Source organism: Anastrepha ludens, chromosome X (assembly GCF_028408465.1).
Source record: "Anastrepha ludens isolate Willacy chromosome X, idAnaLude1.1, whole genome shotgun sequence".
In the NCBI taxonomy this organism is placed as follows: Eukaryota; Metazoa; Arthropoda; class Insecta; order Diptera; family Tephritidae; genus Anastrepha; species Anastrepha ludens.
The window spans coordinates 81,369,588-81,441,676 of NC_071503.1; positions in this window are offsets into that span (position 1 = coordinate 81,369,588).

Sequence of the window (72,089 nt, forward strand, 5' to 3'; positions counted from 1 at the left end):
AGCCAAACGCGCATACACACATATACATATATGCATATAATTACGCATACAAACTTTCAACTAACGCAGAATATGTTCATATAAAACTGCGAATCGAATAAATGAGTGATTTAGAAAAATTGATTAGTAATTATAGATTAGCGCAATCGTGAAAGACATGTTGCGTATGCAGTACATCGTCCCATATTTGACTCAGGTTCAAGTCCTGCACACAGTTTTTTGTTCGATATTTTTATTTCATTTTTTATATTTGGCTTAATTAGAATTGATTTAAAATAGTGTATTCGGGTTTTTCTAATACCTGTTATTTAGAAATTTATTTTCGATATAACATTATTCATACTTCTTTTGAATTAATTTATATGTAAAACAGCCATAAAGGCAATCATATGAATATGCATTCCTATATTTAATCTCTTCAGTCAAATCTGAACTACTTACATACACATATTGATGAGAAAATATTCTAATATCCATGGATGCATTCAGAAAGCCAAACGCGCATACACGCATATGTATACAAATATATACAAACCTTCAACGAACGCAAAATGTATGCATATAAAAAACAGCAACTGCGACCGTCTTCTTGTCCGTCAGTGAAAAGATGGGATATGTATACCCTATGAGCAAAAAGAACCGGGAAGCTGATGTTGACTGTTTCCTTCGATTGCCAAGGCATAGTCCACCATGAGTAGCTTCCATCGGGCCAGACAGTCAATAGAGAATATTATTTATCCGTTTTGAAACCTTAGAGAGATGCTGTGTGTTGGAAACCCCCGGAAATGTGAGCAAACAATTCTCAGATTTTGCATGATGATAACGCGCCATCGCACCGATCAAAGAGAATACAAATCGGCCAGCCGGGGTTGTTTGGAGGACTGGGTTAAACGTTGGCACATGTGTGTTGCTTCAGACGGGTCATATTTTGAAGGAGATAATATAAATTTGCCTTAAATTTAACTCTGTTTTGTTTAATTTAAACATTCCCGGTACTTTCTGATCATAACGTACATATACGCGGCTTTGCGGACAGCAATGTGTGATTCGCTGGAAGTCGCATTAACTCGCGACTGTCGCTCCAGAGAATGTTAATGCAATGAGAAGGAGCAAATGTTAAATGAGCTTTTTTCGAGTTCTAATTTGTAGATTCATACTAAGGTAATTTCAAATTCAACTTTCCTCACGAGTGGGGAATTGCAGATATTTACCACGCGAGTGATGCGATTGGAGGGTTTCTATATTAACTTACCACGCTAGGACAGGAATTCAGATTTTTTCTGCGTTTACCAAACTACTGAGGAATTTCATAAGATTTTTCGGCACACTACTAAGGAAATCGACATGGCATGAAATAACCCACAGCGAAGCGAATAAATTTGCGATTAAGAAGGCAGCGCGGCAGTTAATTTGTGGTGCAGAAGCTAAAGTCGGCGGAATTATTCGTTTTGTTTTTTGGCACGTATTTAATTCAAGTTCAAGTCCTGAAGTCATATTTTTTTTTCTTGCACATTTTTTTTTACAATTCAAACCAGGAAAGTTTGGTAAAATTTTTGAGTTTATTTTAATTAAAATTTCGTTAAAATACTGTTTTTTTTGTATTTCATAAATGGAAATTTCTTTTGGGTATAAAATAGTTCATACTGGATATGACCTGATTTTTATATAAATCAATCAAAACAGAAAATATGTACATACATATGTCTTTAATCTCTTTCATCAAATCCAAATTATATTGATGAGAAAATATCATTCTAATATCCGTCCAGAAAGCCAAACGCGCATACACACATATACATATATGCATATAATTACGCATACAAACTTTCAACTAACGCAGAATATGTTCATATAAAACTGCGAATCGAATAAATGAGTGATTTAGAAAAATTGATTAGTAATTATAGATTAGCGCAATCGTGAAAGACATGTTGTGTATGCAGTACATCGTCCCATATTTGACTCAGGTTCAAGTCCTGTACACAGTTTTCTGTTCGATATTTTTATTTCATTTTTTATATTTGGTTTAATTAGAATTGATTTAAAATAGTGTATTCAGGTTTTTCTAATACCTGTTATTAAGAAATTTATTTTCGATATAACATTATTCATACTTCTTTTGAATTGATTTATGTAAGTTAGTGGAACGTGCTAACTTCCCCAACTTATTAATTCATTCAGAGAATAGTAAGAGCGAATGAGAACGAAGCTGCAACTACAACTATATGAATGATCTTCATTGATTGCAAAGGACAAATTGCGGGAATGGAAAAGGTTTTGCACACGGCACGCTAAAGCGGTAGATAAATTCCTGGAAAATGTTATTTGATGGAATTAACAAAAACATATTTTCGATTAACGGTTAGCAAAATTGGATAGGCTTAGCTTAAGTAAAATATTGTAAAAGAAGGACAGAAGAAGATCAGCTTTGAAAGTGATCGGTTCGTAAAAATAAAATTATCAAATAAATTGAATTGTTTAATTGGCGCCTAACGTGGGCCTGTCGCAAAAAATTTTCAACCGTAAGAGGACTACATAAAAGTACTGCTCCAAATCGAGAAACAGCCGGCAGGATAAGGACCTCACTTGCTGAAGGATATAAAAATTAAACGGACCAGAACTTTGCAAGAGATCAACTCCAAGAATTATCAAAAAGAATTTTTGTAAGTAAATATTCAAGATTATTTCTTGTTGTGATTTTTTTGTGATGTGATTTGGATTTCAATTTGAAAATAAATTTTTGATATTAAATATAAATTTGAACTACAAAGTGATTTTACCAATCAATTTTGGAAGAAACAAATAACTAGATACGCTTTTTGAATACTAAACTTTTGTAATTTTCGAAAAACTTTTGTTTAAGTTGTAATTTGAATACTTAAAAAATACCTAAGTAACATTTTTGGTTATATTATTTTTCGTTTTCGTTTATGTGCTCAGAATCTTGTAAAATCGTGTAACTTTTCTAAAAATTTTTTTTTCATTGACCCACACATATCGTTTAAAGCGATAAGGTTTTGGTGCTTTAAAAGGAATTAACAATAAGTATAAAGGAAATAAGCTAAAATGAGTGTTACACGTGAACAAGTGTTAGAAATAGTAAGGAATTGTTATGAGGAGGCTAGGAACGGATTTTCAGAGGAAATTAATCGCCTCTCCGAAGCTCTCAATCGTTTAGCTCCACCCAGCGTAGAAACTTATTTGCCGGTCGCCATTGATCCTAGTGTTAGTTCAGATGATACGAGCTTAGATTTAATAAAGTATCTTCCGGAATTCAAGGGCGATACTTCTGCATACCCTGCTTGGCGATCTGCGGCTCATTTCGCTATGAATTACTATAAGCCAAATTACTATAATTCCAAATTCAAAATTATTATGTAGCTATGGGAATATTCAGAAACAAAATAACAGAATCTGCTAACACATCTCTTTCATCTTTCAACACAGTGCTTAGTTTTAAAGCTATAATCGCAAGATTAGATCAAACCTATGCCGACAAAAGACCGCTTTACGTGTTAGAAAATGAAATGAGTATTTTGAGACAGGGTAATTTACAAATAACGGAGTATTTCGATAAAGTTGACAAGCAATTGACGCTTATTATTAATAAGCAAATCATGTCACATAGCGGAAATTCCCAGGTTATCAATGCAGTTAACGATAGGGCAAGAGAAAATGCACTTCGTGTACTTATTTCGGGTCTTCGCAGGCCACTATGTGACATACTTTTTTCCACTAGGCCAAAGGATCTCCCCACTGCCCTTGCAGTTGCCCAAGAGCTTGAAACCAACCATAAGAGGTACGACTTTGCCAGCACATTTGCTGCGGGAACGTCGGTAAAGCCGAATATCTCAGTTACTCCTCAATATCGGCGGCCATTTCATTCTAATCAGCAAAATTTTCGCGCTTATTCTAATAATAAGCCAACGTCAATGGAAGTTGATCGTAGTTTACCTTCTTCTCGACAACAAGCTAATCTGCCAACCAATAACGGTTTCCAAAAACAATTTAACTCAAACAATTTCACAAATGTTTCACGCCCCCAACACAATTCAAACTCTTTTCAGCCTGTGGCTTTTAAACGTAATCGCGAGCAAACATATTCCAATCGATCACCTTTTCCCAAAGTGCAAAAAGTCAACTATATGTCACATGAAATAGGAAGCAATCTCAACAAGGGAGAGTTCGAAGAATACATCCCTAATTCTGATCAGGATGAATATGGCTGCGATTATCCTGAAACAGATGGGAATGCTTATGAAAGTCTGGGAGATATTGATGGTAATTTTACAGATGAAATTAACCTTTTAAACTAAATTCGCTCCTGCCATTTGTTAAGAAGAAAGCAACAAACGGACAGGAGCTACGCATTTTAATAGATACCGGTACCTCCAAAAATTATATCAAAAACTTTGAATTTCTGAAAGGCGTAAAAAATTTGGATAAGCCATTTAACCTAAAATCTATTAATGGGATTAACGTTATTAATAAAAAGTGTCTAGTAAATATTTTAGATAATACGACAACTTTTTATTTGCTCGAGAATTTAAAAACATTCGATGGTATCGTTGGATATGATTTAAAAAAAAAAATCAACTCAAGCATTGACATAGAAAAAGGGTATTTGTTGTACCACAACGGGCAGACAAGACTTGAGCATCTTCCTTGCAGTCAAGTGAATTTGATAACAATAGAAGACTCTGTTCCAGTTAGTATTGAAAACGAGTTCAATGATATGATTAATATCAACATTAATGCGTTTGCCGAGGTAAATAGGGCATTGCCCTATAACACCAAAGTACAGGGCAGAATTCGTATGACCACAAATGAGCCAATTTATACCAAAAGTTATCCCTACCCCGTTTCCGCTGCAGAATTCATAAATTCTGAAATATCGACTCTCCTAAAAGATGGAATAATCCGCAAATCGTTTTCCGCTTACAACTCTCCCGTTCATGTAGTTTCCAAAAAAGGACTAGATGAAAATGGTAGAGGAAAATTACGAATGGTGATAGACTTTAGAAAAATAAATGAATACACAATTTCGGATAGGTATCCTATCCCAGACACATTAGTAATTTTGGCGAACTTAGGAAAATCGAAATATTACACTACTCTTGACCTTAAATCTGGATTTCACCAGATTCTTTTGTGTGAAGAGGATCGACCAAAAACAGCTTTCAGTGTCAACAATGGAAAGTATGAGTTCTGCCGCCTCCCGTTCGGCCTAAAAAATGGCCCTAGCATTTTTCAACGAGCCATCGATGATGTTCTTCGTGAATACATAGGAAAATGTTGTCATGTTTACATGGATGACATTACCATTTTTTCACCGAATGAACAAACACATTTAGAACACATAAATACGATTTTGCAAGGTTTAGAAAAGGCAGGAATGAGGGTGTCATCGGAAAAATCCAGATTTTTTAAAACTGACGTTGAATTTCTGGGATTCTTAATTTCACGAAATGGCATTCGGACATGCCCAAGTAAAGTAAATGACATCCTCAATTATAAAACCCCAAATACTCTCCGAGCATTACGTTCATTCCTCGGGTTAGCGGGGTACTATCGGAGATTTGTGAAGGACTACGCCGGCATTGTAAAACCGCTTACGAAATTTCTTAGGGGTGAAAATGGGAATGTTGGCGCGAATAAGTCCAAAAGTTTTTCTATAACTTTTGACTCCGAGGCTATAAATGCATTTCAAAAAATAAAAAAAATATTGGCATCGGAGGATGTTCTCCTCCAACACCCAGACTACAGTAAACCATTTGAGCTTACCACAGATGCATCTTCGAGCGCCTTAGGAGCAGTTTTATCACAAAATGATAGGCCTATTACTATGATTTCTCGTAAGTTATCTAGTACAGAACAAAACTACGCTACCAACGAACGAGAACTCCTTGCGATTGTGTGGGCATTAAAAAGTTTGCGCCATTATTTGTACGGTGTTACTAAAATTAACATTTTTACTGATCATCAGCCACTAATTTTTGCTATGTCGGATAAAAACCCAAACACAAAAATGAAAAGATGGCGCGCTTTCATCGAAGAACTCTCACCGAACCTACACTATAAGCCAGGCAAGGACAATAAAGTAGCCGATGCATTGTCCAGGCAATACATCCACAGCCTGAGTCAATCAAATGAAGTTGAAACCGTAAAAATAATTAAAACAATCAAATACCCTGTCAACCAATTCAAAAACCAGTTAGTGATATCTAAGTCTGACCACTTCAGCAAAATAACAAAAATCCTTTTCCGAAGATTACGACGACATATCATTTGTTTTGACACCATCGAAAAGCTAATCGAATGTCTGAAAGATGTTATAAATCCAACAGTTACAAGCGGCCTGCACTGTGAATTTGAAGTCCTAGCCAAAATCCAGAATGACCTAACAAAGCATTTCGCCGGGACAAAATTTGTTCACACCGAAAAGTTTGTGATCGATTTAGTCAATAAAAACGATCAATTAGAAACGATAGCCACAGAGCATAACAGGGCTCATAGGTGTCTCCATGAAAATTTTCAACAGATTTCGAATGAATATTTTTTTCCAAATATGAGAAAAATGTTAAAGTCTTTAATTTCCAACTGCAAAATTTGTATGGAAAACAAATACCAGAGGAAGCCACCTAACCCGGAGATAGGGAAATCCCCGATACCAAATTACCCTGGGGAAAAACTCCACATCGACGTATTTATTACAGGAAAACAATATTATTTAAGTTGTATTCCCAAATTTTCTAAGTTTGCCATTGTCAAGCCAATAGCTTCACGTTCTACCATCGACATTAAGGATGCTATGCTAGAAATACTTTTAACATTTAAAAATACAAAAATCATAGTGTCTGATAATGAAAAGATAACTTAATAAAAACAATTCTAAGGGACAATTTTTCAAATGAACAATTTTTCATCCCTACACTTCATAGCGAGAGTAATGGACAGGTCGAAAGGTTCCAGTCCACACTGCTAGAGATAGCTCGTTGTATCAAGGAACAACAACAAATATCTGAACTAATGACCTAATCTTAATAGCTACACATAAGTACAATAATAGTATCCATTCAACTATTAAATCTAAACCCGTTGATGTTTTTCACAGCCCATCGATAGATACACTAGAAATTATTAAAAACGAATTAATGTTAACCCAAGAAAAAGCTTTAGAAAAATTTAACAAGAAGAAAAGCACTAAAACCTATCAGCCTGGTGAAAATGTGTTTCTTAGACGAAATAGAAGATTGGGAAATAAATTTGACAAAGTGTTTGTGGATAAGGTAATTGAAAAAGATTTAGGATCTACTGTTTTGATAGATGGCACTAGAATTCACAAAAGCAATTTACGTTAAAAAATTATACAGAAATGTATTGTTGCCTCGATGAAAGGGGACTATCTGAGAAAGGCTAAGCAAGTGATTGATTTCGAAGCAAAACCAACAAGCATTTAAACTTGAATATTTACCATTATGGTTTAATACCTATGTATGAAAAAATTTATAAAAAATTTAAATGTTGTTTAAGCTAATTTAATATTTTTAAATCAAATTCTGTAAGTGTTAAAAGCCAATCTTAAATGCCTACGTGTGACCGCTCACGCAAACTTGTTGATAAAAGGAAGTATGCATTGTGACAACCAAAACTTACGTGTACCTGCATTACATACATGCCAGGGAGCTGCGACGGATACCGAGATTGTGTGTATACGCGATCTTTTACTAGTGCATTGTATGATCAGGCGTTTATGTTCAGTAGCAAATAATGAGCCGTTAGCTGTTTGTGCACGACGGTTGCGGTAACAAATTGATGCTTGTGTCTTCTACCACAGTGTTGATAGCATGAACGAGTATAGAAATGTTGTATGTATCACACAGGCTCGCGTCACCACAGCCAAGGTGCGAGCCACTCGCGATGTGCGAGTATTGTGTTTTTGCATGCATTAGTTAAACAGCGATCATTGAGTGCGTTTTCTAATTTTTAAAGTTTTATTTTGAGCAACCATTAATTCTTGTTTGATATCGTGATATGGCTGATAAAATATAATTTGAACAAATTGCAAATGGCAATTACCATTTAAGCAGCCGTCGAAAGGGAAAAGCTTTGTTTGGAATGTAGTTGCTGAAATATTAAAACCCGATGATAATATAGTGGCAGGTTTTGTTTACTGCAGCACTTGCTGCAAGGTGCTGAGGTATACCAGAAGCCAAACATCAAATTTGAATCGACACAAGTGCTGCAAAAATAGTAAGGAGCCGCAAGTTTTGAAACCTGTCACATTATTGGACAAAAATGAAGGCATTGAGAAATGTAGGGTAGAAGCGGGAACATTCGCCGCTGAGGTACATTCGCCACCCCCCGTTTTCTCTAAATTTATCAGTGATACCGAACATTGATGGTCGATATATTGTACTTCAGTTGACCACCTCTCGTTTAACGTACCTTGACATTTAAAGTTTGCAAGTGATCGTACACAGTCGCGTCTATTCAATTTCTTGCATTGCTGTAGAAACTTTTGGATGTAAGTATATTTTGTAATAACTTTGTTAATTTTGATAAATGGCAAAAACTTTTCTAAAGTGTGATACCGGCTATATTTCCTTAAATAAAGTTTAAAACTAGTTTTGCAAAAGTGCTGTGGAGTGCAAAAAAAAATAACTTTTGTAAGAGTGGCTGCACCTGGGGCACATTCGCCTGGCTACAGGTGGGGCAGTTTCGCCGTCGGTTGTGCCCCATGGGGTCAATGCACCAGTGGCGTATGTGCCCCATGGGGTAAATGCGCCACTGGAAAATGCAACCTACCCATGTGTTAGACTCAGATAAACTTATATACAATTTTACGCTTAGGTTGTTAGTAGCAACTTGGTTCGGAACTATAAGAGAAAAACCAACCGTAGCAATTTGGATGAAGAAAAAATTAAACTTGCTATTAAGGATGTTCTTGCAAAAAAATTTAACGTAAGCGAATCCGCGCGAACATATGGCTTAAGTCGCACTACATTAAGAGACAGAATAGCAAAAATGAACAAAGAAAAAACCCAAGCACTTGATGACTCTGGAAATTCTTCAGACGACGAAACATTAACATTCTCTTCAAAGTACAGCTCCAACCAAGTATTTACAAAGAAACAGGAAAATGAAATAGCAGAATACTTCAAGGTGTGTTCTAACCTTCAACATGGATTCACGTACAGCGCTGCGCGGAAGTTCGTTTACGACTATGCCGATGTGAACGACATAAAAGTTCCTGTAACTTGGATAAGTACCAAAACAGCAGGAATTGATTGGATGCAAGGCTTCATGAAGCGAAACAAAGATTTAAGTTTGAGAAAACCTGAAAACATGAGCCTTGCGCGTTTTACGTCATTTACAAAAGCAGCTGTAATGGCATTTTTTGACAATGTACAAATTTTGTATAGTAAATATTCGTTCGATCCTGGTGACATATATAATCTTGATGAAACTGGTATAACCACAGTACGTCTTAACTGCAGTAGCCGTTTACTCTCCAATGTACTAGATAAGTCGTTTGCTGATACAGATGAGTTGACACACATCTTAGAGTCTTGCAAAAAAATAGTGAAATATTTTAAAAAAGCCAACCTGCAGCATCTTTTACCTACGTCTTTGAAAAGCCAATGCCCTACTCGATGGAATTCAAATTATATAATGCTCAAATCTATTTGTGATAATTGGGTTGAAATTATCAGGGTTCTTGATGGAAATGAACAAGGCCATAGATTATTAGATATAAATATATCGATTATTAGAGTACTCGTGGAACTATGTAAGGGTTTTGAAATTGTTTTTAAAAAATTACAGCTTTCCAATTCTCCATCATAATGCTTTGTTTTGCCTTCAGTGTTGAAAATTAAAGGTCTTTGTGAGCCGAGTAGTGAAGATATGGCTCCAATTTTAATTTTGAAAGAACGGGTAAATCAAAATATTGATGAAATATGGGTAGCCAATTTAAGTTTATGGCACAAAGCTGCATGCTTCTTATACCCACCAGCTATAAATATGCAGCAAAATGATTTAAGTGTTATAAAGGATTTCTGCATTGCTCGCCTTAACAGATAAGCTTTTATTTCTGAACCCACTTCTGCGCAATTTATTGATCATGAGCCTACAAGCTTGACCACTTCACCTCCCTCAGCATCACAGCATTTAGCTAATCAAAATACCTCAGATGAGAGTATTGCAGATTTCACTAGTTCCATTTTGTCTCCTAACAACGATGCCCAGTTCTTTTTTCCTCACCTGTTTAGAAATACCTGAAGATGAAGTGGACAGATATAGTAAGGAAACAGTTGAAATTACCGAAAACTTCAACGTGATTGAGTGGTGGAAAGAAAATGAAAAAAAGTTTCCTCACTTATCAAAACTAGCGCTGCAAATTCATTCACTGCCAGCCAGCAGTGCAGCTGCTGAGAGGTCTTTTTCACTGGCTGGCAATATCATATCAGAAAAAAGGGACCGGTTAGCACCAGGCTCGGTAGATAGCTTGCTATTTTTAAATTCCTACTTCAAAAACTTTAACGCTTAGAAATTTACACTTTATAAAGGATACAAATAATTTGAAATCCTTTTTTTTAATTCAAAAGCGTTTGAGAAATTTTAGGAAAATTTAGCAAATGTTTCTGATTTTTTTTAATGCTAAAAACTTGTATGCATGTTCAAAAAAACTTAAACAAAAAAAATTTTTGTGTCGTAAAAATCAATGCCAAAATATGTCTAATATCATTAAATGTATTCTTTATTTTAAAATTTTTTACATATTAAGAATTTTGAAAAGATGAAATTTGTAACTGTAGTACGGAGTTTACATCCGTATTTTGTACGGTGTTACTAAAATTAACATTTTTACTGATCATCAGCCACTAATTTTTGCTATGTCGGATAAAAACCCAAACACAAAAATGAAAAGATGGCGCGCTTTCATCGAAGAACTCTCACCGAACCTACACTATAAGCCAGGCAAGGACAATAAAGTAGCCGATGCATTATCCAGGCAATACATCCACAGCCTGAGTCAATCAAATGAAGTTGAAACCGTAAAAATAATTAAAACAATCAAATACCCTGTCAACCAATTCAAAAACCAGTTAGTGATATCTAAGTCTGACCACTTCAGCAAAATAACAAAAATCCTTTTCCGAAGATTACGACGACATATCATTTGTTTTGACACCATCGAAAAGCTAATCGAATGTCTGAAAGATGTTATAAATCCAACAGTTACAAACGGCCTGCACTGTGAACTTGAAGTCCTAGCCAAAATCCAGAATGACCTAACAAAGCATTTCGCCGGGACAAAATTTGTTCACACCGAAAAGTTTGTGATCGATTTAGTCAATAAAAACGATCAATTAGAAACGATAGCCACAGAGCATAACAGGGCTCATAGGTGTCTCCATGAAAATTTTCAACAGATTTCGAATGAATATTTTTTTCCAAATATGAGAAAAATGTTAAAGTCTTTAATTTCCAACTGCAAAATTTGTATGGAAAACAAATACCAGAGGAAGCCACCTAACCCGGAGATAGGGAAATCCCCGATACCAAATTACCCTGGGGAAATACTCCACATCGACGTATTTATTACAGGAAAACAATATTATTTAAGTTGTATTCCCAAATTTTCTAAGTTTGCCATTGTCAAGCCAATAGCTTCACGTTCTACCATCGACATTAAGGATGCTATGCTAGAAATACTTTTAACATTTAAAAATACAAAAATCATAGTGTCTGATAATGAAAAGGCCTTCCATTCTAACTTAATAAAAACAATTCTAAGGGACAATTTTTCAAATGAACAATTTTTCATCCCTACACTTCATAGCGAGAGTAATGGACAGGTCGAAAGGTTCCAGTCCACACTGCTAGAGATAGCTCGTTGTATCAAGGAACAACAACAAATATCTGAGACTAATGACCTAATCTTAATAGCTACACATAAGTACAATAATAGTATCCATTCAACTATTAAATCTAAACCCGTTGATGTTTTTCACAGCCCATCGATAGATACACTAGAAATTATTAAAAACGAATTAATGTTAACCCAAGAAAAAACTTTAGAAAAATTTAACAAGAAGAAAAGCACTAAAACCTATCAGCCTGGTGAAAATGTGTTTCTTAGACGAAATAGAAGATTGGGAAATAAATTTGACAAAGTGTTTGTGGATAAGGTAATTGAAAAAGATTTAGGATCTACTGTTTTGATAGATGGCACTAGAATTCACAAAAGCAATTTACGTTAAAAAATTATACAGAAATGTATTGTTGCCTCGATGAAAGGGGACTATCTGAGAAAGGCTAAGCAAGTGATTGATTTCGAAGCAAAACCAACAAGCATTTAAACTTGAATATTTACCATTATGGTTTAATACCTATGTATGAAAAAATTTATAAAAAATTTAAATGTTGTTTAAGCTAATTTAATATTTTTAAATCAAATTCTGTAAGTGTTAAAAGCCAATCTTAAATGCCTACGTGTGACCGCTCACGCAAACTTGTTGATAAAAGGAAGTATGCATTGTGACAACCAAAACTTACGTGTACCTGCATTACATACATGCCAGGGAGCTGCGACGGATACCGAGATTGTGTGTATACGCGATCTTTTACTAGTGCATTGTATGATCAGGCGTTTATGTTCAGTAGCAAATAATGAGCCGTTAGCTGTTTGTGCACGACGGTTGCGGTAACAAATTGATGCTTGTGTCTTCTACCACAGTGTTGATAGCATGAACGAGTATAGAAATGTTGTATGTATCACACAGGCTCGCGTCACCACAGCCAAGGTGCGAGCCACTCGCGATGTGCGAGTATTGTTTTTTTGCATGCATTAGTTAAACAGCGATCATTGAGTGCGTTTTCTAATTTTTAAAGTTTTATTTTGAGCAACCATTAATTCTTGTTTGATATCGTGATATGGCTGATACAATATAATTTGAACAAATTGCAAATGGCAATTACCATTTAAGCAGCCGTCGAAAGGGAAAATCTTTGTTTGGAATGTAGTTGCTGAAATATTAAAACCCGATGATAATATAGTGGCAGGTTTTGTTTACTGCAGCACTTGCTGCAAGGTGCTGAGGTATACCAGAAGCCAAACATCAAATTTGAATCGACACAAGTGCTGCAAAAATAGTAAGGAGCCGCAAGTTTTGAAACCTGTCACATTATTGGACAAAAATGAAGGCATTGAGAAATGTAGGGTAGAAGCGGGAACATTCGCCGCTGAGGTACATTCGCCACCCCCCGTTTTCTCTAAATTTATCAGTGATACCGAACATTGATGGTCGATATATTGTACTTCAGTTGACCACCTTTCGTTTAACGTACCTTGACATTTAAAGTTTGCAAGTGATCGTACACAGTCGCGTCTATTCAATTTCTTGCATTGCTGTATAAACTTTTGGATGTAAGTATATTTTGTAATAACTTTGTTAATTTTGATAAATGGCAAAAACTTTTCTAAAGTGTGATACCGGCTATATTTCCTTAAATAAAGTTTAAAACTAGTTTTGCAAAAGTGCTGTGGAGTGCAAAAAAAAATAACTTTTGTAAGAGTGGCTGCACCTGGGGCACATTCGCCTGGCTACAGGTGGGGCAGTTTCGCCGTCGGTTGTGCCCCATGGGGTCAATGCACCAGTGGCGTATGTGCCCCATGGGGTAAATGCGCCACTGGAAAATGCAACCTACCCATGTGTTAGACTCAGATAAACTTATATACAATTTTACGCTTAGGTTGTTAGTAGCAACTTGGTTCGGAACTATAAGAGAAAAACCAACCGTAGCAATTTGGATGAAGAAAAAATTAAACTTGCTATTAAGGATGTTCTTGCAAAAAAATTTAACGTAAGCGAATCCGCGCGAACATATGGCTTAAGTCGCACTACATTAAGATACAGAATAGCAAAAATGAACAAAGAAAAAACCCAAGCACTTGATGACTCTGGAAATTCTTCAGACGACGAAACATTAACATTCTCTTCAAAGTACAGCTCCAACCAAGTATTTACAAAGAAACAGGAAAATGAAATAGCAGAATACTTCAAGGTGTGTTCTAACCTTCAACATGGATTCACGTACAGCGCTGCGCGGAAGTTCGTTTACGACTATGCCGATGTGAACGACATAAAAGTTCCTGTAACTTGGATAAGTACCAAAACAGCAGGAATTGATTGGATGCAAGGCTTCATGAAGCGAAACAAAGATTTAAGTTTGAGAAAACCTGAAAACACGAGCCTTGCGCGTTTTACGTCATTTACAAAAGCAGCTGTAATGGCATTTTTTGACAATGTACAAATTTTGTATAGTAAATATTCGTTCGATCCTGGTGACATATATAATCTTGATGAAACTGGTATAACCACAGTACGTCTTAACTGCAGTAGCCGTTTACTCTCCAATGTACTAGATAAGTCGTTTGCTGATACAGATGAGTTGACACACATCTTAGAGTCTTGCAAAAAAATAGTGAAATATTTTAAAAAAGCCAACCTGCAGCATCTTTTACCTACGTCTTTGAAAAGCCAATGCCCTACTCGATGGAATTCAAATTATATAATGCTCAAATCTATTTGTGATAATTGGGTTGAAATTATCAGGGTTCTTGATGGAAATGAACAAGGCCATAGATTATTAGATATAAATAATAGGACTATGAACAAGTTCGTGCGGTTTTTTTTCGAAATTTGAAACTTTATTGACGTAAAATGGTTACAAATTTAATATTCAAAATATTGTCCATCGCTTACTACTACTTTTTCCCATCTTTCTGGCAATTCACGGATTCCCTTTGTGAAAAATTCGGTCGGTTTTGCCGCAATCCACGAATCGATCCATTTTTTGACTTCATCGTAATTACGGAAGTGCTGGTCAGCCAGGCCATGTTGCATCGATCGGAAGAGATAGTAATCGGATGGCGCAAGGTCTGGACTATACAGCGGGTGGGGTAGGACATCCCATTTGAGCGTTTCTAAGTATGTTTTGACCACTTGTGCAACATGTGGCCGAGCATTGTCATGTTGCAAAATAACTTTGTCGTGTCTATCGGCGTATTGCGGCCGTTTTTCTCGCAGTGCTCGGCTCAAACGCATCAATTGTCGTCGGTAGACATCCCCCGTAATCGTTTCATTCGGTTTCAGTAGCTCATAATACACAACACCCAGCTGGTCCCACCAGATACACAGCATAACCTTCAGGCCATGAATATTCTGCGCCGACGTCGATGTTGAAGCATGGCCAGGGTATCCATACGTTGCCCGACGTTTTGGATTGTCGTAATGGACCCACTTTTCATCGCCAGTCACAATTCGATGCAAAAAACCCTTTCTTTTGTGCCGTTGAAGCAGTTGTTCGCATGCCATAAAACGGCGTTCAACGTCTCTTGGCTTCAATTCATACGGCACCCAATGGCCTACCTTTCGGATCATTCCCATGGCTTTTAAACGTTTGGAAATGGTTGATTGATCAACTCCCAAAGTTTTTGCAACCTCTTCTTGCGTTTGAGCCGGATCTTGATCGAGCAATTCCTCCAATTCGGTATCCATGAACTTTGGCGGCGCACCCTCGCGTTCTTCGTCTTCCAAGCCAAAATCACCACTTTTAAAGCGTGCAAACCACTTCTGGCACGTTCGCTCAGATAGAGCATGCTCACCATAAACTTCCACCAAGATACGATGACTTTCGGCTGCTTTTTTCTTCATATTAAAATAATGAAGAAGAATTCCCCGCAAAAACACATTATTTGGCACGAAATTCGACATTTTCAAGTGTGGTAAAAATATTGTTGTTTACGCTTCAAATAAAAAACTTATACTGACGTTTGTGCCTTACGACAGTAGCTCTCCAATGAATGTTTGGAAATGTGGATCGATGGAATAATAATCAAGTTACGCCATCTGTTGTAAAACCGCACGAACTTATAAATAGACCTATTATATCGATTATTAGAGTACTCGTGGAACTATGTAAGGGTTTTGAAATTGTTTTTAAAAAATTACAGCTTTCCAATTCTCCATCATAATGCTTTGTTTTGCCTTCAGTGTTGAAAATTAAAAGTCTTTGTGAGCCGAGTAGTGAAGATATGGCTCCAATTTTAATTTTGAAAGAACGGGTAAATCAAAATATTGATGAAATATGGGTAGCCAATTTAAGTTTATGGCACAAAGCTGCATGCTTCTTATACCCACCAGCTATAAATATGCAGCAAAATGATTTAAGTGTTATAAAGGATTTCTGCATTGCTCGCCTTAACAGATAAGCTTTTATTTCTGAACCCACTTCTGCGCAATTTATTGATCATGAGCCTACAAGCTTGACCACTTCACCTCCCTCAGCATCACAGCATTTAGCTAATCAAAATACCTCAGATGAGAGTATTGCAGATTTCACTAGTTCCATTTTGCCTCCTAACAACGATGCCCAGTTCTTTTTTCCTCACCTGTTTAGAAATACCTGAAGATGAAGTGGACAGATATAGTAAGGAAACAGTTGAAATTACCGAAAACTTCAACGTGATTGAGTGGTGGAAAGAAAATGAAAAAAAGTTTCCTCACTTATCAAAACTAGCGCTGCAAATTCATTCACTGCCAGCCAGCAGTGCAGCTGCTGAGAGGTCTTTTTCACTGGCTGGCAATATCATATCAGAAAAAAGGGACCGGTTAGCACCAGGCTCGGTAGATAGCTTGCTATTTTTAAATTCCTACTTCAAAAACTTTAACGCTTAGAAATTTACACTTTATAAAGGATACAAATAATTTGAAATCCTTTTTTTTAATTCAAAAGCGTTTGAGAAATTTTAGGAAAATTTAGCAAATGTTTCTGATTTTTTTTAATGCTAAAAACTTGTATGCATGTTCAAAAAAACTTAAACAAAAAAAATTTTTGTGTCGTAAAAATCAATGCCAAAATATGTCTAATATCATTAAATGTATTCTTTATTTTACAATTTTTTACATATTAAGAATTTTGAAAAGATGAAATTTGTAACTGTAGTACGGAGTTTACATCCGTAGCTCATAAGAGTTTCTGAAACTACATTAATTAAGTATATGAAATGTTGTTCCATAGCTTTAACTCATAGAATTTAAGGATTTTTAGTACTAAGCGAAAATTATGGATATCATGAAATTTTTTTTTTTCAATAATAGTAATAAATAATATATTTAATATGAATTAAAACCACATACATACTCGTATGTATTAATGTATGTTGCGGATTTGAAATTAACTGTTTCATTTTTGAATTAAAGCGCACAATAGAGCGCGGAGCAGCAGGTTTCCACCGACATGAAAAAGTTTCGCTATGGTTAAAAAGGAACATATACATATTCGGTTACTTCGACGTTTTTATAATCATAAAATACTAAATTCAGCGAAAAAACTGCTTATTCCCGCCAAACCGAAATTGCCTGCAAAGTGGGCGAATCCCGATAGTTGGTTTCCCCGTACGGGATACATCCTTTTTAAGTAAAAGTACATACATAGTTATTGCGCGGTTAGCTCATTGTGTAAGCCAATAGCAAAAATACACATACATAAATATGCTCGCTTCTTCCACTAGAGCGGCGTTAGCGTAAATGAGGCAGGTAGGCTCGTAGCGTTTTGTGGCGCGAGCCACTCGCGATCTGCGAGCATTGTTTGCCCTTGCATGCATTAGTTGAACAACTTCTAGTTTTGGTGTTATTCTTCGTATAGAGTAGTTGATCAGCGATTATTAGGTTCTTTTGTTGTGTATTATAAACTTACGTACATACATATGTACATATGGAGATAGCAGATACAATGGAATTTGTTTCTAATCAAATTTGTTTCTCATCTAAACAGATCACTCACAGCTTAAAAATATAATACAAGTACGTAAAAGTAAGTACCTTGATTTTAGGCTAAGGTAGGTAGGTAGGTTTGGCAGCCGCATCGCACATAGAGACAACGATGCCACTTAGACCACGGAATGGGTCCGTTGTGAGCTGCGGGGGCTGGGCTACATTTCCCTTTCCATATTGAACCATCCTGAGCTTTTGACAAAGCGTAAAAGGTTGTTGATACCTAAAGTGTATAGATTATCTATGTTCGTTAAGAAGTAGGATTTTAAAAATCGGTTTCTGCTTCTGGATAGAGCCGGGCATGTGCAAAAAAGGTGTTGAATTGTTTCCAATTCCTCCTCATTTCTGCAGCTACGACAGAAATCATGCGTGTATACGCCTAATCTCCTTGCATGATTTCCTATGAGACAATGTGAGGGCCCCTGTGAGGGCCCCTACTAAGGTCCTGATTTGAAGTCTACTCAGTTTTATAATACTCTTGGACTGACGTAAATTAAGCCTTGGCCATGTTTCCCTAGCAATTTCGCAGGTGTTAGCGCTAATCCATCTCTGATTTGCAGAATTGATTAGTGCGTCCTTAATGAGAAGCTTACAAGTTGCGAGAGGTATCTCCATAAAATTACTTATGTCTGGCATACAGGTACCTTCTCTTGCAAGTTGATCTGCCCTACAGTTCCCAGGTATATCTCTGTGGCCTGGGACCCAGCATAATATTATACGATATTGTTTGGCCATCTCATTTAGAGATTGGCGACAACGTAAGACACTCCTTGATGTTGTTTGGAATGCATCCAGGGCTCGTAGGGCAGCTTGGCTGTCTGATAGAATGCAGATATCCGTTGATGATATTCTGTTTATCTTTAACCATTTTAAGGCTACATGAATAGCGTTTATTTCCGCTTGAAAAACGCTACAGTGATCCGGTAATTTAAAGGATTCACTAATAGAAAGCTCTTCGCAAAATAACCCTGATCCTACACCGGTGTCCATTTTGGATCCGTCCCTGTAGATCTTAACGGGTGTGTTAGGTGTTGGATCTTCTTCAAGCCATTCCAGTCTAGAAGGGATTTTCATTAGGAAATTCCTTTCGAAGCAAAGAATGGGAGGGTGATAATCACAGTCACTGGGTATATCCGTGTAGGAGTCTAAAATGGTTGAATGTCCATGTGTGACAGTTCTCCATTGTGAGCTCGCTTTGAGCCTTAAAGCGGCGCAGGCCGCTGAGTATTTGCAGAAGAGATCTAGGGGTGGCAGATGTGGCATGATGTCCAAAGCCATGGATGGCGTGGTTTTCATGGCGCCACATATTGCTAGTTCCGCTGATCTCTGCACCTTATTCAATAAATTAGAATAGGTTTTTTTCTGCATAGCACACCACCAGACAACATTTCCATATAGAAGAATGGGTCTGACGACAGCAGTGTAGAGCCAATGAGCAACCTTAGGTTTAATTCCCCAGGTCTTCCCTAAAGCTCTCTTACAGGCATAAAAAGCTAGGTTCGCTTTCCTGACCCTTTCTAAGGTGTTTGACTTCCAAGTCAGTTTCCTGTCTATGTTTAGTCCCAAGTACTTGGTTTCTTCCGAAATCACAAGAGCTTCCCCTTTGAGCGTAATTGGACTTAGCTGAGGGATTCTGTGTTTCCTAGTGAACAATATGAGTTGTGTTTTGTCTGGGTTGACTCCTAGACCACACTTTCCTGCCCACCTAGAAAGTATATCTAGAGCATTTTGTATTAGGTATCTTAATGTAGATACAAATTTACCAGAGACAGCAATAACAACATCGTCGGCGTAAGCTATCACCTTACAGCCCACCGATTCCAGTATTAATAGAAGTTTATTTACAACTGCGTTCCATAAAAACGGTGAGAGGACTCCACCTTGCGGTGTACCTCTACTTACCGATCTCCTGAGCACCGATTCTCCTAGCTCCGCTTCAATGATTCTGCTATTTAGCATTTTGCCAATGAAGCCTACCAAGCCCGGTTCTACCCTAAGATCAGTGAGTGCTGCAGTAATTGCCCCCCCTTCAACATTGTTAAAGGCCCCTTCAATATCAAGGAAAGCGGCTAAAGTAAATTCCTGTTTGTGCAGTGAACTCTCTGCCGTGTAAATAAGGTTATGTAGAGCTGTCTCTACCGATTTCCCTTTCGTGTAGGCATGTTGTGACGTAGAGATAAGATTTCTATCTATAGTTAGGCTTAAGTGAAATTCTATCAACCTCTCCAAAGTTTTCAATAGGAAGGAGGAGAGAGATATCGGTCTTAAGTCTTTTGGATGGGTATGTGAGTTTCTACCAGCTTTTGGAATGAAAACAATTTTGACTTGTCTCCACTTAAGAGGTATATGACCGTAGAGAAAGCAACCTTTGAAGATTGCTAGTAGTCCGTGTGCTAGATATCCGGCGGCCTTTTGCAGTTCCACCGGGTAAATGCCATCTGGGCCCGGTGATTTAAAAGGTTTGAAACTTTCAATCGCCCATAAGAGCCGATCCTCAGATATAGCATCTATTCTGACTTCACGACAGTGTGCTGTATCTTCCATGTCATGCCCAGTAATGTCTGAGCAGCCTGGAAAATGAGTGTCGAGTAAAAGTTCTAGAGACTCTTTTCTGGTTGTAGTGAAAGTACCATCACTTTTCTGTAGCAGTTCCCAATTTTGAGGGCTTCCCGCTAAAATCTTACGAAGTCTGGAGGCCTCAGTTGCCCCCTCAACCTCTTCACAAAAGGATTTCCAAGATTGCCTTTGGGCAATTCTGATTCCCTTCTTGTAGATTCTCGGAGCATCTTTATAGCCTTTCCAATCTTCATCGAGACGTGTTTTCTTTGCCTCATTAAAAGCGCTTCTGCTTGTTTTTTGAAGCTCGCTTAGCTCAACCGTCCACCACTTAGGCTTGGGTTTAGCCCTCAGTCTTCTTATGGGACAGGCTACCGCCAAGGCAGCATTCATGTTGTAGGTAATCTTGTCAACCAAATTTTCTAGTCCTTCTATGCTTTGTGGTCCCGCTGATGGACATGTTCCTAGGGTAGCCCCGATACAATCTATATACCTTTCCCAGTCTGTTTTCCTGATATTTCTACCAGGCTTAGGTTTCGGTAGATTTCTGCTAACCTCAAACGAGATATATCTATGATCAGAAAAGGAATGTTCTTCCAAAACTTTCCAGTTCCTAATTCTGTTAATAACGGAGTCAAAAGCAAAAGTAGCGTCTAACACTTCCTGTCTATTACTAATGACAAAAGTAGGTTTATTACCTTTATTGCAAATCTGTAGTTTAGTACCTATCAGATAATCAAAGAGACACTCACCTCTAGCGTTAGTATCAGTGCTGCCCCATATCTCGTGATGCGCATTTACATCCGCACCAATGGTTAGCTTTGCGCCAAGCTTCTGCGCCTGCGCTACCAGATCTTTGAATATTGATCTCGGTAGCTCCTCGTGGTCATGTGCGAGGTAACAGGAAGATAGCCACATCCGTTCATTTCCCGACTCCAGGCTAATGGTCAATTGATCGGTGTCGCTGTAATTAGAGAGTATGAAAGCATTTATCCCTTTTCTTATTAGTACGCACGCTCTAGGGTTACCTTTGTTGCGACCACACATCAGTTTATATTTTTGAGTCCTTAGTCCGCACACAAGTCCATGTGATACCCATGGTTCTTGAATCAGGACAATATGATGTCCACCTTTGGCCAGGTGGATTATGAGGTTGGCGGACGCAACCTTTGAGTGGTGAAGGTTTATCTGAAGAACCCGTAACATCATGGTTACTGGGCTTCCCCTCCACCACCGTTTTGTTGGGCTCATCTGAATCTGACGCCAGTAGCTCTTCCTCATCAGTGAGAGTAGTATCAAGTACTCTATCTAACAAGGAAGAGATACTGCCGTCAGCAGATGCCTTCCGTAGCGCTGTAGCAGTGTTAGGACCGGAGCCAGATTCCGCCGTGGGGCCTATCTCAGCTCCAACCGGGTCCTTTAAGTTAGGCGCCTTGTCCTTATTGTAAACCCTCAGAGTTATGGATGAAAACCCGTAGCTTACTACACCGTCAGATCGCGCCAGTGCGTCCACCGAGTCCTTGCAGACTACGAAAGTAGCGCTTCAGTACTCGCCCTTGGGATCGTCCAGCTTTGTGACCTTCCAAGACGATGTAGGAAGCTCTGGATTGCATACCCGAAGCATTTCAAGGATTCGTTGAGGGTCTGATGGCTCCGCTGGTAACCAGGCCCTAGCTCTTGGTAAACTAGGGATGTCATCCCTTGAAATTACCTCGAGTTTAGACCCAGGCCATACTTCGCCAATCCTTGAGATGGCTATTTTGTATAGATCAGTGGATCTCTGATCGGCACAGGCGATTAGCTTCACATGACTCTGATGCCATCCACTATCGCGACAGAAAGGAGCTGGACCAGGATTCTCCTTCTGAATTTGGAAGAAGACGCTTGAGAGCCTGGCTTCCACTTTCTTCCAATTGTCAGGCGAAATAGTGCCGTCAGGGTTGCTTTTATCAACCACCGCCCATAGCTGTTGGCCTTTGACAGCTTCGCTGTACGTAGCTGGAGAAGTCTTGTTGATTCGGGGCTTCTTCAACGTGCTGGGGTTGTTGGGTGGGTCGTCCGACAACTGACGTTTTGGGTTCGGTTCAGAACCCCGAGGGGACTCCTCCGTTACCCTTGTCGCCCAGCTAAATGAGTGCTTCTGTTTAACAGACCACTCCCCCTCTGGAATCGTTTTCAGGCGCTCCAGTAGCCTGAAGGCAGCACGTCTCTCCTTGTAGCCATGTCGTGCAGGCTCTGCTACTGCGGAGGTATCAGTCGTTTCAGACTCAGCTTTGCCACCTTTACCAGGGCTAGTCCCGGTATTGGTGGTAGAGGAAATTGACTTCTTGGCCGTAGTTTTGTTGCGAGTACCGCCACTTCTGCTGTTGCCAGGTTTGTCCTCAGCACCAGCTTCCGCCGTACGAACAGGGCTAGCCGTGAAGGGCTTCGATGTACTGACAACTCGACTTGGTTTAGTTATCCCAGCTTCCGTCGTACTAAAAGAAATCTGGTTTGATCCAGATTTGGGGGTGGAAACTATAGCTTCCTTTGCATTTAGGGACTGCTTGTCGATTGAGGTTTTTTGATTGGAAGACTCCATCTGTTTCTTACGATCACCGTCCACCGCGGCAGACATGGTGATCCTATAAAAAGGAAGGGGAAACATGATGGTCGACCGTGGCAGCGCCCCATACCACGGCAAGGTCATGGTTATGCCCCGAGGTGACCCGGTATCGAGGTAGCTCCGTAGAGGTGCGTCGGTACGGTGATCTTCATATAGTGATTGGATGGCCACCAATTTTGCCATGAAGCGGGTGGATGGCTAGCCAATCCTCATATGGAGCTTCCCTCTTAGTTCGTGTTGGGTTGGTCCCCATGATATGGGGGTCAAACCAACACTTAAGCCTCATCCCCGCGACAAGGAGACCAACATGATGAGGGATTTTAGGCTAAACAAATTAAACATACTAAAGTCGGATAGGATTGTAGTGCCAAGTTTTGTTAACTGCTTCGCTTGATGAGTCGTCACAAATTAAATTGATTAAATGATTAACAGATGGTACTATAAATCGTTTATTTCTTATTGGCTTTTCGTTACTCGAATACATATTAGTTCAAATACATAAGTATTTGAAATTTATCAAACTGCTAGCAATACCCGGCATGCGTTACTACGCCAAAGAAAAATACTTTTACGTATTTAGTGGTTTGGAAATAAAGAATTTTTTATTTACCTTAATGCTTACGGATACCAAATATATTCAGTTTTATTATTTAACCGGCGACGTATAACTGGCCAGGTGAGAAACACGACTTTTTAAATTCAAGCCTGCAATAGATAAAGATTGCACTTGTGCTTTATTTATAGTTATTGCAAGGGCAAGACGTAAAGGGCATTGAAGTCGTTTGAACTCGTACGGTAAATCGTTTGAAATCATTGGTCACGTGGAATCAGCGCATCTTTCTTTGAATATAACGCTGATAATTGTTCCCTCCTTTTTTATTTTAGACCATGGCAATAAGTTTTCTAGGTATGTGTGTAAAGAAATCACGTATGTATGTACGCAAATCACACCTTAAAAAATATATTTTCGAATAGTTCGGTCCCTGACCCACTTCTTGGGAAAAAAATTCACAAGAACACATCCCGGTTTACTGTGAAGCTCTCCTGAAAAATTCAACAAAGGCGGCTAAATGGTTTAGGAGCAAATGAACTGCATATGCGCATATGTACAATCACGCATCCGCTTTTATGTATATGCATATATGTATATAGAAGAAAATAGAAGTACGCGAGTAGCACTCGGGATTGTGTGCTCCGCTCATAATCCATGCATGTATAACATAATTAACTTCACGAGCATTCGCCATGATGCATACACAAAAACACAAATCAGCAATCATGCCAACTACACAAACTGAAAAATAGAAAGTTTATACTCTACATGCCCGCATAGCTGGCGACAGTTGTGTTTACTTGTACCAAATTTAGGGTATGATGCCCGAGACGGCTCGAGACTAATCGAAGCCAGTCTCTGATACATGCCAATAACCGCTTTTACCTAAAGATTTCACTACGCACACAATCTCGCTATCGAACCACGGACGTTCCGATATTGAAAGGGGGGATAGTTAGTGGAACGTGCTAACTTCCCCAACTTATTAATTCATTCAGAGAATAGTAAGAGCGAATGAGAACGAAGCTGCAACTACAACTATATGAATGATCTTCATTGATTGCAAAGGACAAATTGCGGGAATGGAAAAGGTTTTGCACACGGCACGCTAAGCGACAGATAAGTAGTAAGAGCGAATGAGAACGAAGCTGCAACTACAACTATATGAATGATCTTCATTGATTGCAAAGGACAAATTGCGGGAATGGAAAAGGTTTTGCACACGGCACGCTAAAGCGCTAGATAAATTCCTGGAAAATGTTATTTGATGGAATTAGCAAAAACATATTTTCGATTAACGGTTAGCAAAATTGGATATGCTTAGCTTAAGTAAAATATTGTAAAAGAAGGATAGAAGAAGATCGGCTTTGAAAGTGATCGGTTCGTAAAAATAAAATTATCAAATAAATTGAATTGTTTAATTTGTATATGTAAAACAGCCATAAAGGCAATCATTTGAATATGCATTCCTATATTTAATCTCTTCAGTCAAATCTGAACTACTTACACACACATATTGATGAGAAAATATTCTAATATCCATGGATGCATCCAGAAAGCCAAACGCGCATACACGCATATGTATACAAATATATACAAACCTTCAACGAACGCAAAATGCATATAAAAAACAACAACTGCGACCGTCTTCTTGTCCGTCAGTGAAAAGATGGGATATGTATACCCTATGAGCAAAAAGAACCGGGAAGGTGATGTTGACTGTTTCCTTCGATTGCCAAGGCATAGTCCACCATGAGTAGCTTCCATCGGGCCAGACAGTCAATAGAGGATATTATTTATCCGTTTTGAAACCTTAGAGAGATGCTGTGTGTTGCAAACCGCCGGAAATGTGAGCAAACAATTTTCAGATTTTGCATGATGATAACGCGCCATCGCACTGATCAAAGAGAATACAAATCGGCCTGCCGGGGGTGTTTGGAGGACTGGGTTAAACGTTGGCACATGTATGTTGCTTCAGACGGGTCATATTTCGAAGGAGATAATATAAATTTGCCTTAAATTTAACTCAGTTTTGTTTAATTTAAACATTCCCGGTACTTTCTGATCATAAGGTACATATATGCGGCTTTGCGGACAGAAATGTGTGATTCGCTGGAAGTCGCATTAACTCGCGACTGTCGAACAGTTAGAAGACATATTTACATACATATAAGGGTGCATACATACATACGGAGCCGCGGCCACTCGACATGACAAAAGTTTAAGATTTATCAAATATTGGCAAATAATTCCACGCGAAATATTCCAATATTGACTATTTTCGAATGGTCGCGAAAATTGGCATATGGGCGGCTCGTTTTATGAATGAAATTGAAATATGAGCTCGAACTTATGAATGAACTTTTTGTTTTTGTTCTAAATTGTTCAGCGCCGTCGCTGATAGAATCATGGCCGCTGCGACTGCGTCTACGAATGTATTTTGTTTTTGTAGTCGCTAGGCTTAGAATTTTGCTTCGGGCGACATGCGCATGTCAGGTATGTGTTTTTGTTGTGTTCTAGAACATTTTAGAATGTGTGGTGACAAAGCGGCCATCGCGTTGCGCTTGCTGTTGCTTTTGCGTCTATCAAAGTATTGTGTTTTTGTAAATACAATATTAGGAATATCGACTGGTGAAAGACAAAAGAACACGGAAGCAAGAAGGGAGCGCTGTGCTCGCGCATATATGTATGCTTGAATGTATGAACGTGCATGGATGTAGTAACATATGAATACAATTATTTTGTAGGAAGTTTAGAAGGCAAGTAGGTATATATGTATTATGTGTATATGATAGGACATAAAGTGGGTATATATACATACATAGAGCAGAATTGTTTTTGCACTTGTTAGAAAGACACTCGTTCACTAGTGCGTATGTGTATTTGATTTCTTGTAAGAATGTGATGTGCTGTGACACGTGTACATATGTACATAAGTCAAGGTTATTGGGCATACATGCATATGTACATATGTATGAAAGGAAGATGATGTTCTTGCGCGTGTGCATTATTGTTTTTCATATACAAATGTACATACATACATATGTATGTAAATGCTGTCGAATACATTAACTATAAAGTGACATACAATATAAAATAAGCGTTGATTTATCTTAAACCGTTTTTTTTTTCTGAATGCAAATGCCTCCTATTGACATGTACATACATATTATGTACTTATGTATATTATCATATACCATCATTTATTTACATATAAAGTATACGTTCATTTATGTACATATGTGTGTAATGAAAAACTTCATGAATTACTTTCAGAACTTTATTAAAATTTATTCGCGTCGCGCGCATGCACAAAACCTTTTGTTCACAACGCAGGCGCAGAAATAAACGCTCTGCGTATTTATCCTCCCCACGTGACTCGCCATCAATTCTCGGTGCAAATATTTTTTTTTTTCGTTTTAAAATTTTTTTTGTAATGTAATCGTAAAAAAATTTGTAATACATTTTATGTATCCGCTTATCATTTCAAAAGTAACAAAATGGTCAAAAAATAAGCAGTCGAAGAAATAAACGCACCGCCTATTTTTCCTCGCCACATGTTAGACTCGAGTTCAATTCCCGGCGCAAACTTTTTTTTATAATAAATTTTTTTTTTTTAAATCGTTTTTTTTTTTAATGTAATCGTAAAAAAATTTGTAATACATTTTATGAATCCGCTTATCATTTCAAAAGTAACAAAATGGTCAAAAAATAAGCATTCGAAAAAATAAACGCACCGCCTATTTTTCCTCGCCACATGTTAGACCCAAGTTCAATTCCCGGCGCAAACTTTTTTTTATAAATTTTTTTTTTTAAATCGTTTTTTTTTAATGTAATTGAAAAAAAAAAATTATGTAATAAATTTTACGTATTCGCTTATTATTTCAAAAATACGAAAATAGTAAAAATTTAATTGGTTTAATGTCGAGGTGAGAAATGTGTTGTGTGTTGAGGTGAAAGATGTGTGGTGTTTCTAATTTTTGTGTGGGCAAAAGTCAGTGAGGTGTTTATAAACTCGGTGTACTAAATTCCCTTACTTCAAATCTTTCAAATCTCAATTGTACTAAAAAAAGCTCACAGTAACATTTGCACCTTCTCATTGCATTAACATTCTCTGATAGGAGAGTGGCTCGCCGCAAGGCGTATAATTTCAGATATTAACAGAAAGAAAGATTGGCGCTATATAAATGACCCAGATTCTTTTTGGGAAAACGTCAGTGATGAGTCAAAATTTAATGTTTTCGGATCAATTGACCCTCCAAAAGTTTGGCGAAAAAAAAATACAGAACATGATGAAAAAAATCGTATTCCCATCGTTAAGTATGGAGGAGGAAATGCGATGGTTTGGGGGTGCATAGTTGCATCTGAAGTAGGAGAATAGTTTTTATTGATGATAAAATGGACAAACATCTGTATTTAAACATTTTGAAGAATAATTTGCATGAAAGTGCCATTCAACTTGGACTGTATGCTAAAGGGTTCTCGTTTCAACAAGACTATGAAGAATGGCTTATTTACCACTGTAAGCAGCTTAAAACTCCACCTCGATCACCGGATCTGAACTCAATCTTCTATAAGAAAACAAAGAGGAATAGATTTACTAGGCTTAGAAAGAGTATCTGCAAGAGACTAAACATTATTAAATATTTGTGTAGTAAAATATCTGTTATTAAGCAACTAGAACCTATATATCATGCTGCGATTCGACGCAGCATAAACGCATTCCCAACGTCATGCATTTTGGGCGAAACTGGTTTACCTTCATTAAGGGAAAGGATATACGACACAACGATCCAACTGATACCTAAACTACTCTATTTTCCGAACTCTAGTCTCCACAAAATCGTTATTAGTGCTTCTAAACACAGAAAAAACTATAAACTTAAGTCTACACTTCGACGCTGTGTAAGGTACAGCAAGTTTTTTGATATAAATATACCGCCTAAATGCCATAAAATCAGTAAGCAACACGAGCGGCTGATAAGTGAGTTCAAAATTGATACATCTTTGCACGCTTTAGAGAAATCCAACACTAATAATTAAAGTTTTTTACAAATTGTTTTGGAAATCGTCAATAACTACAAACAAGAAAATTTTGTAACTATTTTTACTGACGGCTCTAAAACAACGAACACTGCCTTTGCAGTTACCTCATCGAACGGCAGTACCATCAGAGGTAGTACGCTCCCTCCACACACATCTGTATTTACGGCCGAGGCATTTGCTATTCACAAAGCTCTAGAATATATAAAAGGGCAAATTCGTTATATGTTCCGATAGTTTTTCTTGCTTAAACGCAGTTCATCCGTAACCTTTGCATTAAATAAAGGAAAAAAAAATTGCTTTGCCCTGGGTAATGAACAAGCTGAAAATGTAGCGCAATACTTTGGATTTTTTCAATATGAGACAAACGATTATAATGACCTGAAGAAAATTTTACGACACTCCCACCAAAAGTGACTCACAGAATGGAAAAATTACCAGCATCGATACTCCAACTTTAACCAGATTTGCGATAAACCTCTCTACCCCAGCAATATCACTCGTCTACAAGTAACTAAATATTTTCACACGTCTGAAAACAGTGAACGACGTTAACGCAGTCCCCTCACAGCTGTTACGATCAAACTAATGAGGACGCCATGTAAATGAAAAATTCCTTCCTTTCGTATCGTAGTATCGTAGATTTTATTTCACGATATTTAAAAATTCCCGTAATACCCTGTCAGCTGATTGCTCTCTCACCACACAGTGTTGCCAATCAGTACATTTCGAAATCATTTACAAAATAAACTTAGAAAACTGATAGTTTTTGTTAAAATAACTTGAAAACACTGTTGAATAATGTTAATTATAGATAAATGAACTATTTGCTTTGTTGGCTTTTGGCTTTTGTTTATTAAACAAAGAAAAATTGTAACTGATAACGCGGACATATACACAACCGATGTATTGTGTAAATATGTAATTAAAAGAACGCACTTGCTCTCTAAGGATGAGTATTTGTGCTCGTTAGGGGCTGCGGTAAGGGACTGCGTACGTTTTTCACTGTTTTTAGCATACGGGTTGGGCATACGCAAATAACTCACCAACATCTTCTCACCGGAAGTCCAAAACCAACATGCCCTTTTTGCAGCAATATTGTGTCCGTCGATTGTTTGGTTTTAGAGAGTATTAGGCAAAAACCTTTAATTTCTAATGAGTATGTAATTATAATATTTTAAGAACTTTAATTTTTTAGTAGAATGTAACTTGTGTAATTGAATATAATTTTAATGCTAAGAACTTACTTACATACATATATATGCGGAGCCGATGGCTAGGTTTAATATCTATATATTCTTCCTAATAAACAGTAATAATAAACGATTTTAAATTTTCAATAGTACAAAATTTCGAAGACGTAAACTTGTTTTAAGCTAACTGTGGCTTTTGTTTACATCATTAGTGTATAATTCTGTGCGCACTTGACACACAACAGCTAAAACAATCACCATACGCTACAGCTGTCGCCATTCTGTCGCGCATTTAGAAGAAATATTTACATACATATACATATATGTATATACGAAGATGCTGAGCTGTTGGCGTAGACCTTCTGTGGCCCCAAAGTAAAAAGTAACAAGGTGTTAAATCACAAAATCTCGGTGGTCAATTGTGATCACCTCTTAGATAGATAACACGGTCCGGAAGACTTTCCCGTAAAAGATCAATGGTTTCGTTGCTTGTGTGGCACGTTGTTGAAAATAAACGTTGTCCAGATCAATACCATCTAATTCCGGCCATAAAAAATCGTTAATCGTCTCTAATCTAATCTAAATAAGACCTGTTATTGAAAAACCCTTTATATAAATCAATATTAAGTCAAATCGTTGATCTCTTGATATACATATAAGATCCTCTCACTCCTAGTTGGAGCATACAACGTTTAATGGTAATGTATGGTAGGTATAAAATTATCTGCTTTATTTCGACATAAATATTTAAAGAATTTCTTTTATTTTATTTATTTATTTATATAAAGAGAAATAATTATAAATATTTACTACACTTACATATACCTAAAGCATTGGCTACCAGGGCCGTCGGCAAGAGAAAAAAATAGTACACTTACATATAACACATGTAAGGATGTTTGCTTATATGCCTATTTTACATAGAGTTACAAAGTGTGATAGAATATTAACGTGGTTGGTTTAAATGAAATATTTCATATAAAAATCCTACAAAAATTAAAAATTGGGCAAATCAAAATTTTGTCATAGCAACAAATATGATACATTAGTGCGTACATACAAAAGTGCTTTCCTTGCAAAATATCCAGATGATGAAAATAGTAGCTTTAGAAATTTCGTTCCTTATTAATTCAATTTATTGCGTACTTTAAATGACTTCTTCAAATAAAGGTAAAAATATACAATAGTTTTGCAAAAACCTAATTATTTGGCAACGGTAATGTTAGCGAGTTATAAGCCCATGATCAATTGGCCAAAGTCATTTGTTACTAGTTCTTATTAACTAGTTAACTTTGAACTATCTTGATACGTTTAATATGTAAATTACAATTACGTTCAATATGTAAATTACAAAAGAAATAAATAAATAACTACATTTTAGTTTCTTCAGAAAATACGTCCCCTTGTGTTGGTAGAAGACACAGCTTAGGTCTTGGTCGAGTGAATTCCCCGTTTGCGGTTTTTATCGTTACGATACGTACGTGACCATCTGTACCAGAATGATAATGAGTTACTCTTGCGAGTATCCACTTTGTTGGAGGAGAAAATTCATTACAAACAGCGACGATGCTCCTTCTTGAAAATTTCGTGATGGACGAAACCACTTAGCACGTCGTTGCAAGCTAACGAGGTATTCGTCTCTCCAACGGCTTCGAAAGTGTTGACGAATAGCAGAGATCACTGCCATCTCTGTTGCAGGGTTCCAGAAAACCCGTTGACCCTCAGGTTCTGGAATTGCCCGCAAAGGTTCGCCTACCAGAAAGTGGCCAGGCGTTAAAATCGATAAATCGCTTGCATTCGTCGAAATGTCGCATAATGGGCGGGAATTAATACAAGCCTCCACCTCCGTTAAGAGCGTGCTAAACTGCTCATAGTTTAAAAGAGTTTCTCCGAGGGAGCGTTTAAGATGATATTTTATGAGTTTGATTCCAGTTTCCCAATATTCTCCCATGTGAGGTGCGGACGGTGCATTGAATCGCCACTCAATAGCAGATTCTGCAAAAAACGATTGAAGTTGGGGGTCTGGCACTCTTGATATTTCACACGGAGTTCCCTTTCTGCACAAATGAAATTCGTCCCGTTATCCGAAAACATTTCTTTACAATGGCCTCTGCAGTTGATGAATCGTTTAAAGGCATTTAAAAACGAGGAACTTGAGAGATCTCCAACAAACTCGAGGTGCATTGCACCTGTGCACATGTAGACAAATGATGATATAAAGAGTGGTTAAGTTTCCAGGGCCCGTGTTGATTTTCAATAAAATACAATTTTTTTAGGTAATTATTGTCATTTCTCTTTATTATGATAATACTGGTATAGCTGAATTAGGTATGAAAGAAAATATCGGCAAAATGGCTGCCGCGGCTTAGGCGGCACACCTCCAACCGATGGTCCAAATTTTCGATAACGCTGAGGCATAATTAAGGTTCTATGCCGTTAATGTACCGAACTATCTCATCCTTTAGCTCTTGAATTGTTGCTGACTTATCGCCGCACACCTTTTCTTTCAAATAACCCCAAAGAAAGAAGTCCCACGGTGTCAAACCACGTGATCTTGGCGGCCAATTGACTTCGCCGCGACGTGAGATTATTCGGCCATCAAATTTTTCGATAGCTGTGTGACAATTGGCACCGTCCTGTTGAAACCACATATCGTCCACATCTATATCTCCCAATTCAGGCTATAAAAAGTTCGTTATCATCTCACGATAGCGAACTCTATTCACAGTAACTGCCTGACCGCCCTCATTTTGGAAAAAATACGGTCTGTTGATGCCGCCGGCCCATAAACCGCACCAAACAGTCACTCTTTGTGGCTGCATTGGCTTTTCGGCTATCACTCCTGGATTATCATTCGCCCAAATGCGGCAATTCTGCCCTTTGGCGAATCCACTGAGGTGAAAATGTGCCTCATCACTGAAGATGAAGTGCGCGATATGCATTCGGATTTGAACGCCCGTTTTCATAATAAGCCTGAATAACTTTAACGGGTGCTCCATTGTGTATCTTTCCGTGCTTTAAATTGAGTTAGTCTGAAATTGAAAAATGTCAAATGAAATGCAGAAAAAAGCTTGACGTTTAGGTGTGGTTCACATTCAACCCTTTATAACCTTTTACTGATTTAGTTCACCTTCCATGCGTAAATTTGAACATATAAGGCTCAGCAAAGTGTACTGCTGTATGAGCGAAGCAGCGAGTATATGTTATGCGAGACGAAGGAAGATCACCCATTGATTGCGTTGCGAGCTTGCGATTTAAAGCGGTACATTTGACACATTTGCGATAGATATTACGAATAAGGTTGCGATCACCAACGACCCAATACCAACGTTGCAGGATCACTTGCATTCCGCGGAGGCCTGCATGTAGAGCATAGTGATGTATGTCCAAAACAACGAGTTTTGAAAGCGGAGAGTTTTTTGGCAGTATGAAAAGGTGTCTGACATCATTTGCAACATCTGCGGATTTAAACCGACCTCCAACACGAAGGATTCCAAGCGAATCGAGAAACGGTTGTAAACGCAGCAGGCTACTAGGTAATTTAATGGGTTTTTCCCCCTGCAACAACGTATTTAAGTAGATAAATAGAAATTTGGTGTATACTTGATTAATCTTTTTTTTGATTCGAGCAACTCCTGCCATTTAATAGGACTATGAATAAGTTCGTGCGGTTTTTTTCGAAATTTGAAACTTTATTGACGTAAAATGGTTACAAATTTAATATTCAAAATATTGTCCATCGCTTACTACTACTTTTTCCCATCTTTCTGGCAATTCACGGATTCCCTTTGTGAAAAATTCGGTCGGTTTTGCCGCAATCCACGAATCGATCCATTTTTTGACTTCATCGTAATTACGGAAGTGCTGGTCAGCCAGGCCATGTTGCATCGATCGGAAGAGATAGTAATCGGATGGCGCAAGGTCTGGACTATACGGCGGGTGGGGTAGGACATCCCATTTGAGCGTTTCTAAGTATGTTTTGACCACTTGTGCAACATGTGGCCGAGCATTGTCATGTTGCAAAATAACTTTGTCGTGTCTATCGGCGTATTGCGGCCGTTTTTCTCGCAGTGCTCGGCTCAAACGCATCAATTGTCGTCGGTAGACATCCCCCGTAATCGTTTCATTCGGTTTCAGTAGCTCATAATACACAACACCCAGCTGGTCCCACCAGATACACAGCATAACCTTCAGGCCATGAATATTCTGCGCCGACGTCGATGTTGAAGCATGGCCAGGGTATCCATACGTTGCCCGACGTTTTGGATTGTCGTAATGGACCCACTTTTCATCGCCAGTCACAATTCGATGCAAAAAACCCTTTCTTTTGTGCCGTTGAAGCAGTTGTTCGCATGCCATAAAACGGCGTTCAACGTCTCTTGGCTTCAATTCATACGGCACCCAATGGCCTACCTTTCGGATCATTCCCATGGCTTTTAAACGTTTGGAAATGGTTGATTGATCAACTCCCAAAGTTTTTGCAACCTCTTCTTGCGTTTGAGCCGGATCTTGATCGAGCAATTCCTCCAATTCGGTATCCATGAACTTTGGCGGCGCACCCTCGCGTTCTTCGTCTTCCAAGCCAAAATCACCGCTTTTAAAGCGTGCAAACCACTTCTGGCACGTTCGCTCAGATAGAGCATGCTCACCATAAACTTCCACCAAGATACGATGACTTTCGGCTGCTTTTTTCTTCATATTAAAATAATGAAGAAGAATTCCCCGCAAAAACACATTATTTGGCACGAAATTCGACATTTTCAAGTGTGGTAAAAATATTGTTGTTTACGCTTCAAATAAAAAACTTATACTGACGTTTGTGCCTTACGACAGTAGCTCTCCAATGAATGTTTGGAAATGTGGATCGATGGAATAATAATCAAGTTACGCCATCTGTTGTAAAACCGCACGAACTTATAAATAGACCTATTAGGAAACCCGGTTTTTTTGTTATTGATTCCAAGCGAGCTGGGGCGAGTATTGTGTATTGTAGCTACGATACAAGCCTTAACTTTTAGTAAGCCTATTTCGGTTTTATGCATTATTTGCGCGGGTTGTTTTCGGAACTGTTCATCTTCGCGTAAGAAGTCAGGTCAGAGCCACCATAACTCATGATGTGTAAGTTGAAGCGGAGATATGTCTCTGGACGCGCAGTCCGTAGGATTGCTTTCAGAGCGTACATGGTTGCAGCACTCGGGGGGTAGGACCTCGTGAATATAGGCGACATGGTTTGCGACGAATGTTTCCCATTTATTAGGATGTGCTTGCAGCCACGTCAACGTAATTGTGGAATCAGTCCATGCTACCAGTGGACAGCGAAAATGCTCCCAACTTTGCATGACGGCCTGACTAATTTAGCAACTCAGTAAATGAGCCTATCACTCCGACTCCGACCCAACGGTTGACCTTAAGTTCAAATAAAAGTTGTAATTGCAAGCAATGATCAAGCCACATTCTCCTATCGTATTTGGCACTGGTTCATCCCATCCAGTGTTGGAATGCCAGATGTCCTGAAAAAATATTTTCGACCTAATCGTTGCGCGTGAAAGTAAGCTCAATGGACCAAAAAGCTTGCTGGCATCGACCAGAAATGCTCTCTTAGTTAAGACGTGGGGCGGTTTGCCTCGAAAAATGGAAAATAGTCCTCTTCCATATATCAAATTAGTCCCAGAGCATGAACATTGTTGCCCGTGCGATATGTTCTTGGAATTTCTAGCGGTAGTCTCATTTAGCTCCGTATAATTTGACGCCCAGGACGGACGGTTCCATATGTAGAAGTCCACGCAAGTGGGGAAAGGTACTGATCGCCATTCACTTGGGAGTGGCCAGGACGATTCTTCTGCATATGGTTCAAACAGCTCACAACGTCCGGAACTAACCCACGTATCCTCTGGGTAGCTTCTGAATACATGTTCGGGAGTGAGCTAGCGTGAGAAGGCGAAACATTCCAGGATAGCTGGTTGTGCGCAGGGTTTGGGACACTCCACTTAAAAATCCCCCCAATGAAAACGCAAACAAAGCCTCAGATGAGAACTACCTTTACTGATGATGACTCCTGCAAACGGAATAAGGATTACGATTTGAGGGCATGCACCTGGAATGTCCGGTCCCTTAATGGGGAAGGTGCCTCTGCCCGGCTTGTTGATGTATTCGTGAGAGTAAAGGCTGACATCACTGCCAATCAAGAGATGCGATGGACGGGACAAGGCAAGAAAAGAGTAGGGCCTTGTGACGCCTCTCACAGCTGCCATGTAAAGGAGCGCAAATTTGGTGTTGGATTTGTTGTGGGAGAGAGACTTCGTCGCCAAGTACAGTACTGTCGCTCACTCCGGTGGACGCCTCTGTGGAGCAAAAAACATACATCTACCTACGCAAAGAATGTTCAACATCGAAAAGCTGCAATCACAACAGACAGCCAGAAGATTCGCCACTCGACTCTCAATCCCGCTCTCATTGAGCACTGCCTAACAAACTGGCATGCACGAGCAATGAAGCAACATTTCTCGTTCTCTACGTACCGCGGCGAAGAAGAAATTGGATTCCGGAGAGCCCGAAAAAAATTGGAACGACGAGGAATGTCATGCTGCGGCAGAAGAAAAGGATGCCGCCTATAGAGCCACGCTGCGAAAGGGCACAACGCGAGCCATCTGGGATCGCCACAGAGAGCTTAAAAAAGGAAGAGAGACGTATCATCTGAAAGAAGAAACGAGAGGCCGAAATACGTGAGTGCGAGGAGCTTGAGATGCTGGCGAATAAGAACAACGTCCGAAAATTCTACCAGAAAGTTCGGCGGCTTACAGAAGGTTTCAAGACCGGGGCGTTTTCTTGTAAGAACAAAGACGGCGATCTGGTGACTGGCGTACAGAGCAATCTCAAATTATGGAGTTAACACTTCTCGAACCTGTTAAAGAGTGACAGCTGCGCATGTCACAGAGAATGTGAATATCCCGATACCCCAATCGTTGACGACGGAATTTTCGTTCTGCTACCCCATGGCGAGGTGAGAACAGCAATAACGCGGCTAAAGAACAACAAAGCCGCGGGCGTCGATGGACTGCCGGCTGAACTATTCAAACATGGTGGTGAGGAGCTGGTAAGGTGCATGCATCAGCTCCTATGCAAAATATGGTCGGATGAAAGCATGCCTGCCGATTGAAATTTAGTAATTTGTAATCCATAAGAAGGGCGATCCTGCAATTTGTACCAATTACCGCGGGACTAGTCTTCAAAATATCGCCTATAAGGTTCTAGCGAGCATATTGTGTGAAAGGCTGAAGCCCACCGTCAACCAACTGATTGGACCTTATCAGTGTGGCTTTAGACCTGGAAAGTCTACCATCGACCAAATATTCACAATACGCCTAGTCTTGGAAAATACCCATGAAAGGAGAATCGACACACACCATCTTTTCGTCGATTTCAAAGCTGCATTCGACAGTACGGAAAGGAGTTACTTGTATGCAGTGATGTCCGATGCAAGATGACGTTGCTCAACACCAGAAACGTCTTCAGAATTGGGAAGGACCTCTCCAAGCCGTTTGACTGCTGTCGCTGTCGTGTGATTTCTTTAACCTGATGTTGGAGAGCATCGTAAGACCCGCAGAACTTAATCGTTCAGGCATAATATTTTATAAGAGCGTACAATTGTTGGCGTATGCCGATGATATCGATATCATCGGCCTTAACAACCGCGCTGTTAGTTCTGCCTTCTCCAAACTGGATAAAGAGGCAAAGCGAATGGGTTTGGTGGTGAACGAGGACAAAACGAAGTAACTCCTGTCTTCAAACAAACAGTCGGTATAATTTTGAGGTTGTAAAAGACTTCGTTTATTTAGGATTCGGAAGTCAACATCGGGAGACGTGTTTTGCTTTCGCTCCGCATCTTTCAATTGTATTAAAATCGCAAGTGACTTTTATTCATTCTGATGGTGATGTGGTGATACCATATTGGTATAGTGTTACTAAAATCAGTAATTTTATTATGTACATACATAAATATAAATCAGCCTTGTGATTTACAAAACACATATTTTCCACATTCTTTTTGCTGTGCATATAAATATATCATTGTACGGTAAGAAGGGGGAACAAAAAACAAAACAACCAAAAAAAAAAAAAAAAAAAACACAAAAACAAAAAAGAAGAGAAGCTGTCGTTATTGCTTACCATCGATAATCAATTTGTCCCGTTCGCGGTTTTTTTTTTTTTTGTTTTTACACTATTTCGCCCAAAAGTGACAGCTGTTATCAAAAACACAGCTGGTAGAGGTGTTGCCAGGCTTCGGCCATGCCATTAAATCGCACTCCCCCTCACAGCTCGGACGCGAACCATTCATCAACCAAACAGCCAACAGATGGCGCTTCTCGTCAAGGGAATATTAACCCATATACAACCAATAAAGTTATGATTGTGACAAATGAAACTCAAAAGCAACGCTCCTCTTCGATGAGTTCAATAAATCCGAATGATACGAATACTACAAATTCTACGTCAAATGATAAAAATTGGACCCTAGTCAAAAATCCGAAAAGGCCTTTAGGTAGCCCGCAAAATGTTAGCAAAGCAAAGCAACAAAAACTTAGCTATTGGCTAAGTAATGAAAACAAATTCGATGCTCTTTCAATGGATGATAACAACGAATCAAAACCAGATAAAACACCTGAAAAGGAAAAACCTCTCAAACCTCCTCCAATCTTCGTAGACAGAGTCGAGAATATTCACCCGTTATTAAGCACGCTCAACGAATTTGAAAGTAATAACTACGAATTAAGAGTCATTGGGTCAAATCGCGTAAAAATCCATCCAAAAACACCGGAAGCATTCACTAACATAGTTAAATTGCTTGAAGGTAAGAAGACAGAGTTTTACACATACAAACCAAAAAATGAAAGAAGTTTTAAAGTCATTTTAAGAAATATGCATCCGTCAGTTGAACCTGAAGAAATCAAACTAGCATTAAAGGAATATGGTCACTCTGTCACAAATGTTTGGAATATGAAACACTCTCAAAACAAAAGAGCACTTCCAATGTTTGTCGTAGAAATGGTGCAAAATCCCAACAATAAATCAATCTATGATATTAGAAACTTACTCCACAGTCGCATTACTTTTGAACCCCCCCGGCCAAAACGCGACCTGCCACAGTGTTCGCGATGCCAAAACTATGGTCATACAAAATCTGGTTGTCGAAGACAGGCCAAATGCGTTAAGTGCGCAGGAGATCATTTAACATCTGAATGCGAACGAAAGACGAGATCCAAAGACGTCAAATGTGCACTGTGTGAGGGTAATCACCCGGCGAACTATAAAGGATGCACCGTCTATAAAAAGCTGCAAGCAACCTCCTTTCCTGCACTAAGAAAGAAGATAATGCCATCTCAGAGCGCCCAAAATGATCCAAGCCACCAACAAGTACAACTAAATTTTAACCAACAGAAGCTATCGTATGCACAAGTTGCTAGTAATGAAATAAACCAAAACACCAACGAAAACAACGCCTTGATCAGCGAAATCCGAGAAATGATGAAGCTATTAAGAGATGTAATGAGCCAAATGACTGCCATGACAAACCTTTTAATAAGTCTTGTCCAAAAGCCCCATATTCCATGCCCTTAAACCTTGCTTTGTGGAATGCAAATGGGCTGTCACAACACTCAAATGAGTTAAAAATTTTCTTGCAAAAACACGATATAGATATCCTCTTAGTATCAGAAACCCATTTCACCAAAAAGAGTTTTTTCAATATTCCCTTCTACTGCTTCTATCACACAATGCATCCTGACGGATCTGCCCACGGAGGCTCTGCTATTCTTATAAAGAAATCAATCAAGCACTATGAATCTACACATTATAGAACAGAAGAAATTCAAGCAACAAATGTCATAGTACAAGACTCAATCGGTGCATTACTTATTTCTGCAATATACAGTCCACCTAAACACAAAATTAAAAATAAAGAATATGTTAAGTTTTTTAAAACCCTGGGAGCACGCTTTATAGCAGGAGGTGACTATAACGCAAAAAATACACTATGGGGTTCTCGGCTTACGACAACAAAGGGACGCGAATTGTATATTACAACGCAACGACATCAATGAACTTGAAAGTTTTCTCAACGGGAGAGCCAACTTATTGGCCTTCAGACCCAAAAAAGATTCCAGACCTTGTTGATTTTTGTGTCATCAAAGGTCTATCGTACCTGCAGATAACCTGTAAATCCTGCCTGGATCTTTCTTCTGACCATTCGCCAGTGATAATCACAATAAATGATAAACTCGAAAATAGGCCCCAAAACTGTCAACTTACCAACAGCCGTACAAATTGGACTCAATTTAAAACCATTTTGACGTCGACACTTGGCATAAAAGTTGCTCTAAAAAACGAGGAAGATATAATCGAGGCTACCGAATATCTTACAAAATGCATCCAGGATGCAGCGTGGTCATCCACCACTCATGTGAGTCCCCATACTCGTACACAAAGAAATTCAAGCATCGGTATCTTCCTAAGAAACAAACTGAAAGAGAAACGCCAGGCAAGAAAAATATGGCAACAAACAAGATTTCCTGAATATAAAAGCCGTTTTAATACATTATCAAAAGAAATAAAATTATTATTGAAAGAGCAACACGACAAAGAAATGAGGCAGTTTCTATGGGGTTTGGAACCAACACACCTCACCAATTATTCCCTGTGGAAAGTCAGCAAAAAAGTAAGTTCCACGAAAGAGTACCGTCCACCACTTCGTAAAAAAGATGGTTCATGGGCGAAAACCGCAATCGAGAAATCTGAGCTTTTTTCTAAACATCTAAAAGATATTTTTACACCAAACGATGCTGCCTTTTTAAACGAACCCTACCAAATGGAGCTACCGATGAAGAAGTTCACCAAAAGTGAAATAGTTAGCACTATTAAAAAGCTAAAAGATCACAAGGCACCAGGATATGATCGCATCACGGCCGAAATTCTCAAAAAACTACCTCCTGAACCCTATAATTTCATTACCCATTTGTTTAATGCGTGCTTAACCAGAAACATTTTCCCAGCTCAATGGAAAGTAGCAGAAATTAAAATGGTGCTCAAGGCAGGAAAACCAGGCGATGAAGTGAAATCCTATCGCCCTATCAGTCTTCTACCAATACTGTCAAAAGTTTTTGAAAAGATCTTCCTTACACGTTTAATGGTTTTTATCGAACGCGAACAAATAATTCCGAAACATCAGTTTGGTTTCAGGAATGAGCATTCGACAATTGAGCAAGTCCATAGACTTGTCGAAAAAATACAAGCAGCGCTCGACCGAAAACAAATCTGTTCAGCAGTTTTCCTAGACATATCACAAGCCTTCGACCGAGTGTGGCACCAAGGCCTACTCTTTAAAATAAAAAAGAAATTACCACTAAATGCCTATTTGCTCATTAAATCATATCTAAACCAACGAATGTTCTACGTAAATTACGAAAATGAAATTTCCAATTTCCAACAAATTAAAGCTGGGGTCCCACAAGGCAGTATATTAGGTCCAATCCTGTACTTAATTTTTACACACGATCTGCCAACCACAAAAGGTGTACTAACTGGCACTTTTGCCGATGACACCGCTATTATGGCGACAGCAGTGGATCCCGTGGAAGCCTCTTATATGCTCCAAATAAGCATAAATAAAATCTCCAAATGGCTCCGGAGCTGGCGGTTGAAAGTAAACGAACATAAATCTCAACACGTAACCTTTACCACAAAAAGAACCACCTGCTCACAAATCAACTTAAACCGTATTCCAATTCCGCAATGTGATAGTGCAAAATATCTAGGCATTCATTTGGATAAACGGCTTACGTGGAAAACGCATATCTTTACAAAAAGGAAAGCTCTAGGTTTAATATTTCGTAATATGTACTGGCTGCTAAACCGCAAATCTACGCTCTCAATGGACAACAAACTTATCCTCTACAAAGCTGTGATAAAACCAGTCTGGACTTACGGAATCCAACTGTGGGGTACTGCGTCAAATTCAAACTTGGAAATCCTGCAGCGTTTCCAGTCCAAGACTCTACGCACCCTAGTCAACGCTCCGTGGTACGTGACAAATGCCCAAATTCATCGGGACTTAGACATCCCTTCAATAAAAGAGGAAATTCTAAATGTAGCCAGTAAATACCGAAATCGACTTCAATCGCACCCAAATGAGCTGGCCTCTACCCTCATGTCACCATCATGCGTCTTTTTAAGGTTGAAAAGAAAAACACCAATCCAGCTCGTCCAAGAGCCATCTATAAAATATTGAATTTATTTATTTATTATTATATTTATTAGAAAGGATATTTCACTGGAAATATTCCTTTAATACTAAAATCAAAGCCACTCTTAAATGTAACCAAATATTTGTAAAATGTCTTCTAAGAATTGAAAGTATAGACAGAATACAAAATAAAGTTTTAAATAAAAAAAAAAAATAAAAAAAAAAAAAAAAAAATTTAGGAACCAGCATTATTACCGATAACAATCTCAGCCTTGAAATCCAACGTAGAATATCTCTTTCCAACAAGTGCTACTTTGAACTAAGTAGGCAATTGAGTAGTAAAGTCCTCTCTCGACGAACATAACTAACACTCTACAAGACTCTGTGGCGTATGGCGCAGAAGCGTGGACGATGACAACATCCGATGAAGCGACGCTTGGAGTGTTTGAGAGAAAGATTCTGCGCAAGATTTTTGAACCTTTGCACGCTGGCAACGGCGAATATCGCAGACGATGGAACGATGAGCTGTATGAGCTTTACAACGACATATACATAGCGCAGCGAATAAAGATCCAGCGGCTACGCTGGCTGGGTCATATTTTTCTAATGGATACAAACGCTCCTGCTCTGAAAGTATTCGATGCGGTACCAGCTGGTGGCAGCAGAGGAAGAGAAAGAAATTTGACATCCAAATGCTAAGCGGACGCAACTCCATAAGTTACGCGTAACATGCGGTAATCCGTTATGGGTAGAGATGTGTTAGAGCGCCAAACAGTTCGATGTAAGTCGGCATGTTTAGCCGAAACACAGTGCCGTTGTGGTTTTGGCAGACACAAGTCACAATTTTGTCGTGACGCTAGACTCCTTTACAACAGCATAGTGTTGCATATAATAGGCATATTTCGTTTCCGTCGCGACCTCCATATGACTCATTTCAATTAATTCCTGCATGAATTCGATATAGCGTGTCGACAGATCCTGATCACTGGCGAATCTGCGCCTCATGCGTAATAAGTTTCGTACGGCGAGACTCCTTGATTCACCTTATGGCATGTCGACCTTGAGTAGTAACTCAAGTTAGCGGCGCAACTAGCCAATGCCCACAATCTAGCCAATGCTCTATCTAAATGTACATCACAGTGTAACGAATGTATATGGTTTGCGGGTGAAACGGATTTGTCTACGTTTCCACACAACGTTCAGCCAAATACTGTTTTCTTTATTAGTAGCACAGCTCAGTTAAAATTAGTCGATCCATTTAGTCCATGCCCACTAAGATGTCTACACGGCCGGGTTCCATGAAGTGTGGGCCAGCTAAGAACAGCCCGTTGATGTGAGACCATTCAGGAACGATTAAAATCTGCAAACCGCCCAAAGTCTTTTGTTGATGGCGTAGCATTCACTCGAAGGTTACGAAGAAAGCAGTAATGAAGAGAAGCGCCAATTCCCGTTACAAATAAGGACGAAGATTTGCGAGCTAGTCCTAGACGTTGTACGCATGCTTCAGTTATGAATGTGGCGTGAGAACCTTAATCGAATAATAAGCGAGCATTCTTCCATCGATCAGCAGAATCAAGTACCTTGTTCATGTACTTCATTCACTTACATATTCTTTGGGAATCTTTGACAAATTTTAATCTAGCATTTGAATCTAAGCTATGGAATTTTTAACAAGAATAGATTTTGTAATCTGCGTTCAATATGATTGATCTGCGGTGGCATGAATTGCGGATTTTCCGACTAATTTTTTTCGGCTTTCCTATCGATGACTGGTTTGCCGGCGTTGATATCATCGCTAATGAACGATACCTGATTTCCAAGAAGGACGAAAGATTCTCGGTAGTCTGGTAACGATTTCATGGACTAACCAATCGTCCCAAAAATCTATTGGTCGCCCTAAAGCCCTAAGCTCCCTTATTTGTTTGGAATGCATCCAACACGTTCTCAATAGAGTCAGCAGTGCCACTCGTCGCCTTACGTATATCTGCACTTGCCCGAAAGAGCGCTTCGACAATAACTCGCATAACTTTACATCGCGACTTTAGGAGACTCCATGCCTCTGTATAGTTGGCATCGCAAATTCGGAAACCGCTGATAATGCTAAGAGCATCACCCTTTAAGTAGCTACGTAAATAGTGTAGCTTTTGACCACCTGACAACGAAGAATTAGAATCTACGACAGTACAAAAGGCGTCGTAGAAAACGACCCACTCAGTGGAATTGTCTGCGAAGGATGGAAGTTCCATTTTAGGGAATTTATTCAGACACAGTGACATGTGGGTTTGGGGAATTCGCAACTGATTCGGCTCTACAATTCTGTACGCGCCTGAATTGTAATAGCGCTGTAGCGTGCCAGGTCTCTGTCTGGATGCGCGCGAGCTATGGAAACCCCCATAACACAACCACCAACCAAACCTCCAAGGTTACGTATATTATATAATAACTAACTCAATGAACTAAATTAAATTCATAAGATTTATTATTAAGGGGTTATACGCAGTTATGACTTTCAAAAAAATCGATTTTTTTTTATTACATTTTTGTAATGTACATATATTCAAAAGTATACGCACGAAATTTGAAGTAGATCTAAGCAATACTTTCGGAGTTATACCTAAATATGTAGAGATGCCTCGGCACGTTTTAAGGTAGGTATTGAAACTTTAAACGTGTTTTTTTCAAAACGGCATTTTTCAAGTCGGTATACACGATATCTCGAAAATGGCTTGTTTGATCAACCGTTTTAACTCAATCTTTAAAGATACATTTTCTAGTAATTAATCGTTCCTTTTGTAAATCTGATACTTATTTTCCATTTTATAATCAATTTACGGCCAAATTTTAACGTAAAAATCGAAATCATTTCTTTTAAAAGCTGCCATTTTGTGAAAATTCACTATTTTGATTAGCCGAACGATTAATTACTAGATAATCTAATATATTAACAAAATTTGTTTGGTTTTTTGATTTCAGATAATCCAATCCTGAGTTACGATGTACACCGTAAATCGTCTTTTTTTAAAGGAGGTTCCAGAAATCGCCTGCAGCGCGCTCTATAATCAACATTTTCATAAATAAAAAATTTTGTTACGTTTTTGAAGGATGCTTTTATAACCGCCAAAAATTTTCAAATTAAAATATTCTGAAGTTTCTTCAGGATAAATCCTTGACAACCCGTCTTTTATTTGCTTCATAACTGCGTATAACCCCTTAAAATATAGAATAAGCAATTTGTAATTTGAGTTCATAAGAATTACTATTAAATTATAGAATAAGCAAATTGTAATTAAATTGAGTTCATAAGAATTATTAAAATACAGAATTAGCAATTTTACAATAAATTTGTAAGCTTTATATTACAGATTGCCGAATTAACAAAAACTTGTAAAATGCTAATTAAGCAATATTAACATTGTTGAGAAATTCATTTAGTTAGTATTAAAATACAGAATAAGCAATTTTGTAATTAAATTATAAGTTTCATTTTTAAACACTTTTAATAAAAGAATCAGTTGTAATTCAGTGGTGAAAGAAAGTAGTGTATTGTTTGTTTCTATCCTTCAAAAGATGGGAACATAACTGGCGCAGTCGGCGTAGGCCTGGTGGACGACTTCGATTTACAGTGAAAACAATTCCTGAAGGACTGTGAGGAAACATCACAGGAGAATATCGAAGGAAAATTTAAAGTACCCCCTGAAGGACTGCACATCACAGAAAAGCGTTTTGAAGAAATATCGAATATCGGAGAATTTCAATTCCTTACCACCAGGAGCAACATGTTCAAAATCGTACTCTTAATTAATTTGCTGAGTAAAAGTTGTGATGTGTATAAATAACTATATATAATAAAAACAAAAAAAATAAATAATTACAAACAGGCCTATAAACGAAAAAAAACAAAAACAACAACTTTATTATTATTACAAACAGGCTTGTACAGCCTTAACCAAATACAATAAACTGAGATTCCTACCGAAGGACCCTCCAGTATAACAGAAACTCAAATCTGCGATTCCGTAGCCTTAAAGCCGGACACTCCAGGTTAGAAGATCCCATAAAAGTAAATAAATAAATACAATAATAAAGTAATAAGGGAAAACTGAAACAGTGGAAATTTGTAATAAAATCAAAATTTTCAAAAAAAAACAAAAAGGAAATATTGTAACTATTTAAAATACAAAACAAAAAAAGAAAACGAGGAGGATATATAGGGTTGTTCAATAGGTGCGCTTCAACTTTTTTCCGATTGGGAGGGCGAACGACGCAATATTTTTTTATTTTTCGCTTGTCATTTGTAAACTTCATTAGTATACATTTCATCATGGAACGCTACACACTTGAGCAACGATTGCAAATGGTGCAAAGTTTTTATGAAAATAATCGTTCTGTTGTACTTTAAGAGCATTACGGCCATTTTACGGTCTATTTAACAAGCCGTCCCGTTTTGGGGTTATGTGAAGTCATTGGTCTACAGTAACAAGCCGGCGACGATTTGTGAGCTCAGAGCCAATATTGAACGCGAAATTGCTGGAATTTCGGCCGATTTATGCAAAAGAGTGGTCGAAAATTGGGTTCAACGATTGGACTTGCAAAAGAAATCGAATTTCATACTTAAATGTATATGTTCAAACTCGATAATAAAAAAAAGTTAGTTAAAAAAGTCAAACCGTTTGTGTTTTATTCAAAAAAGTTCAAAAGTTGAAGCGCTCTTACTGAAAACCCCTATATATACATACATGTAAAATAAAAAGAATTTTTGAACACATTAAAGAAAAAATAGGAATTAAAAAACAAAAAATACAATGCTAAAAAAAAAAGCAAATACCAAAAAAATACATACATATATATTCCTACATACAAAGACAAAAAATGTATATATATATATATATATTTTTAAGAACTTATAATTTATTTTATTGTATAAATAAACAAAAAAAAATTAAATATTATTCACGTATTGATTGATTTCCCATGGAGAAAAAAAATAACTATACTGCTAGTAAATGAACAAGCGGAAAACAGGTAAATCTATTTCATTTAGACCATAGCCAAATACACTAGGAAGACTTTTTAGAAGTAGGGGTTTAAGTTCAATATCCGAAGATTCTCCTTTGACAGATACATCTTTTCGATTAGAAGCAAATAATATGGCTACTCCTCGAAAGCAAACAATCACTGTAGGGAACCCTATCCTAAATTTTCCCCTTAGATTCTCTCTTGAATCTCTCCGTATTCCAGACGCTATAAAGGACTTGCCAACATATGAAGGCAACCCAAGACTCTTAAATGAATTTATTAACAACGTGGAAGAAATTTTGTTTCACATAACAGCCTGTGGTGCAACACCACATAGTCAAATACTATTGCGAGCCATCCGCAACAAAATCATCGGACAAGCTAATGAGGTGTTAAATATGTACGGAACACCTCTTATTTGGGATGACATTAAACAAAACCTTATCCTACACTACTGAGATAAAAGGACCGAAACTTCTCTAATTAGAGACCTCCATAATATTCGCAAAAATGCAATAATGTCCAAAACTTGTACAGCGAAATAATAGAAATCCAGGCAGCTCTACTTAACAATATGCAAATACTCGAAAGAGACGAAAGGGTAGTAAGATCTAAGCAAGAAATTTATTCTGAAATGTGTCTAAATAGCTTTCTGAATGGATTAAGGGAACCACTAGGCTCGACAATAAGGGCATCCAAGCCAGACTCACCAGCAGAAGCATTTTGACGTAGGATAAACTCTAACTTCCCGAACCAAAACTACAACCAGAATCGATTTAGAGGTAACACGTTTCAAGCATACAGTAAGCCAGAGCCTATGGATGTAAGCTCCAGCTGTGTTAAAACTCAAGCACCAACAACAACATTAATATCTCCTCCCCATTCGGTCGACCTCTTAAATTCTTAATTGACACGGGAGTCTCCTCATCATTTATAAACCCAAAATTAATAAACAACGATCCTCAACAAATATGAACTAAACAAAGAGGTTAGACTTCCAAAATTCGTTGAGTTTAACGAACCAGGTGAATTAAGATTTCTTTTATTTAATTTTCATAATTATTTCGATGGACTGATAGGCATTGACATCCTTTCACAATTAGAATCCAAAATAGATTTGGAAAAAAATAAAATTGTAACGAAAAAATCAATAATTCCGTTTGAATTTAAGCCGAATTTCTTATCAGGGAAACATATTATTCCTGATAATTCCAAACTTATAAAAAAAATTTCAGTAGACGTGAGGGACGGAGGTATCTACATAGAAACAACTTTTATCACTGCTTCACTTTATATACCAGAAGGTATATACCAAGCAAAAGACTGCCACAGTCTACTTGAAATTATTAACATTTCGGACGAGCAACAGATATTATACATAGAGCAACCATTGAAAGTTACTAAATACAACTGTCATGAGTTAATAGAAGCCTTTAACTTCGAATCAATTTAAACAGGAAACTGTGAATACGATATTTTAGAAACACTTAGAACAGAGCATTTAAACAGTGAAGAAAAATTACACCTATTAAAACTCTGCCAAAATTATAAAGATATCGTTTTTAAGGAAAATACAAAATTGACTTTCACCAATCAAGGCAAGCATAAAATAACAACAACAGACGAATCCTATAGATACCCTCAAGTACACAAATCTGAAGTAAAAAAACAAATAGCAGATATGTTATAACAGGGAATAATACGCCCAAGTTATTCTCCCTGGAGTTCCCCTGTATGGATAGTTCCAAAAAAACTCGATGCCAGCGGTAAACTAAAATGGCGGCTGGTTATAGATTACAGGAAACTTAATGAGAAAACCATATCCGATAGGTATCCCCTTCCCAATATAAGCGAAATTCTAGAAAAATTAGGTAAATGTATCTACTTTACTACACTTGATTTGGCAAGTGGGTTTCACCAAATTGAGATGCATGATAAAGACATACCAAAAACTGCATTCACAGTAGAAGGCGGACATTTTTGAGTATCTTAGAATGTAGGTAAAATATGCCTAGTCTATCTAGACGATATTATTATCTATTCCACATCCCTACAAGAACACATACAAAACATCCAGTGAGTTTTCGATAAGCTTCGAGCATCCAACCTTAATTTTCAAACAGATAAATCCGAATTTCTAAAAAAAAAGAAACACAGTTTCTCGGGCATATTATATCAACAGAGGGCATAAGACCCAATCCGAAAAAAATTGATGAGTTTAAAAGAGCCTAATTCAAAATTGGTCAGGTGGCGCCTCAAACTGGAAGAATTCGACTATGAGATAGTATACAAGAAAGGAAAATTAAATACAAATGCTGATGCCCTAAGTCGAATAAAAATAGATACACCTAAGTTATCAGAAATAAACGTAAATGATGCTGCTTCAATTAAAGGTACGTCTGGTACCACAGTGCATTCAGCAGAAGAAAATTTAAATGACGGCATATATATCTCAGAGAAACCCCTAAACGACTTTAATCTACAGCTCATATTCGAAAAATCATCAGAAACTCCCGAAATGTCCGTTATCATGCCATTCAAAAACAAGCAACGTAGGGAATTCAGGAAACCTTTATACACATAGGAAATAATAATAGATATTTTTTTTAAATTTCTCAATCCAAATAAGTAGTCCGCTATATTTGCTGACGATGACACTTTTCGCATTATTCAGTCCGTTTATTCAAAATATTTTTCAAATAATAAAATATTTCGTTTAATACAATGTAGAGAAATACTGCACGACATAACAGATACTGACAATCAAGAGGAACTAATAAAGAATTACCATGAAAATAATAACCACCGCGGAATTAACGAAATGCTTCTCCATCTTAAAAGACAATTTTATTTCCCTTTTATGAAAAACAAATAACACAGATTGTTAACAACTGCGACAAATGCCAAATCCTTAAATATGACAGAAATCCCCAAAAAGCCTTGTTTGAAAAACCGGAAACCCCCTTAAAACCTTTAGATATCTTACATATAGACATCTACAGCATAAACCACAAACAAATGCTAACAGTTATTGACAAATTCTCAATATTTGCAGCAGCATACAAACTCCCATCAAGACATTCTGTATGTATACTAAAATCTCTAAAACAATTCATTAATCTTTACGGTATTCCAAGGAAAATAGTTGCTGACCAAGGCTCGGAGTTCACAGCCAATATTTTCAAAGAATTCTGTAGGCAATTCCAAATTCACTTGCATATTACCTCATTTCAACAGAGGACGAGCAACGCTCCTGTAGAAAGACTGCATTCCACCCTAACGGAAATAAACAGAATTGTATTATATTAACTACGAGAAAAGAGAATCACTTTAGCGAAGACCATGACGTCATATATACTGACAGAAACGTTAATCACATACAACAACTCAATTCACAGTACTACGAAGTTGACCCCATTCGAACTATTTTTCGGTAGAACCTTCAAATTTAATAATACTGCCATTTTCAACAACGAACATGAATACATTACAAAACTTAACGAATTCCAAAACATTTTATACCCTCAAATCAAAGAAAAAATGGAAAATGCAACTAGCAATAGGATAAACAAACTCAGACCCGGAAAATTTAGAAAATCAAACCATTTATCGAAAAGAAGCAAAACGTAATAAAATTATACCCAGATTTACTAAACATAAAGTGAAGAAAAACAATAGAGTAACTATAATTACAGAACATAACAACAAATTTCACAAGTCAAAATTAAAAAAAGATACACACAAAACCAAAAACTTCTAATTAAACTTTTTCTTCATTCATAGGATACCACTAGCATTTCCTCAAACGATAGACATAACAGAAATAAACAAACATCAGAAAGTAGTTAGATTCCGATTAGGACCCGCTAGAATAATCGCTAATCACAATAACCTCATACATATTGTTAACCTTGACGAATACACTAAAACTGTCAATAAAACACAGGACACTGTCTCAGTCTTCGAGAACACCCACAGAACTACAAGCTTGACAAAAGTAACTAGGTTAAAACTCAAGGAACTAGAAAATAAAGTACAGACACTTACACCACATAAACGACATACGCGTGGACTCATCAACGGACTAGGGACAGCCGTGAAACTCAGCACGGGGAATATGGACGCCAATGACGCACTTTCCATAAACAAACAAATTCAAGACATTAAATCTAATACAACGCATAAGGATATTATACTGAATAACCAGAACCAAATAAATTCAATCATACAAGAAAGATTTCAAAACGTCCCTATCCACATGAACAAGGAACAGGATAAAATAGAAACATACATTAACAAAACAGCAAACAATTTCTTGAAAGGAGATGACCAACTTTTTGAACTTCAGTATATCAGCCAAATTAATTACAATATAATATAGACCTTTTAAACAATCACCTAGAAAGCATTGCGGAATCAATTGTCCGCACAAAACTAAATGTGATATCGAAATTCATACTAAGCACTGCAGAGCTAGACCAAATATATAACTATATGGAAAATCTGTCAATAAAAATTAGATCTAAAGAGCAAATATACGAACTGCTTGGACTACAAGCATATTATATTATAATAATTCAAATATTATATTTAATGTACAAATACCAAACTTATCAAAAGAAAACTATGAACTTTATCATATACTTCCACTCCCCTTAAATAACACTAAAAAGATAAAAATAAAACCATACTTAACATACAATAAAAACCACATCCAATTTTTTAACGAACCTTGTCCAAGAGTCGAGAACTCCTACTACTGCAAAAAATCACCATATACTGAATATACAACTAACTCCACCTGCATTGGACAAATAATGAGCAACAAAGATGCTCCGTGCGACCTAGAAGATGTTGGCAATATAAACTTAATCATACAACCTGAACCAAACTATATTCTCTTCACCAATACAAACAAGACTACCGTAACAACTAGCTGCAACAACGACACTTACGAAGTTAAGGGTACAGCTCTCCTCTACTACAAAAACTGTTCAATTAATGTCAACGGCGAAATCTACAAAGACAACCCCGTGTTTTACAGAGACGAATTTTGTCTACCCCTCATAAGCTATTCCGAAGTAAGCGCAAAAACAATAACAAACAAACTGAGAAACTATCAAACTTAGAAGCTATCAAATAGAAAGTCACGAAACAACATCAAAGAAAAACAACATTATTATTTTAACAACCTGTTCATTGATCATCATATTTACCGCCGCCCTTGTTTACATCGCAAGGATAAGAACTAAAATTTAATTCACGCCTGATCTTCAACTAAACGTTCCAGCCCCTACGTCTTCCTTGTGGCCTTCACTTTACTCTAAGGGGGAGGAATTATGGAAACCCCCATAACACAACTACCAACCAAACCTCCAAGGTTACATATATAATAACTAACTCAATGAACTAAATTAAATTCATAAGAATTATTATTAAAATATACAATAGAATAAGCAATTTGTAATTTGAGTTCATAAGAAATACTATTATATTATAGAATAAGCAAATTGTAATTAAATTGAGTTCATAAGAATTATTAAAATACAGAATAAGCAGTGCCGGATTTACACAAAATGCCGCCCTGTGCACCATGAAGAATGCCGCCTTAATTTTTTAAATTTGTGTGTGCGTGTTTGTATTATAGTAGAGAAAATAGTCGTTACACAATAAACAGAAAATGAACGTTCTGCACTGCAGTTTGTTGACGCTAATGTGTTAAGGTAGTAGTCTGGTAACTTATTTTGAAAATTTCGAATTTCGGTTTTTTACATATTTTGAAAGTGCGATATATTGGTAATATATGTACTGTACAAATCTTAGACCGAAATTCGAAATATTGACGAAATTATAGCACATACATGAGAGCGGCTCGTACTTGCGCGCGCTAAGCCGCTAAAACTTTAAACGCGTTTTTCTCAAAACAACGTTTTTCCGGATGGCCGTCGTGAAAACAAATTTTCTATCTAACGGATTGAGCTGAAATTTAGATATGTTTTTCTACACATCAATAGTTCTGGCGGGTAGTAGATTTAATTTATTTCGTCCCTAACTTTCCATTTTTTAGTCCGATTTCCACTTTAAAAAAAAGGCCATTTTCTTACGAAGTAAGAATTGTTATTATGTTATTGTTAATATGTTATTTTTTGTCAAAGTCATTTGATCTTACTACCCGCCAGAACGACAAGCACACTGATTAATAAGCAATTTGTTTTTTCTGTTTCAGATGACCACAAGTGACGAAATCACGCCGGCCAGCCACTATACCTCTTTTTAAAAAAAAAAAAGCCGCTTGCTGCAGTGTACAAAAATGGTATCAAAACATTAAAAAAAAAAATAAAAATTTGTTGTACACCTTCTGATACCTTTAATAACATATCAGAAAATCAAACCGATTGAATTTTATTTTCCCTTCCAAAAAATGTCCCAAACATGCCCTTAAAAAACGTGTAAGTTACCAGACTACTATTCGATATGCTATCTCCACATTTGGAAACTCAGTGTATAACTCGTTCGTCCGCAGAAGTTTCAGAAGGTCGGATGGCGAGTTACGTTCTATTTTTCGTTCAGAACAGTACGCGTGAAAATGAATCATTTCGTCAGTGAATGAAATCTCAAGGTCTGAAGTATAAGCTTTTCTCAAATATTCCGATCTTTCACGAAGCTCTTTGAAATTCAAACCTCAAAAATCAGTAATCACTGAAAATTTCTCGTATAACCTTTCATATGCTTGGCTTCTCTTTCTTAATTCTGAATCAACGTTGTCTAGTATGATATTGAAGGTATTTACTCGAAAATTATCGCTTCCTGTCAACCGGTCAGCTTGTAACTTTCTTCTTCTTTTTCTCGAAACAGTCGTCTGATATTCTTGACTCTCTGACATGTTCAACGCTTCTTTTCCATAAACTTCAAATTGCATTCGTGTATCTGCTACTACTTTTATTAGTCCACGATAGTCATTAACTACATCAGTAATGTTGATTTCAACTTTCTGTAATCTTTTACTAACCGCGAGGAATCGTGAAAGTAAAAAATGCCAAAGAAAGTGCATGAATGTTATCTCAAGTCTCTCTAGTTAAATCCTCAGTACTCTAGCTTCTTGTCGCGTTATAGCATTCTCACTTACATCTTCCTTGAATAAGATCGGAGTTTGAATGATTTTGCCATAGTAGGCAAAGATAGTAGACAAAATATTTTGTTACATCAATACGGTTATCTATGTATTATTAAGAACATATGTTAATAAAAAAGCATTTGAATGCTTTTACTGTATGCACCTGCTTTCTAACCTTGTTTTAGAAGGACTGTCGGTTTTTAACAATTTAATATACAAAATCGAATGAGTGATCAATTTTTTCCTGCGCCACATTTGCGCTAACCGGACTCTCTCCAACTTCGAAATATTGTTTTTATTGAGAATAAAATCAATTTTTATGCCCTAGAGAAGTCAATGAATAAAATCGCTCTGGTGGGTATTGTGGGCCACGTATTATATAACCATAGATAACGATTATTTCTGCGTGCAATAAGGTTTCTGAAGATGGAATTGCAAACAAACTACTAATTACAACAATTACCATGAATCAACATTGTTTGATAAGTAATTCTCAAAATAACAGTTTTTGTCACTCGAATTATACATATATATTTATAATATATGAAAAGAAGTACTTCATTTTTTCATACACACTAATGCATTCGAGAGATTTTACGTAATTTAAGTAAAAATGTTATTTTATACATTAAAACCATGACGTTTTTCAATAAAAGGTTTGGTTTCTCACAATTTCCGACACTGTCGGGTAATGTGGGCCAAAACACTTTTTTTAGGAACGTATAATTAACTTTCAGAAATTAACTTTGCTATTCTTACAATTATTTCTCGCATAGATGAATGATTAAACTTTCACTAACTGTTAGAAACTAATTCGAGATGAGCTTCTTATTTTCTCCATAAGCGTTTTCCCTAAGGTGGCCCCTAATACCCGCCGCTCCTCGAGTATACATTTTTTTTTTTTTTTCAATTTTCTTCTCCAAGTTTTGCCGCCCTTCTAGAATCTGCCGCCCTGTGCGCAGGCACCGTTGGCACTTAGTGTAAATCCGCCACTGAGAATAAGCAATTTTACAATAAATTTATAAGCTTCATATTACCGAATGCCGAATTAACAAAAACTTGTAAAATGCTAATTAAGCAATATTAACATTATTGATAAATTGATTTAGTTAGTATTAAAATACAAAATAAGCCATTTTGTAATTAAATTATAAGTTTCATTTTTAAACACTTTTAATAAAAGAATCAGTTGTAATTCAGTGGTGAAAGAAAGTAGTGTATTGTTTTTTTTTCTATCCTTCAAAAGATAGAAACATAACTCGCGTTCTGTTTGACCTCGATGTTATCTGCACCACAAGGAAGCTCGACTTCATCTTGGGCTGTGCTAAATCGTACCCACTGTCCATTTAATAACTGCAGATAGCTTTGGACATTATCCAGATCGCGTGTTTTGACAAACGCTGAAATTTTTTATGTGTAGGATAAATTATCAAGTTGAGGTTAAATGGATTGTGCGGAGAGTTAATAAATTACGCAGATATTTATTATAAAAGTTTATTTATAATAGGTAATAAGCTGCAATAATGTTTTAATTGTTGAATGTACGTATTTGGTTAGGGACCATGCGGAAATGTTAACACCAAAATTTTGGTGTTATACTTGCGGTTTCGATGTATGTATGTTGTATACGTGTGGAGCGATCCGGCTAGAAGGACCAGTTGTTGCGGCGCTTTCCTTGCAAAATATCCGAATGACGAAAGTAGTAGCTATAAGAATTTCGTACTTAATTTTTTTTTGTTTGTTTTGTTTTGTCCGGACAGACTAGCAAGTGGAACACTCAGACACAATTAAATCCATTGTACTGCACTCGGGTTCCCTTTTTAGTTTTCGTTAAATCTACCCGATCTCCGAAGAAGTCTGAGTAGATCTTGTGGTGCCAAGGAGCCAAGGTGATCGCTTCTTAACACATCAGTGCCAAAGGCCTCAAGCCTGATTCGAGTGAAGGCGGGGCAGACGCACAGAAAGTGGTCCGCCGTCTCATCCTCCTCTCCACATGCTGGGCAAAGTGCGCTGTCTTAAATGCCCACCACTTCCATGTGCTTTGCCCATAGAAAGTGTCCCGTCATTTGTCCAGCCAGCCTCATACAGTCCCCTCTGCTAAGTGACAGGTGGAACTGCGACAGTCGATCGAAGATGAGAGGTAACATTAGTTTTGTCCATCTGTAGCCTCTCTCCGCCAGCCAAGCTCGCTTGTGGGTTAGAGTAGCTCGTTTGCTAACCGTGGCTTTGATGGCTGCAGAAGGGAGTGGAAGAACGGGCTCCGGGCCATAAAGTTGGATTCAGAGCCCAGTCTGGCTAAATAGTCAGAGGTCTCATTACCCGCGATACCCACGTGCCCCGGGACGCATGTTAGCATCAGGCCATTATGTCTACCGACATAGTTCAGCCTAGATTTACAGGACTCGACTACCCTAGAATTGGTTGAGGGACTGTCTAAGCCCATCAGCGCAGCTTGGCTGTCGCTGCAGACGCATACTGGGGCCGTACCAATTCCCATGGCCTCTCCTTCGATGAAAATATCAAGTGGTGGTAGACTAATCAGAGCATCTAATGCCGGGCCTGAAGTAGTCGGAAAAGCTCTTATGGTGCTCACACTCAACAACGTAAACGTATGCCACCGTTCCGTTCCGTAGTATCGTAGATGGTTGACGTGTAATTTTGGAATGTTTCCGTAGAATCCGGTCAGCTTATTGCTCTCTTACCACACAGTGTTGCAAAACCAGTACAGTTCGAAATCATTTACAAAATAAATTAGAAAAATTTTTATTTTCATCAAAATTACTTAAGAACAATGTTGAACAATGTTAATTATAGATAAATGAACTATTTGAGTGTATTGGTTTTTGGCTGTGGCTTATTAAACAATAAAAATTGTAACCGCGATGGATGTGTGATTTTAATTTATGTCGTCTGAGTTGGTCCCCACTTAGAAACTCAGCTGCTTTTATGGCTTCTAATGTAAATTCTTCAGCCGAAATTCATGTCATTGATAGCTTTTTAAGCATTGATTTATCACAAATTAATGGTTTTTATAATAGCCTTAATAGAATCCTAGATCTAGTGTTCATTTCAAATAACATCAACTACACGTTGTCGGAAGGCATTGCGCCCATACCTTTAACTGATAAACATCATGTTCCTCTCTCTCTTGAGTTGGAATTTTATGAGTTTTCTGAGGTATCCGATGAGCCTAACATCAAATTTAACTACAACTTATGCGACTTCTCAATTTTTAACGAAATTTTATTAAGTATTGACTGGGATAATGCCTTCGACGACAATGATGTTACCTCTTGTTTTCATTTTTTTAAGACTAAGGTTTCGGAGCTGTGTTTGAAGCACATTCCTGTTTATCATAAGAAAGTATATAAGACACCTTGGCATACCAAACGGCTTAGGCATCTAAAGAATCTAAAAAACAAATTTTCTAAACTGTATAAAAGGTCTGGAGACCCAATGCACTTCTCAAAATTTCAATGCCATTTAAAAGAGTTTAACTGTTTGAACAAGTTCTTATATAGAAATTACATCTTGAATTTCGAAAACAATATTATTTCGGATTCGAAGGCCTTTTGGCAATTCATCAAATCAAAAAAGTCTTGCTCAATGGTGCCAAACAATGTTTTTTATAATGGTAAATATGCGAATTCTGCCATAGAATCTGCCAATTTATTTGCTGACTTTTTCTGCTCTAATTTTGAACCCGACTTAGACTCCGATTCTAGTTTACCCTCTAATAGTTTTTCACCTCTTAATTTTGGGACTTTGTGCCTATCTGTTACTGATGTCGTCAAGGGTATTATGAAGCTTAAGTCTACAACGAAACTGACTCGCTTGTGTCTCGATGAGCCTCTTACAATTATATTCAATAAATCGTTGTCCTCTGGTATCTTTGTTGTCGACTGGAAATTTACTTCCGTTACGCCCATATTTAAGAGTGGAAATAAAAACGATGTTAGCAACTACAGACCGATTTCGAAGCTTTCGTCTGTCTCAAAACTTTTTGAGATAACAGTGAATGAAAAGTTATATTTTGCTGTCAAAGGCCTAATATCTACCAACCAGCATGGTTTCGTTGCAAGTCGCTCCACTGTCACTAACTTGTCTATTTTCAATGATTACTGCATTTCAGCCTTCCAGAACAGATCTCAAGTTGATGCAATTTATACAGACTTCTCTAAAGCGTTTGACAAGTATCGCACCGAATACTCTTGTCGAAGCTTGCATCATTGGGTATACACTCCACGTTTTTGTCGTGGATCAAATCATATTTGTCCAACAGGCACTGCGTTGTAGCCGTTGATAATACGACATCCCGTGCATTTATTGCATTCTCTGGTGTCCCACAGGGAAGTATTCTAGGACCCCTCCTCTTTATACTCTTTATTAACGATATTGGTTCTTGCTTTTCGTTTGCAGACTACTTGTTGTATGCTGATGATCTTAAAATATTTGCGGTGATTAACAGTGTTAGGGACTCTGAAAAGTTGCAAACCGACTTGCACAATGTCCGGAACTGGTGCTATTTAAACCATTTGTCACTAAACATTAGCAAATGCTTTCACGTAAAGTATGCTAAATCTAACAATACTTTGCATACTTCGTATACTATTGCTGGCTTACCCTTGCAATCCGTTGAGGAAATTAAAGACTTAGGCGTTATGTTCGACTCTAAGCTGAATTTCACCAGCAATGTTAACCACGTCATAAGACGATCATATGCGATGCTTGCATTCGCTCGCCGAAATTGTTCTGCATTTACCAACCCACACACGCTCAAAACATTGTATTGTGCTTTTGTTAGATCAAGATTAGAGTATGCCGCTATTATTTGGAGACCGTACCAAATAGGTCTGTCTAATCGGATTGAGAGAGTTCAGAAAGTCTTTCTTCGTTTTGCGCTCCGATCTTTAAACTTTTCTGAATCTGTACCATCGTACCGCTCTCGATGTTTATTAATTGACTTAAAACCACTTGATAGCAGACGATCTATTCTATCGTGCTCATTTATTATTCGTATCATTTCTGGATCTATTGATTGTCCTTCCCTTTTAAGTAAAATTCAATTTAATATCCCCAATATGAGGCTTCGACAGTATGAAACCTTTAAAATTGGCTTCTCGAGAACTAACTATGGGGTGAATGCTCCGATTCCTAGGGCATGTTCAGATTTAAATATGTTTTTTAATTCTTCTGGTGCTGATTTTACATGGCCGTATGGCATCTTAGTCAATCATCTTAAATCGTTTTTTTCTTAATATACTACTAAACTATTATACATTAGCTTAATATAGTCTGTAAGAATGTATCCATTCAAAGACAATAAATAAAAAAATAAATAAATAAAAGTATGTATACAAAAATACCAATGGCAACATAGTGTCGATACTACCAAACACACACCATGTGTTGTTTACCTGTGTTTTCATCTCTGGATAGGTTTGCTGCTTCAGGATCTTTTTCAGCGTTCGCGCATCCTCCTTGCCTGCTCGCTATGTCAGAGTTGCTGCATTATTTCAGCAGCCATGTGCTTTGTTCCAATTGTCCTGGCTCTGCAACATCAGTGGCACTAAATTCCCGGGCGTGATGCTGTTGCCAAGGCTGTCTTCCAATTCAGCCCTTACTCTGCTGAAGCGGGGACACGTGAGAAGTACATGTTCTGCCCTCTCCTCAACTGCTTGTGTGCACTGCTCGCAGTATGGACTTTCTTCGTGTCCAAAGCGGTGAAGGTACGCCTTAAAGCAGCCATGGCCACTTAGGATTTGGCAGGAGATAGAAGTCTACTTCTCCGTGCTTTCTCTGAAGCCAAGCTTCAACGTTGGGGATGAGATGGTGGGTCCCCTTGCCTTTATCTGCACTGTCCCATCGCGTCTGCCCCTGATCCATGCAGCATTGGTTTATTGATTTTCTCAGTGCCAGCTGGTCGCATTGGGCTTGGTTATTCTGCATACGTCTCATTTCGCACATCTCCTGCGCTATCAAGTCGAGTGGGCATAGACCAGCTATGATGAGGGCCGCATCTTCTGAGACTGTCCTGAAGGCAGAGCAGACTCTAAGAGCACACAAGCGGTACGTGGAGTTACTGCTTCGTACGTATGAAGCGTGTTGGAATGCATCGCGCCATGTAAGAGGATAGACCTTACTACTCTAGCCAGGACCTGTCTTGCCTGCTGTCTTGGTCCTCCAAGGCTTCGCCATTATTCTAGCCAGGGCTGCTGTCGCAGTCGCAGCTTTGTTGCTAGCGTACTTCAAGTGGTCTCGGCAGCTAATTCGGTGGTCTACCAAGACGCCTAAGTATTTTACGTATGACTTTGACTCGATAATGCTGCCCCCAACTCTAATCTTGACCTTTTCAACTTTATTTCGGCTGCTGATAAGTACGGCTTCTGTTTTATGCGTAGCTAGCTTTAAACCGTTCGCGCCTAGCCATCTCTGAGCCACGCCTATAGCTTGTTGCGCGATATTTACAATTTCCGCGAGGGTTTTCGCGGTTACAACGACTGATATATCGTCCGCGGAGCCGACGAATGATGCTCTCTTGTGTACATTTAGCCGGAAAATGCCGTCGTACATAATGTTCCACAGGAGAGGCCCTAGTACGAATCCTTGTGGCACACCAGCTGTGACCTTATAGTCAACGATTCCGGCGTCGCTGTCGTAACGTAACACCTTATCAGACAGATAGCTGGATATGATATGCTGTAGATAGGTAGGCACTTGCCACGCACGGAGGGCGTGCAATATGTCTATCCATCTGGCACTGTTGAACGCATTTTTGACATATAATGTTACTACCAGGCAATAATCTTTTGCGCCACCTAACTATCGCTTGATTTCAATTGTCTTTCCCGCAATTACTTTTACGGTGTCTATCGCGTCTGTGGTAGATCGCTTCCTCCTAAAGCCTAACTGGTAGCTTGGCAGCTGTCTATCTACATATGTTTCGAGCCGGTTTTTAATCACAAGCTCGAACAACTTAACAATGGAGTTCAGCATGCACAGTATTCATTTGGAGAGCAAGTACCTTGTTTTTTTGGCACAAGTACCAATTTTTGTAGTTTCCAGATATTTGGAAAGACGCTTTCTTGCAGGTACACATTAAAAACTCTCGCAAACAAGCACGAGTTTTGCTACACTGCTTTTTTCAACGCAATGTTTGGAATTCCATCTAGCTCTGGCGCTTTTCGAGGCGATAATTTGCTACCTAGTCTGAGCACTTCGTCTGCATTTACCGCCGGGATGTGCTGGTTCGCTATTAAGCTACTTTCGCTACTTTCTAACGAAGTCAGACTGCGAAGGGAAGAGTTCCCGTACAATCTGGTCCAAGAGCGTAGGGCATGTTGGTAGTACCATCTGCTTCATCTTGTTCTGCACTATTTTATAGGCCGAGCCCCATGGGCTATTATTGACGTCGTCACATAGCTTTTTGAACATATTGGGCTTGCTTTCGCGAATGCCCAGTTTAAACGCTTTACGCTTAGTTTTGTAGCTAAGCCTAAGTTCTACTATGCTGGTTGCATTCCGTGAGCGCTGGCATAGCCTTCTGGCACGATTGTATTGTGCTCGGAACTCCGCAATCTCGTCGTTCTACCAGTATGCTGGCTTACGTGTTTGGCATCTTCCTTGTCGGACCATAGCGGTATCGCATGTTTTGTTGATGGCTGACCTTATCCACAACGCTGCAGTTTTAACCGTAAGTATTATCTCGGTTTCGTTGAAGGCTATCTCAAAGAGCTTCGCAGTTCTTAGCCTTATGGTCTTGTCCTCCACATTTGAAGCACTGAGTAGTGCGGTTATCTCCACTCTTGCAGTTCCTTGCCACTTGCCGTCACTTCATCATTATCTTTTATTTGTATGGCGGTTTCTTGTGTTAGGGAGAAAACCTGTGCACTTTCGCGGAGGTCACCTTCTATTGCTGTCTTGAGCTTCTCAGTAGCTGGATCAGCTTGCCGCTTTAGTCCGAATAATAATTCGTCCTTCGCCGTATTTCTGATGCCCTTTACTATATGGCTCAGTTCCCTGAGCTCAGGTTGCGATTTAATTTTTTTTGCATTTCCGCTTATGAAAGTTCACCAATTTTCTTCAGGACCAATGCATTAGATTCCCTTGGTATTTTTTGCGTGGTTTTGGTCTTCGTTTGACCACTGTTGACCAGCCTTCACGTGATTGGGTGCCCTCCACGCCTAGGGGCGCATTCATGTCTACTGCTGCCACGCTTTGTTTCCTTACAGCAACCATCTCTTTTTGGTTGGAGTAGTATTGTTGCTCTTTGGGCCTGGTCTCTATTGGTCTTCTCGGCGATTCTAACCGTATGCTCTTTGCTGCGACGAATTGGGCGCATCCCGCCCACTATTGGCAGCCGTGCAGGCTCTCTTTGATTGGTTTTTGCGATCGTTCTCCATTGTGTCGGTTTGTGTGCTTTGATTGGCGCCCACAGTGGGTGGCTTAGATATGCTTTGCATGTCTAATGTTTCTGATGCTGTCTCTCTATTGCACTCACCAGTTCTCTCATTGGAATGTTGATATGCCTCTGCACTTCCACCATACTAATGAGCTCTTTTATTTTTTCTCCCATCACACGTAGCGGCTCCCCGTCTGATTCTCGCTTTGTTGCTTGCTTCCTTTCCTCTTCCTTCTGCTGTTGCGTGTCGCTTTTTTCCATGTCTGGAGTTTAATGCTCGCATTGGTGCTCTTCAGCGCGCTTTTGCTTAGGAGTAAGTATTTGTTTTCTCACAGGTGAGCGAGCGATTCTCGCTTGTCTCTGAAAAGTATTGATTGTATCGCTCTTTTCCTTCGATTCTCCGCATAAGCCCGGATACTCATTCAGCATGTTGTTGGGTGGTTTGTTTGTACCTGTGGGAGTCAGATGTCATGCACCTCTCATCGTAGCTGTCTGAGCAGATGTGCAGATGTTAATCAGCTATTCTCTCTCTTCCCACCAACACTTTGCACCGTTCGATAAATAATTTCTTGATTTTTATACATGTATATGTATATGTATGAACGATATGAAGTGTTTTTGTGTGAAACTAGTTTTTATTGATTTCAAAGACAAAATTGTTCAAAAATGATTACAATCTTAATATATATTCACTTTAGCTCGATATGACCACCTTTTGCCTTGACTATATCCTTCAAACGGTTAAAAAATGAGTTGCATGCTGCACGAATGTGATCTTGAGGTATTTTGGCCCATTCTCGTATAATCGCTTTTTTCAGCGCATCCATACTCCCATATTTTTTAGTCCTCACCTTGCTCTCCAAAATGGACCAGATGGAATAGTCCATCGGAATTGTGTCTGGCGAATTCGAAAGCCATTGTATGGACGAAATGAGGTGTGGAACATGATTTTTTAACCATTCTTGGTTCACACGAGCTCTATAGACAGTGCCGAGTCCTGTTGGAAAGTCTGGTCTAGGACCGAAATGTTTGCGTGTCCATGGCTCTAAAGCAGCTTCTAAAACATTTTCCCGATAATAAGTCGCATTCACTTTGACACCAGGCTCGATAAAAACGATTGGAGTGCGTCCATTAGCGGTCACTGCGGCCCAAACCATTACCTGCGAAGGGAAATTGCTTCGAGTGGCCATACGTAGGCTCAAATTCTCGTATGAGCGTTCGGTCAAGTAAAAAAAAAAAATCAAAAAACACCCTGTGTTGTGCAAATATGTAACTGAAAGAACGCAGTTGTTTTCTACAGGATAAGTTTTGCCCAATTTTGTATATCCTACGGGCTCGGAAAGGGATTACGATACGTTGGCGAGTGTGAGCACCATTAGGCAAAGACAAATCGACGCATTCGGATGTACTTCGTGTCGATTTCTTTTTGTGTATACGAGCTTAGACGTTGTTTCTCGCGTCTCGAACTTGTTACAACGGTTTGCCCTTCCTCTTATTTTCACCCGACCGATCGCATCAATATGCACGTTTGCCAAAAATTGAGTGATTGTGACTATATCTTATTACTTAGTCAATGCTTCAATATAACCAATGTTTATGGCATACTCTCCTTATTTCAAAATCCATTGTTGTAATCTTGGATCAATATCTTTTCCTCTATATCTCGTTTTTAGGCATTTCAGTGGTTGGTGGTCGGTTTATAAATCGAATTCTCTACAAGATGGCAACAAGTTACTTTTCCGTTGTTGAATACTTCTTCTTGTGATCATTCAAAGTTCTAGGTAGGTAGATTAGATGACAATAGTACCCCAGGTAGCTACAAGTAGCACTTACGTGCCGTTTTGAGACCATAATGTGGACCACTATCTGCGAAAATGATTTAGGGAAAAGAAAACCGTCTACAGCCGCCCAGTGCTGTTGATGTAGTGGAGTACCTGTTATGTACTGAACGTATGGTCTTTATTAAGTGAAACTATATTACTGTTATGTACATATGTATGTAATGTGTGTGTAAAATGTCAGAATCCGCGGGACAATGTGTTCGGTCGGTGTCTCAATTGCTTCTGTTTTCTCTCAGGGGTTTCATCCCTTAACACCCAGAGGCGGAGTAGAATTGTGGGGCCTGTCGGTCGCACTTCGATCTGCGCGGTTCTTCCGGTGTTGGCGATGACGAGGCGACAGGTAGTAGATTCATTGATGGCCCAGGCGATTGAGTCTCCCCGACGTGACCAGAAGTACTTGAATCAACTTCATCAGATGATTGGATTGTGCTGTCTTCGACGTCTTTGGTTGATGCCACCCTACTACGAAGCTGGTCCTGATGTCGGTTGATGACAGTAGAGTCGTTCAACCGAACCTCATAAAATATAGGCCCTGTCTGATTTTCCAACAGGCCCTCGATCCATCTCGGGCCACTCGAATGATAACGAACCCATACTGGACTGCCTGGAATAAAAGGTTTAGTACTGACAGGGTCGGTGACCTTCCCGTACACTATTTCGCGAGGTTAAATTTTGTCGAAATAAGTTTTTAGCTCACGATTGAGCAGTAGCTCTGCAGGCGAGCGGTTCGTTGTTGAGTGCGGGGTGGTGTGTTGGTTGAACAAATATCTAGCCAGGATGAGATTGATGTTTATGCTAAGCCCTGATTTCTTCAAATAATTTTTCGTACTTTGAGAACAGAATGTGTCGAATTAGATTGTTCTTCATAAAGTTCTTAAGCTCCTCGGATGTGAAAGCTGTTCCGTTGTCCGACACGAGCTCATCAGGTAGTCTATGCGTGGCGAATATTTGGCGTAATACCTTAATAGCGGCCGCTGAAGAAGTTGAATTAACGACGGCCACTTCAAGCCACTTAGAGTAGGAGTCGATTAGTATGAAGAATTATTTGCCTCGAAAAGGACCTGCGAAATCCACGTGCAGGCGGAACCATGAACGCTTTGCAGATTCCCAGTGGTGCGTTGTTGTTTGGGGTTGATCGTTGCGATTTTGCTGACATGAACTGCATTTCTTCACAACGAGTTCGATTTCCGCATCGATGTTCGGCCACCACACATAACTTCGAGCAACGACCTTCATTTTGATGATGCCAGGATGGGGTGCATGAAGAGTTTTTAAAATAGACTCTCGAAGAGTAGACGGGATTACAGCGCGGTTTCCCCAAACTAGACATCCTCTATTTGCACTGAGTTCAGTTCGACGGCAAAAGTATTGATACAGCTTATCGGAGCGGTTTATTTTGCTGGGCCTACCCCTTAATACCCAGTTTAAAACTTTGGAGAGCTCCGGATCCTTAGAAGTTTGAGAGGCAATCAGCTGGGCGCTGACAACTAGTTTTGCCGATATTTCTACCATGAGAATGTCTTCGGCCGACGTTGACTCTACTTCAGACAGCATTGGACAACGGCTTAAAAATACTGCATTGCCCATTCTAAGACCAGCGCGTGTACCAAATTGAAGTTGTACGCGATGAGAAAAATTGATCCACGAAGAATTGTGTTCGAAATTACGTTGGGGACCGGTTTTGTTGTGGTGAAAATTCCCAATAGTGGGCGGTGGTCGGTGACAAGCGTAAAAAATCTGCCATGTAAGTAGTTGTGGAATTTCTTCACTCCAGAGACGAGGGCGACTGCTTCCCTATCTGTCTGTGCGTTATTTCGTTCTGCCTTTGACAGCGTCCTTGAATAGAATGCAATGGGTTTCTCCGACCCGTCTGCTAACCTGTGTCTGAGGACTGCTCCGAGTCCGTACGGCGATGCGTCACAAGTGAGCACTAACGGCAAGTTCTCATTGTAATGGATTAGCAGATTCTCTGATGCAATCAGCCTCTGAAGCGTATTGAAATCTGTTTCGTGCTGCTCTTTCCAAGTCCATCGTCCACTTTTGTCGAGCAAGCTGTGCAACGGCTCAGCGATTGTTGCTTTGTTGTGTAAAAAGACGTGATAAAAGTTGAGTAAACCTAGAAACGCTTAGAGTTGCTTCTTGCCCTTTGGCGATGGTGCTTCATAAATGGCCTTGATCTTGTCAGGTGAGGGTCGTATACCGATATTGTCTGTTTAAACCCCAAAAAATTCGATAGATGGCACACTAAATTGGCACTTGTCCTTGCGCAAACGTAGTCCGGCCTTGTCGAAGCGTACAAATATTTGTTCCAGTTTGTTTGCGAGCTCATCTTCCAACTTACCTATGACCACGATGCCATCAAAGTACGACAAGACACCTGGAATGTTTTGCAAAAGGTTTTCGATGCAGCTTTGGAATATACCGGGCGCTGATGAGACGCCAAACTGCAGCCTGGTTACCTTGAATGTGCCTTTATGCGTTGACAGGGTTTGCAGGAGTGACGAACGCTCATCAACCACGAGCTGTTGGTATGCCTGTGCCAAATTAATTTTTGCATGCATCGATCCACCTTCAATCGAAGCCAAAAGCGTGCTAACGGCTGGAATTTGATGACAGCGTGGAGGCAGTCTCACGGGCGGAACCACCGAATCGATTTGTAATGACACTGGTTGTCCTGCGTACCAACCAAGATCTGTTGAGAACAAGTGATCATATTTCTTCAGAATGGCTTTGATGCTGAGACCACTGTTGACGGCAAAGATTCCTTCTATACGTATGCCCAGTGCATCGAACCAGTTACAACCAACAAGGTTAGAGCCATCACCATTCGCGATGATTAGCGCCAAGTTCGATCGATGATCTCCTTGACTGGGATGTGGTTGCGTTGGTAATCGATAGGATCCAAATAACACTTGGAGAGATCTGGTTTTCTGATGAATCAGACGCTATTGAACGTAGATTCCGTCATGACGGTCACAGGCGACCCAGAATCCACTTCAAAAATACATGTGCTGCCATTAATCGTAACTGAGATCGACTTCTTCTGGTTGACCAAGGGTGTGATCTGATTGACATTCTCTCGACGAGATGATTTTTTCCGCATTGGACATGAACGAGCATTTTTTGAGTTGGATGAAGGCGCTCTGTGTGAATTGACATTTGACGCGCTGCGGCAGGCTCGCTGTAGATGCCCCTTGACTCCGCATGCGTTGCAAAGTGATTCACGATATGGACACTGCTTATGAGGGTGTGATCCACCACAACCATTGCATGACAGCTGCTGGTTTCTGTTGACGGCGTTTTTTGTTCGTGTACGAAAACGATTCTCGTTGAGAGCATTAACTGGTTCGCTGGGGTGCCTCATAGCCATAGCACTGATGGCTGATGCCTCATTCGATAACCTTTTGCAATGTTATATCCTTTTCTGCCAGTAAACTTTTCTGTTCGTCTTTTTCTTCGTCCTTCATGCCACACACAAAACAGTCGCGAGGCACGTGTTCGAGCGCCCTACCGAAGTTGCAGTTCACTGCCAATGTGCGCAATGCTGCAATGTAATTGCTGATGCTTTCCATTTCAATTCAACCGGGCTATTCGGGTCATGTTCTTCGATTTCGATGTAACTTAAATATGTTGCTCTCTGGTCGAAATAATGAGACACGTATTTTTTTGTTCGCCCGAAAAAATTTTTTTTCAAGAGTTATCGGCAATTTTGTTTTTCGCCTCAAACTCGATTTTTTTAATTATATAAGAAAAAATTTTTTTTAAATGCCCATAACTTAGTCAAAAATGAACCGATTTTAATAATTCTGGGTTCAAAATGATCGTAATTACTTGCACAAGCGACTTCATGTAGAAACAATTGCAAAAAAGTAGTTGAAAATTTTTTATTTAGCAAAAAAGAAAAAAAATTGAAATTTTTTCAAAATTCAATATTTCAAAAAGTGTATTTTTTTTTTTTTTATAACTTTTTCCAAATCAAAAAAACATCTCAAACTTTAATTGAGCTGCATGCCTAGTAGCTAAAATGAGTTGTTTTTGAGTAATGAATTTTTGAGTAAACACCCTGTTTCGCACTTTTTGTTTTTTGCAAAATAAAAAATTTTCAACTACTTTTTTGCAACTATTTCTACATGAAATCACTCGTGTAAGTAATGACGATCATTTTGAACCCAAAATTATTAAAATCGGTTCATTTTTGACTAAGTTATGGGCATTTAAAAAAAATTTTTTCTTATATAATTAAAAAAAATCGAGTTTGAGGCGAAAAACAAAATTGCCGATAACTCTTGAAAAAAAATTTTTTCGGGCGAACAAAAAAATACGTGTCTCATTATTTTGACCAGAGAGCAACATATTTGAGTTACATCGAAATCGAAGAACATGTCCCGAATAGCCCTTTTGAATTGAAATGGAAAGAATCTATATAAGAAAATTTTTTTTAATTGCTCATAACTTAGTCAAAAATAAGCCGATTTGAATGATTCTGGGTTCAAAATAATCGTAATTACTTACACGAGCGACTTCATTTAGAAATAGTTGCAAAAAAGTAGTTGAAAATTTTTTATTTTGCAAAAAACAAAAAGTGCGAAACAGGGTGTTTACTCAAAAATTCATTACTCAAAAACAACTCATTTTAGCTACTAGGCATGCAGCTCAATTAAAGTTTGAGATGTTTTTTTGATTTGGAAAAAGTTATAAAAAAAAAAAAAATACACTTTTTGAAATACTGAATTTTGAAAAAATTTCAATTTTTTTTCTTTTTTGCTAAATAAAAAATTTTCAACTACTTTTTTGCAATTGTTTCTACATGAAGTCGCTTGTGCAAGTAATTACGATCATTTTGAACCCAGAATTATTAAAATCGGTTCATTTTTGACTAAGTTATGGGCATTTAAAAAAAATTTTTTCTTATATAATTAAAAAAATCGAGTTTGAGGCGAAAAACAAAATTGCCGATAACTCTTGAAAAAAAATTTTTTCGGGCGAACAAAAAAATACGTGTCTCATTATTTCGACCAGAGAGCAACATATTTAAGTTACATCGAAATCGAAGAACATGACCCGAATAGCCCGGTTGAATTGAAATGGAAAGCATCTGCTGACAGACTCGTCCGGATTTTGATCACGTTTGTGAAAATTATAATAGGTCGCAATTTCGGATGGACGTGGACGCCAATGATGCCAAGAGGTCGTATAGTGGCGCTCCGGCCAATGTGAGGGATGCTGCCTTTTGGCGACCTTCCCCGTGTACTTCATTGGCCAGAAGGAACAAATCGAAACGCGCCATGTACGTTGACCATTTATTTGGATGATTTAGCCATGTTGACTCGTTTGACCTCTTGAAAAATAAATAAATTTAGTCTGCACAGTGAATGTACTGCTATCAGTTAAGGAATGCGAATCACCGCTACTTTTTATTTGTTTGCCGCTACGATCCATGTGCTCTCAACGAGAGCTGAGTTGCGACTTTTGACTGATCGGATTTTTATGACCTCAAAATATTATTTTCGAATAAGACGACTTAGCACAAGGTTATGTGAATGTCAGTGCATTTTTGAATTTGCAAACGGTTCCTGCACATTCAATGTCCTTATTGTTGTGCGCCGGTAGGTTTCGTCGTTATGCTTTGTTTCACTTTTCGAGTGACCTGCGCGCAAAACGTACATATGCTTTATGTTCTTTTTATAATATTATATATTATAATATTATATATTATATTTTTGTACACTGTAGCTGTAACATTTGCAGTAGGCGAATCTATCTTTAAGCTGGCAATCAATGTTACAAATTCACTAGCGGCCTGCCAACATTAGCTGATTACGGCGAATCTGTAAAACGACACCAACATGCAGGTGCACGATGGTTTCGTATTAGAGTTTGGCAAACGTGCCAACTCCCACGAATCGTGGGAATAAACTTATTCAAATATTGCACATCTGCTAATTCCAAGAACATCATGACTAGCCAGTCAGTGACGGTGGCGGCTGTAGGTCAAGAATGATAGAAAGAAGATTGCGCCCATCAGAGCGTACGTGACGTCACGTTTGCAGAGTTGTGCAGTATTGCCAACCATTTGCTCTTCGCAATAAATTTAGTGCTTTTTTATACCGAAAATGCGACAATTTTTATGTTTGGTGTTTGTTTCTTTTTGTTTTTAATTTAAGGCTACCGGGACTTTAGGTTGAAAAAAAACTGTATTATTATACAAAAGAAGTTTAAAAAAGGCCACTCTGAGAAGATTTTAGTGCTAATGAAAATTTTTTTACTCTTATAAAATTTGATAATTTGAAAGTGCAAATTTAATTTTTGGCTCCATTTAAGGCTATGCAAAAATATTAAATGCCCCTCTCTCAACTCTTCTTAAGATTGAACACCTTTTTACACATTTTAAAAAGCCTTTGAATTTATTGAATGCGAATTGAAACCATAGAGGTGTAATCGTTTCTTCCGGTCATCAATCCTTAGTGAGACATAGAGCATCAAGAGGTGTATTATAAATAATGTAAATACCAAAAAATACTAAAGAAACCATACTGACATTTTTACAAGAGGAGTACCTTATCTAGTTACATAACTTCAAATATAGCAAAAAAGTCGTTCCCTTAACAAAAGAGTTTCGCTTAACAAAAAAAACTCATAAATTAAATTGTACATAAGCATAACACATTTATTTAAAAAAAAACGCACATTCAACAGACAATTTGTCACGCATACAAAGTTCTTACTTAACACAATAAAAATTTCGTGTTTTATTTTCTTTAAATGGGCATTTGGTGCGTTTTTATATCCAAAGCTAGGCAACTCTGCAGTAGCGAGAGAGAGATTTGACTGCCGAAAGCAGAAGAACACCAACAACACCGGCAATCGCGGGCAATGCCACCAGATGCTAGCTAGAAAAATGTCATGAAGAAAGAACTAAAACTCCGAGACAAAAAATAATAAAAATAACAAAAAAAAAATGCTAAATCAAGTTACGAAAATGGTAATCTGGCCATACTGGAGCTAAAATCACGTAACTAATTGTCAAATTCGCTGAGCGCAAAGTAACAGGACCACGATAGGCGCCATCTCATTATTCTTTGCATCATGGCTGTAGGTTAGACTTTAGCATTAAGTAGTTTATAAGTTTTGCGGTAATAAATGTTAATTTAAAAATTAAAAATCACCTCAAGGTCTTTAATTGGCGCCCTAAACGTGGGATCGCGATAAACGTGTCAGGACATAAGGACATCCAGATCTATCCAGAAAGAGGGCATTAGGATATACCTAAAGAAAACAAAACTTTCCAGATTTTGCTGTAAAATTTATTTTTAAGAAATGTAAGTAGAGTGCAAAGAGAAAAATATTAAATAATGTGTAAATTAATGTTTTAAGGAAAAAGAAGTACAACAAAAAAAAAAACAAATTACGAAAAAATTATGAAACTTTAATTACATTTGTATGAAAAAGCAAAAAATCTATTGCCAAGTCAAAATATTTTTAATTTTATTTTGCTGAAATCTCTGCAAAAAAGGCAGGAGACAAAAAAATAATAATAGTAACATGTTGAAAAAAATACAAAACGAATTGTGAATCGTCGATCCTTGCACGGAAAGTCTTACTGTCGTTTTTTTTTTGCTGAATGCTTTGTGGGCAAGTGATTTGCCAGGTTCATGAGTGATTGTGAATTAGATGAATTGTTAAATA